We start from the raw sequence: 71,931 nt of genomic DNA on the forward strand, positions 1-71,931 counted from the left end.
TGTGAAATCGCAACAAAACGGCAGAAAAAGAACGACTTTAGAAATGGCGGCGCAGGAAATCGCATTTTCCCCCCCCCCAAATTGCACCAGAATCGCACGGGTAGGACTGGGCACTAAGTCACATAGGCTCATGCAACCTGAAAATCGCATGGCGAGTTGCACCCTATTGTCCGCCATTATCGGTGCGATTCCCGGCTTGGCTGGAGCCACGCCCACTTCTACAGCAGTCCACGCGCTACTTTTTGGTGCGATTTGCGTGGAGCTCTGTGTCAACGTCTTGCAAATCGGCGTGTCCTCCGACCCTGGCGTTGTGCGACTTCGCTGTAAGTCGCACGATTGCGGAGTCGGGATCGGCGTGACCCGGATATAAGTCATCGGTTGCACGGCTGCGGTTTCAAATCGCGCGATTTTTGAAGACTTTGTTGCGACTTGTGAAGATTTTCAGCGATTTCTTGCGATTTGCAGCGCGATGTCCATTCTGTTCTGACTGTGAAATCGCAACAAAACGGCAGAAAAAGTCGCGGAAGATCTGCTTTAGAAATGGCGCGGCAGCAAATCGCACGTTTTTAGCGCCTGACCACATCACTGCGATTTCTGAAGACTTTTCTGCTCCTTTTGTGAAGATTTTCAACAATTTCTTGCGATTTCCGTTCTCTGGATGTAAAATCGCAACAAAACGGCAGAAAAAGATGCGCAGGAACGACTTTAGAAATGGCGGCGCAGCAAATCGCACTGTTCAGCGCCCGGCCGCACGGCTGCGATTTGTGAACTGAAATGGCATCTAATGAATGTCGGCGTCCTAACGTGCGATTTTCTGCGCCGCCGTTTCTAAAGCAGTTCTTGGGCGACTTTTTCTGCCGTTTTTGTTGCGATTTCACATCCAGAGAACAGAAATCACAAAACTTGTTAAGTCTTCAGAAATCGCGGCCGTGACTTTAAGCCGCCTCCCATAACGCAGATCCGTGACATCAAGCCGCCTCCCATAATGCAGATCCGTGACATTAAGCCGCCTCCCAAAACGCAGATCCGTGACATTAAGCCGCCTCCCATAACGCAGAGCCGTGTGACTGTGACATCAAGCCGCCTCCCATAACGCAGATCCGTGACATTAAGCCGCCTCCCATAACGCAGATCCGTGACATTAAGCCGCCTCCCATAACGCAGAGCCGTGTGGCCGTGACATTAAGCCGCCTCCCATAACGCAGATCCGTGTGGCCCCTGGATGGCGGGGGTCTGGACCGCAGTAGGATGCGTTGGGGGCGGAGACTTCCCCTTGGCGCAGGATTGCGGTTGTAGCGATTGGATCCCTCAGAGTCGCACGCTTCGATGGAATCCAGGATTGCGCCGTTCATCGATGTTTCCTGATCGCTCGGAGCGCGCCATTCGTGTGCGGGTTGGTGAGGCTCCTCCCCCCTCCGGAGATGGCGGCTGTGGTCGGGTTCGGGGGTCTCTGGCGGCGGGGGAGGGGCGGGGGTCTCTGGCGGGGGAGGGGGGGGTCTGATTTGTATTAACATATTTGGGATTTTCTGGGAAGTTTCCTCTCCGGAGTCTCTCCTTCCATCTGCTCCCCTCCCCCCTCCCAGCCCCTCCCCCCTCTGAGCCCGGCCCCCTCCCCCGCTCTGCTCTGCCAAAACTCATTACAGGGGCCACCGATTCCCCTCCATTGTGCTGGAGATCGGCCCCACACCGCCAGAGCCGCAACAATGTAACCCCGCCAGAGCCGCAACAATGTAACCCCGCCAGAGCCGCAACGATGTAACCCCGCCAGAGCCGCAACGATGTAACCCCGCCAGAGCCGCAACAATGTAACCCCGCCAGAGCCGCAACGATGTAACCCCGCCAGAGCCGCAACAATGTAACCCCGCCAGAGCCGCAACGATGTAACCCCGCCAGAGCCGCAACAATGTAACCCCGCCAGAGCCGCAACGATGTAACCCCGCCAGAGCCGCAACGATGTAACCCCGCCAGAGCCGCAACGATGTAACCCCGCCAGAGCCGCAACGATGTAACCCCGCCAGAGCCGCAACGATGTAACCCCGCCAGAGCCGCAACAATGTAACCCCGCCAGAGCCGCAACAATGTAACCCCGCCAGAGCCGCAACAATGTAACCCCGCCACATGCCTTCCTGGGGAAAGGAACAATGTAATCGGACAGGAAATCTGCTACAATGTAGCATTCCTCCACTGGCAGCTCCCCTTCCCGCAGCAACAATGGAACGCTTTGAAGAATCTTCCTCTAAGAAGTAACATTGTTCTCAAAGCGTTACATTGTTACTGCGGGAGATCTCTACGGAGAGCATTTGAAGGATCTTCCTCTAAGAAGTAACATTGTCCTCCAATACTCTCCATAGAGATCTCCCGCAGCAACAATGGAACACTCCACCACAGGCGGCTCCCCTTCCTGCAGGAACAACGTAACGCTTGTTACTGCGGGAGATCTCTATGGAGAGTATTGGAGGAAGATCCTGCAAAATGTTCCATTGTTCCTGCAGGAAGGGGAGCCGCCAGTGGTGGATTGTTCCATTGTTACTGTGGGAGATCATTATGGAGAGTATTAGAGTAAGATCCTGCAAAGCGTTACTTTGTTGCTGCGGGAAGGGGAGCCTCCAGTGGTGGAGTGTTACATTGTTACTGCGGGAGATCTCTATGGAGGGCAATGGAAGGATCTTCCTCCAAGAAGTAACATTGTCCTCCAATACTCTCCATAATCTCCCACAGTAACAATGTAACACTTCGAGGACAATGTTGCTTCTTAGAAGAAGATCCTGCAAAGTGTTCCATTGTTGCTGCGGGAAGGGGAGCCGCCAGTGGTGGAGTGTTCCATTGTTGCTGCGGGAAGGGGAGCCGCCTGTGGTGGGGTGTTCCATTGTTGCTGCGGGAAGGGGAGCCGCCTGTGGTGGGGTGTTCCATTGTTGCTGCGGGAAGGGGAGCCGCCTGTGGTGGGGTGTTCCATTGTTGCTGCAGGAAGGGGAGCCGCCTGTGGTGGAGTGTTCCATTGTTGCTGCGGGAAGGGGAGCCGCCAGTGGTGGAGTGTTCCATTGTTGCTGCGGGAAGGGGAGCCGCCTGTGGTGGGGTGTTCCATTGTTGCTGCGGGAAGGGGAGCCGCCAGTGGTGGAGTGTTCCATTGTTGCTGCGGGAAGGGGAGCCGCCAGTGGTGGAGTGTTCCATTGTTGCTGCGGGAAGGGGAGCCGCCTGTGGTGGGGTGTTCCATTGTTGCTGCGGGAAGGGGAGCTGCCAGTGGTGGAGTGTTCCATTGTTGCTGCGGGAGATCTCTATGGAGAGTATTGGAGGACAATGTTACTTCTTGGAGGAAGATCCTTCCATTGCTCTCCATAGAGATCTCCCGCAGTAACAATGTAACACTTTGCAGGCTCCGCCCCTAGAAACCCCCAATTTCTGCCACCTGAGATCTTCCCAGCAAAGTAGCATTATTGGCGCCCGGAGACGCAGGGGGCGGAGCCACAAAGACGCAGCCAGGAATCGCTCTTCTCTGGTCGTCCATCGATTATCAGGTGATTTCTCCCCCCCCCCCCCCCGCCTCTGATTGGCTCCGCCCTCAATCACCGATCCGTCACGTGACCCGCGTATTGTAACCAATCGGGCGCTGCGGCTAATAGCGGACAAAATCCTCTTCATTTTCAGACAGTCGGCTTTTTCCGTCTGTGATGTCATCGACCGTCCTGGGGGGAGGGGGGGGTCTCCGGCCATACACAGCCCAATCTGATTGTACAATCTCCTTTCCCGTCCATTCCATCCCAGTGATGTTCCTGGTCATGTGACCGGCAGGGTTGGAGCTCAGCAGCATGGCTGCCTCTGGTCACATGACCCAGAAAGTTGCCGTATCCGCGTCGGGGTGATGATTGGACGGGAACCTCCTCCACGTCGGGGCGATCGCAGACTCATCTTCCACCGCATCCTCGTCCAATCAGATTGGAAGGTGTGTGGCCCCGGCTGACATTTCACACCTCAGATCAGCTGCATGGCCCCGCCCACTGCGCCCCTTCCCGGGATCCCCCCTTGACCCAGTCCCCCCCCCCCCCCCCCCCCGCTCCGGACAATGGCTCCGTTGTGTCTCACCCTCCTGGATTGCGCTGTCGGCTCATCACTCCTCACCTGCAGGGCGCGCGTTACGCCGCGTGGCGTCATGCCATGGGGCGAGGCGCCCTTCCCTGCACACCGCTTAAAGGGCCACCGAAGGAGCTTCCCGGAATGTTCAGGCGTGTGCCGGGGGAGGAGGTGTGATGATGAGCCCCCCCATGTGCTCCCTTTCACCCCCGCCCCTTGCCCATCTAGGCGCTCCCCCCCCCCCCCCCCCCCCCCTTGCCCGCCTGGGTGCCCTCTCCTGCACACCCTCCCTTGTGCTTTTGGGAGCTCTCAGGTGCTCACTTGTCCTGGTTCTCTCTCACTTTCTTGCTATCTAAGGATGTGCTCACTTGCTTTTGGGCGCTCTCTCTTGCCCCGGCCGTCCCGCTCTCTCTCCTGGTCCCGCTCTCTCTCCTGGTCCCGCTCTCTCCCCTGGTCCCGCTCTCTCTTGCCCTGGTCCCGCTCTCTCTTGCCCTGGTCCCGCTCTCTCTTGCCCTGGTCCCGCTCTCTCCCCTGGTCCCGCTCTCTTGCCCTGGTCCCGCTCTCTCTTGCTCTTGCCCTGGTCCCGCTCTCTCTTGCCCTGGTCCCGCTCTCTCTTGCCCTGGTCCCGCTCTCTCTTGCCCTGGTCCCGCTCTCTCTTGCCCTGGTCCCGCTCTCTCTTGCCCTGGCCCCGCTCTCTCTTGCCCTGGCCCCGCTCTCTCTTGCCCTGGCCCCGCTCTCTCTTGCCCTGGCCCCGCTCTCTCTTGCCCTGGCCCCGCTCTCTCTTGCCCTGGCCCCGCTCTCTCTTGCCCTGGCCCCGCTCTCTCTTGCCCTGGCCCCGCTCTCTCTTGCCCTGGCCCCCTTGCTCTCTCCCCCCCGGTCCCGCTCTCTCCCCCCCGGTCCCGCTCTCTCCCCCCCGGTCCCGCTCTCTCCCCCCCGGTCCCGCTCTCTCCCCTGGTCCCGCTCTCTCTGTAGTCGGATTGCTCTGTGTTCTCACTCCACATGTGCGTGTTGCTGGTGGTCACTCATCGCTCTCTGCTGCGTCGGCACCTCTCGGGGTGATTCTGCCCCCCCCTCCCCCCCCTCGGGGTCCCGGGATTAATCGGCGGCTCGCTGTTTGTTTAACTTCGTCTTCTGCCCAGAAATCGTTTGAACAGCCGAGAGAGACGAGACGAAGCGCGACGGTGTGGGCGGAGCTGTGCCGCCATGTTGTGCGTATGGGGGGAGGGGGGGCTGTTTATTATGGGTGGAGATAACATTGGAGACTACCTCCCCCCCCTTCCTTGCCTACAGAGCTTACAATCTATGACTGCAGTTTCCTCCTCGCTGACCTCACACCCGACTCATTGTACAAATATTTACCGTCCAGCCCTGAGGACACACCGCGTGCGGGCGGAGCGCCACCCTCCGCTGAGACGTATCCATGCAGGACGTGACCTGGGGTCGGGAGGGGTCAGAACCTGTCAGGAGAATTCCCTTCACTTCCTGTTCTGGTGACACGACAGGAAGTGGGAGGAGACTCCGCCCCCAATCACAGCGCTCACTAACCGCCTCCTCTCCCGCCAGGTTCCTGAAGGACTATACGGTGGTTGTGCAGATCAATGACTACCTGGACATCTACTGTCCGCACTACGACCCCCGCGTCCCCGCCGAGCACACCGAGAGCTTCGTCCTGTACATGGTGGAGCGCGAGGGGTACGACGGCTGCTACGAGACCCCCAAAGCCTTCAAACGCTGGGAATGTAACCGCCCCCACGCACCCCTGGGGCCAATCCGATTCTCCGAGAAGATCCAGAGGTACACCCCCTTCTCGCTGGGCTTCGAGTTCGCTGTCGGGACGGACTATTATTATATCTGTAAGTAGTCGCTGCCCCTCCCCCTCCCTTCAGGCTCCTCCTCCTGTATGTGTTCGCTGCCCCTCCCTTCAGGCTCCTCCTCCTGTATGTGTTCGCTGCCCCTCCCCCTCCCTTCAGGCTCCTCCTCCTGTATGTGTTCGCTGCCCCTCCCTTCAGGCTCCTCCTCCCGTATGTGGTCGCTGCCCCTCCCCCTCCCTTCAAGCTCCTCCTCCTGTATGTGTTCGCTGCCCCTCCCTTCAGGCTCCTCCTCCCATATGTGGTCGCTGCCCCTCCCACCTCCCTTCAGGCTCCTCCTCCTGTATGTGGTCGCTGCCCCTCCCTTCAGGCTCCTCCTCCTGTATGTGGTCGCTGCCCCTCCCCCTCCCTTCAGGCTCCTCCTCCTGTATGTGGTCGCTGCCCCTCCCACCTCCCTTCAGGCTCCTCCTCCTGTATGTGGTCGCTGCCCCTCCCCCCTCCCTTCAGGCTCCTCCTCCTGTATGTGGTCGCTGCCCCTCCCCCCTCCCTTCAGGCTCCTCCTCCTGTATGTGGTCGCTGCCCCTCCCTTCAGGCTCCTCCTCCTGTATGTGTTCGCTGCCCCTCCCTTCAGGCTCCTCCTCCCGTATGTGGTCGCTGCCCCTCCCACCTCCCTTCAGGCTCCTCCTCCTGTATGTGTTCGCTGCCCCTCCCTTCAGGCTCCTCCTCCTGTATGTGGTCGCTGCCCCTCCCTTCAGGCTCCTCCTGTATGTGGTCGCTGCCCCTCCCTTCAGGCTCCTCCTCCTGTATGTGGTCGCTGCCCCTCCCTTCAGGCTCCTCCTCCTGTATGTGGTCGCTGCCCCTCCCTTCAGGCTCCTCCTCCTGTATGTGGTCGCTGCCCCTCCCTTCAGGCTCCTCCTCCTGTATGTGGTCGCTGCCCCTCCCTTCAGGCTCCTCCTCCTGTATGTGGTCGCTGCCCCTCCCTTCAGGCTCCTCCTCCCGTATGTGGTTGCTGCCCCTCCCACCTCCCTTCAGGCTCCTCCTCCTGTATGTGGACGCTGTCCCTCCCCCTCCCTTCAGGCTCCTCCCCCTGTATGTGGTCGCTGCCCCTCCCCCCTCCCTTCAGGCTCCTCCTCCTGTATATGTTCGCTGCCCCTCCCTTCAGGCTCCTCCTCCCATATGTGGTCGCTGCCCCTCCCACCTCCCTTCAGGCTCCTCCCCCTGTATGTGGTCGCTGCCCCTTATTTCCTCAGTCTCCTCCCCCAGTGATCAGACTGTACATTGTAACTTTGTAGAAGGAGGAGGGGCATTTCCTCAGTCTCCTCCCCCCAGTGATCAGACTGTACATTGTAACTTTATAGAAGGAGGAGGGGCATTTCCTCAGTCTCCCCTCCCCCAGTGATCAGACTGTACATTGTAAGGTGAGAGGTTGTACAGGGGCTGATGTGTGTCAGACATTTGTGAACACGGCCAGGAACTGCACAGTCGGTTGATGCGCCCCCCCCCCCATCCTCAGTTTTGGTTGCCCCCGCTGTGTTTCGGAGTAGTTATTCCCCCTCGGTGGGGGGGGAGGGGGGGTTGCAGATGGTCTTTTTGTCTCGGTGGTCTCTGAGGTTAAACCCCCCTCCAGGCTCTGACCCCACCTGACCCCCAGAGGAGTGCGGAGCCCCTCCACTTCCAGAGTCCCTGTCATTGCCATAGTGGGGGCGGGGCCGGGCTCCTGGGAAGGTAATCCGATATCCTGTCAGACGGAATCCATTGTGCGCTGTGAGGAGGTGGAGCCAGGATGAGTGTCAGCTCTTGTGTCTAGGACACTTCTTAAAGGGCCGGGATTGAAATGATGTGTGGGGGGGGGGGCGGCCCTATCAGAGCATAGGAGTCCGGAGCTTGGCTGCGGAGCTGACACTCTAATGTCTGAGGAGGTCCTTGGCTGCGGAGCTGACACTCTAATGTCTGCAGTCCTCCTCAGCTGACCAACCTCTCCCTCTGGTGCTGGCGGAGTGCAGTTGCCGGTGACCCCTGTGTGGGCGGAGCTGTCAGGAATGTAGCCGGACTCCTCCCTCGGCGCTGCGTCGGATAATTAAAAAGTTAGACACCCCCCCCCATCCCCCACGTGCCGTCTGCGGGGGTCTGACCCCCCCCCCCCCCATCCCCCGCGGGGTCTCTGCACCGTCTCGGGTTCCCGGTTTGCGTCGGATCTGATGGTCCGCTGACTCTGAGCTCCTCCCGGCGCCATGAAACGGCCTTTTGTGGCTTCACCGCCGATCCCGCGCCCCCCCCGCCGCGCCTCCCGGGACCTGATGTCACCACCCTCCCTGCCAATCAGACGTCGCCGTCGTGGCCAGATCTCCCTCTGCGCACTCCGCGGCGGTCTGTATATTCGCCGCCATCGAACATTCGCCCCCCCTCCCCCCCCCTCGCTACGCACATTGATGAAATATTCGCCGTTCTATACTGCCGACCCCGAGATCTGTGTACTCCTGTCTGTCCGGGCGCCATGCTGGGACTTGTGGTTCTGCACCCAGCGGGTCACTGACTGGACATCTGGTACATATTAGAGTGTCAGCTCTGCAGCCAATTCCCCCCTCCCCCCCTCTGCAGTCTGTACTCCTTGGCTGTAGAACAAATATCTGCGGTGTCTTCCCCCCCCCCCCCTTCCCTCCAATGGTCTAGTCCTCGACTGCAGAGCTGACAATCTATCTGTAGTGCGCCCCCCCCTGGACTGCGATCCTCGGCTGCAGAGCTGACGCTTCATCTGCAGTCACACCCCCCCCCCCATTGACTGCGATCCTCGGCTGCAGAGCTGACGCTTCGTCTGCAGTCACACACCCCCCCACCCCCCCCCCCCATGGACTGCGATCCTTGGCTGCAGAGCTGACGCTTCGTCTGCAGTCACACACCCCCCCACCCCCCCCCCCATGGACTGCGATCCTCGGCTGCAGAGCTGACGCTTCGTCTGCAGTCACACACCCCCCCCCCCCCCCCCATTGACTGCGATCCTCGGCTGCAGAGCTGACGCTTCGTCTGCAGTCACCCCCCCCCCCCCAATGGACTGCGATCCTCGGCTGCAGAGCTGACGCTTCGTCTGCAGTCACACACCCCCCCCCATGGACTGCGATCCTCGGCTGCAGAGCTGGCGCTCCGTCTGCGGTCTGCTCCCCCCCCCCCCCCCCTCCATGGACTGTGAACCTCGGCTGCAGAGCTGACGCTTCGTCTGCAGTCACACACCCCCCCCCCCCCCCCCATGGACTGCGGTCCTCGGCTGCAGAGCTGACGCTCCATCTGCGGTCTGCTCCCCCCTCCATGGACTGTGATCCTTGGCTGTAGAGCTGACGCTCTGTCTGCAATCACCCCCCCCCCCCCCCCCCCCCCCCCGTGGACTGCGGTCCTCGGCTGCAGAGCTGACGCTCCGTCTGCAGTTGCCCCCCCCCCCCCCCGTCTCTCTGTGGTCTCCCGGCTCATGGTGATATTGTCATTTCATCGCCTCCATTGCGGATGACGCAGCGATTTGCGCCCGATTCCCCGCGGTACGAGCTGGAAATGGCGATCGCTGAGCCAATCCATTCCTCTGAATGGTACATTTGGGGGTCACATGACGCGGTTTTCGCGGTTGTTCCTCGCGCGGCGCGGTCTCGAATTGTTCGCCCGTAGCAGATCCCGGAGGTCGGCTCCGCGTGCGTTGGAGAATTGCGCTCATATCTGGCGCTCCGTAGGAATCGCTGGAAGTCGGTGCTGAGCGACGGACAAAGCGGAATGAAAGCCTCTATTGGTCGGATCTGACTGGGGGGCGGAGCCTGGCTCACCCTGTTCTGGCGACATTTCTGCCGAAAATACATTTTCACAAAAATTTATTACTTTTTTTTTTTTTTTTTTTTTTTACATTGAAAAAAGTTGTAAATATTTAACCCCTCCGGCGCCGCGCTCCGTACTGCGGCGATCGGCGTCCTCCCCTCCCCCTCCCTCCACCGCCGGCCTCTAATGACTTTCTGATGTGCGCTGTGCCTCATTAACCCCCGACGCTCCGCATGCCCCTCCCCCTCCAGGTGTTTCCTGTTGGCTTTGTCCGCCGGGCGGTCTCCATCGCATTGCCTCGCTCGCAGGACGGACGCCGCCAGGAAGTTTTTTTTTTTTTTTTTTTCCTTCTTCCCTGTGGGCCCCTTGAAGATGGCGGATGGTCTGTCCTCAGTGGTGGTCCTGCGCTGCAAATGGCGTGAAAAGTGGAGTGAAAATGCGATTCCAGAACACGGGGGAGGGGAGGGGGCGGAGCCACATTACAAACCACTTTTATGCGGAGTGCGCTCTTTGCTGCTCCGTATTCCTCTGATCCCCCTCAGTGGCGGGGGGCGGAGTTTGCCTTCCTGCTGAGATAAGATCAGTTGGTCACAATGTGGCGCTGCGGGTCAGAGGCCGCGTGTGTAATCGGCTGACGTGACCAATAAAGTTTTATACAAGGTAGGAATGGCGGCCAACTGTCTGCGAACTAACGCCCCCCCCCCACCCACCCAGAGGGGGAATTAGCTTCTGCGTTTTTGTGTCGGCGGCTCTCCAAATATTTTTTGATTGACGTGCGACATCTCCTGGGCCAATGAGTGCTGAGCGGAGGCGTTGTGGCCCCCATTCTCCGCATTCCAGTCCTCCCGTATTCTGCAAGGTGCGGGCCGGTCCGACCGGTTCCTGAGATCACCTGAATAGGGAAAGTGGCCAGGCTCTGCGTCAGTGGGGGAGGGAGGGGGGCGGTAATGGAGGTATGATAAGGTCACTGAGAGGGATAACATGTCCTCAGGGACCCGCAACCCTCCGGGGACCAATCCGCCCCGACCCGATCCACCCCGACCCGATCCACCCGACCCGATCCGCCCCAACCCGATCCACCCCGAGACGCCTCCGAGTCCAGGCGTGACCTATAAATGACGGGAGACCTGTCTAGACTCACCCCTCCCCCCCCCACTATTATACCCCCATCCCCCTCCGTACCTCTATTATACCCCGACCCCCCTCCGTCCCTCTATTACACCCCCATCCCCCCTCCGTCCCTCTATTACACCCCCATCCCCCCTCCGTCCCTCTATTATACCCCCATCCCCCCTCCGTCCCTCTATTGTACCCCCCTCCCCTCCGTCCCTCTATTATACCCCCATCCCCCCTCCGTCCCTCTATTGTACCCCCCTCCCCCCTCCGTCCCTCTATTATACCCCCATCCCCCCTCCGTCCCTCTATTGTACCCCCCTCCCCCCTCCGTCCCTCTATTATACCCCCATCCCCCCTCCGTCCCTCTATTGTACCCCCCTCCCCCCTCCGTCCCTCTATTACACCCCCATCCCCCCTCCGTCCCTCTATTATACCCCCCTCCCCCCTCCGTCCCTCTATTATACCCCCATCCCCCCTCCGTCCCTCTATTATACCCCCCTCCCCCCTCCGTCCCTCTATTACACCCCCATCCCCCCTCCGTCCCTCTATTATACCCCCATCCCCCCTCCGTCCCTCTATTGTACCCCCTCCCCCCTCCGTCCCTCTATTGTACCCCCACCCCCCTCCGTCCCTCTAATGCATTGAGCTGTGATTTGTGATGTTAAGCAGCCAATCAGAAACTGGTGTCCTTAGACCTCCCCTGCGGAGGAGAATGGCCCCCAGTAGCGATCCTTCCTCTGTCTAGCTGTGTCTCCTCCCCTCTTGCCGCCATCTTGGATTATACTCACACCGTGTTCTGTTTCCTCCCTGCAGCCATCCCAGATGCAGACAGTGTTGGGGAATGTATGAGGCTTCGAGTGTCCGTCTGCTGCCGGCCCACCAGTAAGTCCTTCGTAAGAGAATCTCCTCCCACCGCAGAACACAATCTCCTCCCCCCGCAGAACACAATCTCCTCCCCCCGCAGAACACAATCTCCTCCCCCCGCAGAACACAATCTCCTCCCCCCGCAGAACACAATCTCCTCCCCCCGCAGAACACAATCTCCTCCCCCCGCAGAACACAATCTCCTCCCCCCGCAGAACACAATCTCCTCCCCCGCAGAACACAATCTCCTCCCCCGCAGAACCCACACCCTGAATTCCTCCATCACAGTGCTGATGGCAGATCTGGGAACTGATTTGTCTGCCTGCAGTGAGAACTGTGTGTGTTGCTCCGCAGTATTGGAGTGGTTGGTACGGTGCAACACATGCAGTCCTTATTTCAGACGTGTCCCCGGGCCTTCAGAGCCGACAATCTAAGTAATCTGATACTGACGGCTTTTTTTTATATATTTATTTGGGGACCCCCTTAGAGTCACCCCCCCGGGGGGAACCCTCTCCTCTGATATCTAACGCCTCTCTATTTCCCAGCTGTGCGGCCGCTGACCGAGGTCCCGAAGTCTGAGCCCAGAGGAGGGTCCCCTGGAGGAGGGAGGCTGCCCTCTCAAGGAGGTGAGTGGATAAGCAGGAGTGGAGGTCTTACAGTGGGGGAGGGAGACTAGCTAAGGCGGGGGTGGTGGCCTTATGGTGGGGGAGGGAGAGTAGATAAGCGGGGGTGGTGGCATTATGGTGGGGGAGGGGAGAGTAGATAGTAGGGGGTGGCGTTATGGTGGGGGAGGGAGAGTAGATAAGCGGGGGTGGCCTAAGCGTGGGGGAGGGAGAGTAGATAAGCGGGGGTGGGTGGTCTTAGCGTGGGGGAGGGAGAGTAGATAAGCGGGGGTGGGTGGCATTATGGTGGGGGAGGGAGAGTAGATAAGCGGGGGTGGTGGCATTATGGTGGGGGAGGGAGAGTAGATAATAGGGGGCAGCGGCCTTATAGTGGGGGAGGGAGAGTAGATAATAGGGGGTGGTGGCCTTATGGTGGGGGAGGGAGAGTAGATAAGCGGGGGTGGCCTAAGCGTGGGGGAGGGAGAGTAGATAAGCGGGGGTGGTGGCGTTATGGTGGGGGAGGGAGAGTAGATAAGCGGGGATGGTGGTCTAATGGTGGGGGAGGGAGAGTAGATAAGTGGGGGTGGCGGCCTTATGGTGGGGGAGGGAGAGTAGATAAGTGGGGGTGGCGGCCTTATGGTGGGGGAGGGGGTGGCGGCCTTATGGTGGGGGAGGGAGAGTAGATAGCGGGGGGGTTGTGGTCTTAACGTGGGGAGGGAGAGTACATAAGCGGGGTGGCGGCATTATGGTGGGGGAGGGAGAATAGATAAGTGGGGGTGGTGGTGTTATGGTGGGGGAGGGAGAGTAGATAAGCGGGGGTGGTGGTGTTATGGTGGGGGAGGGAGAGTAGATAAGTGGGGTGGTGTTATGGTGGGGGAGGGAGAGTAGATAAGCGGGGTGGTAGTGTTATGGTGGGGAGGGAGAGTAGATAAGCGGGGGTTGTGGTCTTAACGTGGGGGAGGGAGAGTACATAAGCGGGGGTGGCGGCATTATCGTGGGGAGGGAGAGTAGATAAGCGGGGGTGTGGTTGGGGGGGGGGGGTCAGTGCGCAACACTTAGGTTAACAGCCCTTGACCACCATTGTTCTGTCCTTTTTTTTTAAATCCCCTTAACCTTCTGTGGGGTCCGGGGCCCCCAACGGCCGGGCACCAGTGCGGAAATTCTTAGTTATCTCCCTGCATGTGGCCCCTCCCTCTCAGTTGTGGGCGTGTCCCTAGTATGGGTGGTCGGTGAATGGCAGCTTCCTGCTGAGGCTTCTCACTCAGGATTAATATGGATTCCATTTAAAGGGGAACTCCGGAGGGAAGTTTTGGGTCACAAAGTTGCAATATTTTTGTTTCTCTCCTCAGGATATCCCCGGGACAGGAACTCCTCCTTCCAGATCCACGTCTCTCCGCTCCTCCTCACGCTCTGCCTCTTCCTCCTCGTCTGCTTCTGACGCGCGATCCCCGAGGAGCGGACTGTGTGGCCCCGCCGCACCGCCCCTTCCCCTCCCCCACTCCGGAGCCAACATTATGGAATCGGACCCTTGGCCCCTCCCCCGCTCTGGATCTATTGTGCCATTTTCATTGTTCCGCGGGGGGCGGAGACGTTCCTGGACACGCCCTGCGGAGTTCCGACAGCCGGATCAGTTGCACATTTTTCATTTTTTTTTAAGTTAAGGAGAACTCCGGACTCCTCCCGGCAGAAATATCTATTTTTTTACAAAAACTGAGTTTAGAAATTCAGCACTTTATGGCGAGAAGCGAAATGTTGCGTTTTTTTATATGGAGGAAACCTTCCTTTTGTGCCTTGATGAACAATGACCCCGCCCCCGAAGTGGATGACCGGCCCCCTGGCTGTAGAGACCTCCCGCTTGGCAGGATGAGACACTGGCTCCGCCTCTTGCAGCTCCAAGCTCCGCCTGTGCTGCAGGTAGGTGCAAACCGCGATAAGTCCTCCACCCTGAACTGTACATAAATGGTGACTCTGCCCCTCCCCCTCAGAGCCTGGTCTCATGACCCCGCCCCTGAGGCACCGGTCATGTGATCTCATTGTGTCTGTCTCTTCCCTTGCAGTGTGTGTGGTCCCCTCAGTCGCAGCGTTCCGGGAGGGCGATCGCACCGAGAGGTTTCCTCACCAAAGAGGCGGAGCCATCAGCGGGTTACCAATCATTGGCTGCGGATGGAAAGGGGGCGTCGGCTATGTTGGGAACCTCGCAGGCGGAGGAGAACTCGCTCACAACAATCGGATTGGATCACCGCCAGCGTCACGCGTCTGATGGACAGGCGATGGATTTCTAGAACTTTCCTCCCCATTCACTGCCCCTCCCCCCCCCATGCTGGGCTCCGCCCCCGCGGGGCGCTATGTTCTCTGGAGAACAGGATGTGTCTTCCGTGAAGATGACGTGTTCAGTATTTGGCCTGTTTACAGAATTTTGTATAGATTTATGTGGAGAATATTTTTTTTTTTCTTTTATTAGAAACTGAGCCAAAAATAAAAAAAAATATTGTGACCACATGACCTCCCCGCCGTGCCTGGAACGCCCCCAACGCTGCGCGAGTCGCATACATGGGGTGCAATGTGCTGCAGGAACATTTATACATGGGGTGCAATGTGCTGCAGGAACATTAAATATGGGGTGCAATGTGCTGCAGGAACATTATACATGGGGTGCAATGTGCTGCAGGAACATTATACATGGGGTGCAATGTGCTGCCGGACCAATATACATGGGTGCAATGTGCTGCAGGAACATTATACATGGGTGCAATGTGCTGCAGGAACATTATACATGGGGTGCAATGTGCTGCCGGACCAATATACATGGGGTGCAATGTGCTGCCGGACCAATATACATGGGGTGCAATGTGCTGCAGGAACATTATACATGGGGTGCAATGTGCTGCAGGAACATTATACACGGGGTGCAATGTGCTGCAGGAACATTATACACGGGTGCAATGTGCTGCCAGACCAATATACACGGGGTGCAATGTGCTGCAGGAACATTATACACGGGGTGCAATGTGCTGCAGGAACATTATACACGGGGTGCAATGTGCTGCAGGAACATTATACACGGGGTGGAATGTGCTGCAGGAACATTATACACGGGGTGCAATGTGCTGCAGGAACATTATACATGGGGTGCAATGTGCTGCAGGAACATTATACATGGGGTGCAGTGTGCTGCAGGAACATTATACATGGGGTGCAATGTGCTGCTGGACCAATATACATGGGGTGCAATGTGCTGCCGGACCAATATACATGGGGTGCAATGTGCTGCAGGAACATTATACATGGGGTGCAATGTGCTGCAGAAACATACATGTTGAAATGTGCTGCTGGAGTATTATATATGGGGTGCAATGTGCTGCAGGAACATTATACATGGGGTGCAATGTGCTGCCGGACCAATATACAGGGGGTGCAATGTGCTGCCGGACCAATATACATGGGGTGCAATGTCCTGCCGGACCAATATATATGGGGTGCAATGTGCTGCAGGAACATTATACATGGGGTGCAATGTGCTGCCGGACCAATATACATGGGGTGCAATGTGCTGCAGGAACATACATGGGGTGCAATGTGCTGCAGGAACATTATACATGGGGTGCAATGTGCTGCAGGAACATTATACATGGGGTGCAATGTGCTGCAGAAACATACATGTTGAAATGTGCTGCTGGAGTGTTATATATGGGGTGCAATGTGCTGCAGGTTTTATTTATATATATATATAATCAATATACTGCAGGTTTGTTATACGGGGATTGGGATGTGATATTCTGCAGGAGTATTAACGGGGTGCAATGTTCTGCAGGTTTATTATATAGAGATTGGGATGCGATGTACTGCAGGAGTATTATACACTGGGTGCGATGTGCTCCGGTAGTGTTTATACATGGGGTGCGATGTGCTGCAGGGGTATTTTCATGGGGTGCAACATACTGATGACTTGTTATACATGAATGGAGGTGCTGTTGGGCCCTTGTCCTGTACAGTGGGGGGTGCAATGTGCTGCAGGTGTGTATAACTGGTGCCCATAAGATACAATGTGGTACAGGGTCAGTATTGGTGGGGTGTAATATGCTGCAGGGTGTACAGGGGGAGCGATGTGCTGTGTGTTATCAGCTCTGTACAGTGTAATCTTGGGTCATTATACATGAGGTGCGATGTGCTGCAGGACCAGTCATTCATGCGGGTGCAATATGCTGCAGATATATGATTGGTATACCGCAGCCACAATGTACATCAGGGATGGAACGCAATGTGCTGCAGGAGTGTCATACATGGGGTGCAATGTGCTGCAGGTTTATTATGCAGAGATTGGGATGCGATGTGCTGCAGCGTCATACATGGGGTGTAATGTGCTGCAGGTTTCCCATCCGTAGGACATGGGTGCAATGTGCTGCAGGTTTATTATAGAGATTGGGATGCGATGTGCTGCAGGAGTGTCGTACATGGGGTGCAATGTACTGCATGAGTATTATAGATGAGGTGCGATGTGCTGCATGGCCAATCATGCGGGTGTAATATGCTGCAGATATATAATATTTGATATACCGGAGCCTCAATGTACCCCAGGGAAAGAAATGATGGGATGCAATGTGCTGCAGGAGTGTTCTACATGGGGTGTAATGTGCTGCAGAGTTGTTATAGATTGGGTGCAATGTGCTGAAGGAGTGTCATACATGAGGTGCGATGTGCTGCAGGGCCATTATTTTCAAATGGGGTGTAATGTGCTGCAGGAGTATTATACATGAGGTGCGATGTGCTGCAGAGCCAGTCATTAATGCGGGTGTAATATGCTGCAGATATATAATTTGGTATACAGGAGCCTCAGTGTACACCAGGGATGGAATTGATGGGGTGCGATGTGCTGCAGAAGTGTCATACACGGGGTGCAATGTGCTGCAGGTTTATTATGCAGAGATTGGGATGCGATGTGCTGCAGCGTCATACATGGGGTGTAATGTGCTGCAGGTTTCCCATCCGTAGGACATGGATGCAATGTACTGCATGAGTATTATAGATGAGGTGCGATGTGCTGCATGGCCAATCATGCGGGTGTAATATGCTGCAGATATATAATATTTGATATACAGGAGCCTCAGTGTACACCAGGGATGGAATTGATGGGATGCGATGTACTGCAGCGTTGTTATGGATTGGGTGCAATGTGCTGCAGGAGTGTCATACATGGGGTGCGATGTACTGCAGGGCCATTATTTTCAAATGGGGTGTAATGTGCTGCAGGAGTATTCTACATGAGGTGCGATGTGCTGCAGGGCCATTCATGCGGGTGTAATATGCTGCAGATATATAATTTGGTATACAGGAGCCTCAGTGTACCCCAGGGATGGAATTGATGATGGGGTGCGATGTTCTGCAGGGCCATTATTTTCAAATGGAGGGGTGCAATGTGCTGCAGAATTATCCTCCCCCCCCCCCCCCCCCCATTGGATATGGTGAAATGAAGTGTGGCGGGGGGTGCGGGGCCCTCCTTGCTGGCGGGGGGTGCGGGGCCCTCCTTGCTGGCGGGGGGTGCGGGGCCCTCATTGCTGGCGGGGGGTGCGGGGCCCTCCTTGCTGGCGGGGGGGTGCGGGGCCCTCCTTGCTGGCGGGGGGTGCGGGGCCCTCCTTGCTGGCGGTGGGGTGCGGGGCCCTCCTTGCTGGCGGGGGGTGCGGGGCCCTCCTTGCTGGCGGGGGGTGCGGGGCCCTCATTGCTGGCGGGGGGTGCGGGGCCCTCCTTGCTGGCGGTGGGGTGCGGGGCCCTCATTGCTGGCGGGGGGTGCGGGGCCCTCATTGCTGGCGGTGGGGTGCGGGGCCCTCCTTGCTGGTGGGGGTGCGGGGCCCTCATTGCTGGCGGGGGGTGCGGGGCCCTCCTTGCTGGCGGTGGGGCCCTCCTTGCTGGCGTTGGGTGCGGGTCCCTCCTTGCTGGCGGGGGGTGCGGGGCCCTCCTTGCTGGCGGGGGGGTGCGGGGCCCTCATTGCTGGCGGGGGGTGCGGGGCCCTCCTTGCTGGCGGGGGGTGCGGGGCCCTCCTTGCTGGCGGTGGGGTGCGGGGCCCTCATTGCTGGCGGGGGGTGCGGGGCCCTCCTTGCTGGCGGGGGGTGCGGGGCCCTCATTACTGGCGGTGGGGTGCGGGGCCCTCATTGCTGGCGGGGGGTGCGGGGCCCTCCTTGCTGGCGGTGGGGCCCTCCTTGCTGGCGGTGGGTGCGGGTCCCTCCTTGCTGGCGGGGGGTGCGGGGCCCTCCTTGCTGGCGGGGGGGTGCGGGGCCCTCATTGCTGGCGGGGGGTGCGGGGCCCTCCTTGCTGGCGGGGGGTGCGGGGCCCTCATTGCTGGCGGGGGGGCTCCCCCTGCTGGCGGCACTCCTGTGGGAATCCTCCTCTCTGATCTCCAGGAATCCCTCTAATCCGGACGCGGCAGTTAAAGGGCCATTCATTGATCTCGGGTATCAAAGCGCGTCGCTGCGCCGTTCCGGGGGGAGGGGGGAGGGGTGTCGCCCTTTAATTGGCTGCCGGGGATTTAACAGGTGAAATGGAAATCGCGGCGCTAATTACCAGACTCCTGGAGGTCATGTGACCGGCTGTCTGCGGCGCAACGCGTGAGAACAGAGGATGACCCCCGGGGGGGGGGGGAGGGGGAATTGTCGCATCAAATTCATGATTGGATGGTTTTTATTGTCTACACAGCCCAGCGCGCTGGGCGGAGCCTCACCCATGCGGGGCTCCGCCTCCAGAGGAACTACACAGCCCAGCGCGCTGGGCGGAGCCTCACCCATGCGGGGCTCCGCCTCCAGAGGAACTACACAGCCCAGCGCGCTGGGCGGAGCCTCACCCACGCGGGGCTCCGCCTCCACATAAAGGATATTGGAAGTAAGTTGTCTCTGGAAACTGCCTACTAATCCCCGCCTCCTTATTCCTGGCCTGTGATTGGCTGTCTGCCCCAGGAGGCGGTACGCTGGAAAACTCCTGAAGGGGAAGCCTGACCCCTGTTTCAAGAGGCAACTTAACCAAGAAGCAGATTGTACCTGTAGGGTGGTTGTATCTGGGGGGGGGCGTTCTGCGCGTCCGGCGTCCTTTCTGGTCCCCATATTGTCACGGGGGGGGGGGGAAGGGGGGGTTATCCCAGAAAGGGGCGGGACTTGACTCCCCACCAATCCCAGTTTATTCCAGTGAGGGCGGGGGAGGGGCATTTATTACAATTTGCACCATTCTGCTGATTTTCCACTGCTGGTGACTCGGCATGACCCTCAGCAACGTGGAGATGAGAAATGTGAAGTAAGAACTGTCTGTGTCCCCCGGAGTCCCCAGGCTCAGGTGCAGCTCAGACAGTCCTTATTTCAGGCCGTGTTATCCCGGGATGGGGGGGGGGGGGAGGACGTGCCGGCAGTCAGGAATCCTCTGATAGTAAATCGGGAGAAGTTAATGATTGGACAGAAATCGCTGATATCAGCCGGGTGTGGCCCCCGCCCCGCCCCCGCTGTGATATAAATATATCAGGGCGGGGCACTCCCAGAATGACCTCTGACCCCCCAGCCACACCTGAGCCATTTGGATGAGTGAAGTGGAACTAAAGGGCAAACTTCTTTTTTGAATGAAGTGAGGGAAGGTTTCCCCATCAGCTGTCCCCCCCCCGGGGAGATATCCCTTCACTTCCTGTCCCAGAGACACAACAGGAAGTGAGAGAATCCCCGGGGGTCCCCACTGGAAGATTCCCCTCTATTCCTCTTCTGGTGACAACCCAAAGTGGGGACATTCTTGGTTACCATGACAGACACAGAGGGGGAATCTCCCTCCCGGGGACACAGAGGGGGAATCTCCCTCCCGGGGACACAGAGGGGGAATCTCCTTCCCGGGGACACAGACATGTGGGTGTGTATAAGGCAGGCTCCTCCCCTGTGGATGGTGGGCGTGGTTACACTCTCCTCCTACACATCGATGCCCAATCCCGACATTCACCAGACGATTATTATCGGTGACACTCATTGGCTCACACGGGTGATCAGACTCCATTCCCTACCCATCTGCCATCTCCACCACCCTCTGATCTATGGGGTCACCGTCATGTGTTCTATGGGGTCACCATCATGTAGTCTGATCTATGGGGTCACCATCATGTAATCTGATCTATGGGGTCACCATCATGTAATCTGATCTATGGGGTCACCGTCATGTGATCTATGGGGTCACCGTCATGTGATCTATGGGGTCACTGTCATGTGATCTATGGGGTCACCATCATGTGTTCTATGGGGTCACCATCATGTAATCTGATCTATGGGGTCACCGTCATGTAGTCTGATCTATGGGGTCACCATCATGTGATTTATGGGGTCGGAGTCATTAGCACATTGATTGGATGGGGAAGTTTGTTCTCTGTGGGGGGGGGGGGATAAGACCCATAATCCCCCCCAAGGAATTTACACATGACACCCCCTCCCTATCCCCATCATACATATGAATACACCCCCATCACCACCAATGGGAGAGGAGGGTCCTGGGGGTCCTCAGGGCTGACAATCTGAAGAGTAGGACAAGCGATACAAAAGGCATTAATGGGAGAAGCTGGTGATTGGAGGAGAATCATCCCCCCCTCCCCCAGATGGACCCCAGCGGTGGTACTCCCAGCACTGGGCCTGACATTGGGGCTGCAGTGGCGGGACTTGTCCAGCGGGTGGAGTGAAGAGCCATGGAACTCTGTTCCTGCCATTGATGGGTGTGGTTATAGCGCCACCTAGAGGCTGGCAGAGGGTATCACTTCACATTCATTGATCACCGATTCATCCAATCACATCCGGGGGGAAGGAACATTCACCGTCATCAATAAATCCCAACTCCGGACACACTCTGTTCATTGTAGGTGGAGAAGGGAGGGTTTATGTGTCTGTGACCTTATAGGGGAGATATTCCTTCAGTTCCCGTCCCTGTGACCCCCATAGTGGAGATATTCCTCCATGTCCTGTCCCTGTGACCCCATAGGGGAGGTATCCCTTCACTTCCTGTTCCTGTGACCCCATAGGGGAGATATCCCTTCACTTCCTGTCCCTGTGACCCCATAGGGGAGATATCCCTTCACTTCCTGCCCCTGTGACCCCATAGTGGAGCCAATCCTCCACTTCCTGTCCCTGTGACCCCATAGGGGAGTTATCCCTTCACTTCCTGTCCCTGTGACCCCATAGTGGAGCTATTCCTCCACTTCCTGTCCCTGTGACCCCATAAGGGAGGTATTCCTCCACTTCCTGTCCCTGTGACCTCATAGGGGAAATATTCCTCCACTTCCTGTCCCTGTGACCCCATAGGGGAGGTATTCCTCCACTTACTGTCCCTGTGACCCCATAGGGGAGGTATTCCTCCACTTCCTGTTCCTGTGACCCCATAGGGGAGATATTCCTTCACTTCCGGTCCCTGTGACCCCGTAGGGGAGGTATTTTTCCACTTCCTGTCCCTGTGACCCCATAGTAGAGATATTCCTTCACTTCCTGTCCCTGTGACCCCATAGGGGAGGTATTCCTCCACTTCCTGTTCCTGTGACCCCATAGGGGAGATATTCCTTCACTTCTGGTCCCTGTGACCCCATAGGGGAGGTATTTCTCCACTTCCTGTACCTGTGACCCCATAGTAGAGATATTCCTTCACTTCCTGTCCCTGTGACCCCATAGGGGAGATATCCCTTCACTTCCTGTCCCTGTGACCCCATAGTGGAGATATTCCTTAACTTCCTGTCCCTGTGACCCCATAGTGGAGATTTTCCTCCACTTCCTGTCCCTGTGACCCCATAGGGGAGATTTCCCTTCACTTCCTGCTCCTGTGACCCCATAGTGGAGATATCACTTCACTTCCTGTCCCTGTGACCCATAGTGGAGCCAATCCTCCACTTCCTGTCCCTGTGACCCCATAGGGGAGATATTCCTCCACTTCTTGTCCCTGTGACTCCATAGTGGAGCTATTCCTCCACTTCCTGTCCCTGTGACCCCATAGGGGAGCTATCCCTTCACTTCCTGTCCCTGTGACCCCATAGTGGAGATTTTCCTCCACTTCCTGTACCTGTGACCCCATAGTGGAGATATTCCTTCACTTCCTGTTGCTGTGACCCCATAGTGGAGCTATTCCTCCACCTCCTGTCCCCATGACCCCATAGTGGAGATATTCCTTCACTTCCTGTCCCTGTGACCCCCATAGTAGAGATTGTCCTCCACTTCCTGTACCTGTGACCCCACAGTGGAGATATTCCTTCACTTCCTGTCCCTGTGACCCCATAGTGGAGATATTCCTCCACTTCCTGTCCCTGTGACCCCTGTAGAAGAAATGAGGGGGAGAGGATGTCTTCTGGACAAGAAAACCCCCAAGAGCAACCTAATCATTGTCCCATGTTGTAACCCTTCCTGACTCGTCACTTCCTGCAAAGATCCCAAAGACAAGAAACCACCCCAATGTCCTCCCAATGTCCACCCAATGTCCACCCAATCTCCTCCCAATGTCCTCCTGGTTCAGAATTCGAACCCACAAATGGAGATACGCAGATTCTGAAAGCTTCCATCAGTTGTGGTTCAGCCAAACCTTGAGATTTCCCAACTGGAAGTCAATGGATATTCAAAACAGAATCCAAACCTCTACTGAGGAGAAGACCCGACCTCTGAGCTCCATCACATAATCCAGAGAACTTACCTCTTCCTTTTACATTAGACCAAATTCATCCAACTCCATAATGAGGACCTCTGAGCTCCATCATACAATCCAGAGAACTTACCTCTGAAGATATGTCCTCCTCCCCATTGTTGGGTTGTTCTTCGTTTACATTAGATGGAATTCATCCAACCCTATAATGAGGAGAAGAACGGTCCTCGGAGCTCCATCACCCCCACCGTAGAACCTCCAACAGTCTATTCTTCTCAGCATCAGGTGATAGAAAAAAGCCTGAAGAAGAATCTCTCATCCCCATCACAAAATCCAGAGAACTTACCTCTGAACCCTCTCCTCTCTATTACTGGAATTCGTCCAATCCCGTAGTGAGAAGCAGACCCGACCTCTGAGCTCCATCTGTCCCGTCACACCATCCAGAGTACTTACTTCTGAGCCATGGCCCCTCTCCATTATTGGGTTGCTTGTCCCTGTCCTCACTATAGGATTGGATGAATGAGATCTAATGCCGAAGTAGAAGACCGAACCTCTGAGCTCCATCATCTCCTCCCCCAGAGAACCTCCAACCATCTCTTCTCAGTATCAGGTTTAAAGATACACAAATGATTAAAACGTTGAAGAAGAATCTCTCCGCCCCGTCCAGAGAACTTTCCACAATATGGAGGACTTATCTCGGAGGCATGTCCTCCTCTCCATTATTGGGTTGCTCTTCCTTCTCCTCACTATAGGATTCGAGGAATACCATCTCATGCTGAAGTAGAAGATCGAACCTGTGAGCTCCATCACCACCTACCCTGGAGGACGTCTAACCATCGCTTCTTTTCGGTATCAAATTTAAGGATTCACAGAAGAAGAATCTTTGAGCCCCATCTGCAGAATTTACCTCTGGGCCACGCCCTCCTCTCCATTTGCTACTTCAGCATTGGATGGAACTCATTCAATCTTATAGTGAGAAGAAGATCGAACCTCTGAGCTCCATCACACAATATGGAGAACTTCTCTCTGAGGCATGTCCTCCTCTCCATTACTGGGTTACTCTTCCTTCTCACTATAGGATTCGAAGAATACCATCTCATGCTGAAGCAGAAGATCGAACCTCTGAGCTCCATCACCTCCTCCCCAGAGAACCTTCAGCCATCTCTTCTTCTCAGTATCAGGTATAAGGATTTAACCGAATGTAAAAACGTTGAAGGATCTTTCAGCCCCATCTGGAGAACTTACCTCTGAGTCATGCCCTCTTCTCCATTATTGTGTGGTTCTTCCTTTTCCTCACTAAGCAGAAGATCAAACCTCTGAGCTCCATCACCAGCCCCTCCAGAGGACCTCCAACCATCTCTTCTTCTCAGTATCAGGTATAAGGATTTAACCGATCGTAAAAAAGGTGAAGAATCTTTGAACCCCACCTGGAGAACTTACCTGAGCCATATCCTCCTCTCCGTTATTGGGTTGCTACTTCAGCATTAGATGGAACTCATTCAATCTTCTGGTGAAAAGAAGATCGAACCTCTGAACTCCATCAGACAATCCGGAGAACTTACCTCTAAACCATGTCCTCTTCTCGGTTATTGGGTTGATCGTCCTTCTGCTCACTATAGAACTGGATAAATGCCATCTAAAGCTGAAGTAGAAGAACCAACCTCTGAGCTCTATCACCACCTACCCAGAGGACCTCCAACCGTCTCTTCTTCTCAGTATCAGGTATAAGGATTTAACCGGTCGTAAAAAAGTTGAAGGATCTTTCAGCTCCACCTGGAGAACTTACCTGAGTCATGTCCTCCTCTCCATTATTGTGTGGTTTTTCCTTTTCCTCGCTAAGCAGAAGATCAAACCTCTGAGCTCCATCACCAACCCCTCCAGAGGACCTCCAACCATCTCTTCTTCTCAGTATCAGGTATAAGGATTTAACCGATCGTAAAAAAGTTGAAGGATCTTTCAGCTCCACCTGGAGAACTTACCTGAGTCATGTCCTCCTCTCCATTATTGGGTTTCTACTTCAGCATTAGATGGAACTCATTCAATCTTCTGGTGAAAAGAAGATCGAACCTCTGAGCTCCATCAGACAATCCAGAGAACTTACCTCTAAACCATGTCCTCTTCTCGGTTATTGGGTTGATCGTCCTTCTGCTCACTATAGAAATGGATAAATGCCATCTAAAGCTGAAGTAGAAGATCGAACCTCTGAGCTCCATCACCAGCTCCTCCAGAGAACCTTCAACCATCTCTTCTTCTCAGTATCAGGTATAAGGATTCAACCGATCGTAAAAACGTTGAAGGATCTTTCAGCTCCATCTGGAGAACTTACCTGAGCCATGTCCTCCTCTCCATTATTGTGTGGTTCTTCCTTTTCCTTACTAAGCAGAAGATCGAACCTCTGAGCTCCATCAGACAATCCGGAGAACTTACCTCTAAACCATGTCCTCTTCTCGGTTATTGGGTTGATCGTCCTTCTGCTCACTATAGAACTGGATAAATGCCATCTAAAGCTGAAGTAGAAGAACCAACCTCTGAGCTCCATCACCACCTACCCAGAGAACCTCCAACCGTCTCTTCTTCTCAGTATCAGGTATAAGGATTCAACCAATCGTAATAAAGTTGAAGGATCCTTCAGCCCCATCTGGAGAACTTACCTGAGCCATGTCCTTCTCTCCATTATTGTGTGGTTCTTCCTTTTCCTTACTAAGCAGAAGATCGAACCTCTGAGCTCCATCACCAGCCCCTCCAGAGGACCTCCAACCGTCTCTTCTTCTCAGTATCAGGTATAAGGATTTAACCGATCGTAAAAAAGGTGAAGAATCTTTCAGCTCCATCTGGAGAACTTACCTGAGCCATGTCCTCCTCTCCATTACCGGGTTGCTTCCAAAAAATCCCGCCCAACCCCACCTCCCTAGTCCTCATTTTTTTAGAAAGCAGCGATTTTCGGCTCGTTGTGGATCTGAATGCCACGATCTGGATGGTTTTAGAGAAAGGGCCCTCGTGGGGCACCACAGGGGCCCGGCAGGGGGTTACTGGCTGCAGAGGATGTAATGACCCCTTTCTGTAGGGCTGGATGAACGAACACCCGGAGGGGTAGGAAGGGGCCGCGGGAGCAACCTCCATCGGGGCAACCTAAGCACTCAGATTCGATGTCAAGGCTGGTGGGATGTTCCCTTTCCTGGGCCACCGCCAGCTCAGGCAGACTAGGGGCCCCTCCCGCTTCCATTGGACGGCTGCGTTCCCTGCGCTAATGGCGGCCGGCGAGTCTCAGGGCGGCGCATCAGATCGACCATTAACCTTCGGCTAAGAGCTCGCGGCCACAATTAACGACCCTAATCTGCCATTTTGCTGTATCCGGATCTCCCCCCCTCCTACCCTGATTACCGAAGAAATGGCCTCTGCGCTTCACCCCCGCCGCGGCCAATCACAGCGTGGCGTCACAACGCCGTCATGGCGTCCTGCGGAGAAAACGGGAATATATCAAAGTGTATTGTCCTCCAGAGACGAGCCATTCCAGCGAACTCCATTTCACGGAGAAAATTAGCGATTTCACAATCACCGAAAATTGCGTACAAAACCGACGATCATTTTTTTCATGAGCATGAAAAAAAACCCCAAAAAAACAAAAAAAAAAAAAAAACAACCTTCCCCGCCACCTGACGTGACCTTTCTGATGAAAAAAAAAACCCAAAAACCCTGAAACTGTAAAATAATACAAAAATAGTACACAGATATTTATTTATATTTTTTTTATTTTTGTATTTTATTGTTACATGCAAAATAAAATCAAATAATAGAAGAAAGGAAAAAAAAAATATATTATTATTATTATCTTTATTATTATTGGTATATTTTATTTATTGTATTTGGAATTATTTTTAATATGTTTTAATTTTATATCTTTGTATTGTATTTTTTCATGATATTTTTTCTTGTTATTATTATATTTATTATTATTATTATTAATAATTATAATAATTAAAATATATAATATATTATCAAAATAATACTTATAAATGTTATTATTATTAATAATAATAATAATAATAATAATCTTCTTATTCTTATATGTTGTTTATTTTTAATTTGTTTATATATATATATTTTTTTTCCTTGTTATTATTAATAATATTAATAATTAAAATATATATATTATCAAAATAATAATAATAATTATAAATGTTATTAATAATAATAATAATAATAATAATAATAATAATCTTCTTATTCTTATATGTTGTTTATTTTTAATTTGTTTATATATATATATATTTTTTTCCTTGTTGTTATTATTAATAATATTAATAATTAAAATATATATATTATCAAAATAATAATAATAATTATAAATGTTATTATTATTAATAATAATAATAATAATAATAATAATAATAATAATAATAATAATGTTATTCTTATATGTTGTTTATTTTTAATTTGTTAATATATTAACAAATTAAAAATAAACAACATAAGAATAAGATTATTATTATTATTATTATTATTATTATTATTATTAATAATAATAATAATAATAATAATAATAATAATAATAATAATTATATATATTAATTATTAATAATAATAATAATAATAATAATGATAATAACAACAACAATAAAAAATATCATGAAAAAATACAATACAAAGATATAAGAGTAAAACATATTAAAAATAATAATTCCAAATACAATAAATAAAATATATCAATAATAAAAAAGATAATAATTATATTATTATAATTATTCTTATTATTGTTATTATTATTTATATTAATAATAAAAAATTAAAATATAATACAAAATAAAACATTAAAAAATAAATATAAAATAAAAAAGTAATACAAATTGAAATAATAAATAACATAAAATTAAAAAATAATGAATAACAAAATATACCAAAAAAAATAAACATATAAAGAAAATAAAAAAAAGCAATGAAAATATTTTAAAAATAAAATAAATAAATTTAAATATAAAAAAAAAACAATAAAAATGAAAAAGATATTAGGTAAAATGAAAAAATTCTAACAATTAAAAATGCAATAAATAAAATATAAAATGTATCCGGGTCCTTTGCTTCCTCTTGTACCAAATGGTATTGTAACTGTCATGTCCGCCTTCGTTTTGCAAAGCGCTGAGCAAACTGTTGGCGTCATATAAATCCTGAATAATAATAATATAATAATAACAATAAAAAAAATGAAAAAAATACAATACAAAGATATAAAATTAAAACATATTAAAAATATTAATTCCAAATCCAATAAATAAAATATACCAATAATAATAAAGATAATAATGATATTATTATTTATAATAATAATAATAATAATAATAAATTAAAATATAATAAAAAATAAAACAATAAAAAAAATATAAAATAAAAAGTAATACAAATTGAAATAATAAATAACATAAAATTAAAAAATAATGAATAATAAAATATACCAAAAAAATAAACATATAAAGAAAATAAAAAAAAGCAATGAAAATATTTTAAAAATAAAATAAATAAATTTAAATCTAAAAAAAAACAATAAAAATGAAAAAGATATTAGGTAAAATGAAAAAATTCTAACAATTAAAAATGCAATAAATAAAATATAAAATGTATCCGGGTCCTTTGCTTCCTCTTGTACCAAATGGTATTGTAACTGTCATGTCCGCCTTCGTTTTGCAAAGCGCTGAGCAAACTGTTGGCGCCATATAAATCCTGAATAATAATAATATAATAATAACAATAAAAAAATGAAAAAAAATACAATACAAAGATATAAAATTAAAACATATTAAATATATTAATTCCAAATCCAATAAATAAAATATACCAATAATAATAATAATAATAATAATAATAATAAATACATTAAAATATAATGCAAAATAAAAACAATTAAAAAATATAAACATAAAATAAAAAAGTAATACAAAATTGAAAAAATAAATAACATATAAAATTAAAATATAATGAATAATAAAATATACCAAAAATAATCCCCCCAGCGTCACCCAAAAATCTTTACAGATCACCCCCCAACTTCTGCCCGTCCCCCGGCCTCGCCCCATAAATGCGCTCTCCTCGCTCCGCCCGCCTGCGGCAGATCAAACGTATCCGCGAATGAAAGTCGCGATGGAACGATAATTCCGCCAAACGTCCGCTTTTCCACCGCAGATCGCTCGGCAAGCGAAGGCGGATCGGGTTATTCGTTGGTCGTGCAGCGGGAGTTGTGAGACTCCGAAGCGGATGGGAGGAGAAACGGGCGCCGCGGCGAATGGACCGAGCCAATGATTCGCAGTTAAAGGGCCGGTACAGAAATCCCGACTCCGCCCCCAATGGCGGCGAAGTTCTTTTCTTCTGGATTCCTCGTCATCGAACCTCCGGGAAGACGATTTCCTATTCAGTGAAAAACATCTGCCGCCCCTCCCCCCCCCCCCCCCGGTACAGCCGTAAAGATGGCCGCCGCGCATCGCCATCCTTGACCCGTCTTTGACGTGGCGGTAATAATCTCGGCCCAGAATCCCCCCCCCCTCCCCCTGGGATCCATCCGTCTCCCGGCGCCTCGCAGACGGTTTCACAGGCTCTGCGGAGATTCGTTCCATGGATGGCGTAGCGGCCAATCCCGCGGCGCGGCGAGATCGTTTTTCACGGCGGGAGAACGACTTTCACAGCCGGATATAAAGGTTTAGTGCGCCAGTAAGAAAGATGGCCGACGAGGACGATAAATCTGCGTCCGAGGAGGAGAGGAAAATCGATCGGCGGAGTCATCTCCCCAGGAACAAGGCCAGACGGAGTGCCGGGATTGGTTGATCATATCTGGGGGCGGTCCGGGGGGGGAAAAGGACCGGGCGGGGCGCACGACAGGGATCAATCAATACCTGGAGGAGGATCGTTAGTAAATAATCGTCTATGCTGAGAGATCCATGGGGATTGGAGCGTGTGTGGGGGGCTCATTGGGGGGGGGGGAGTCCCATTCCTGATCCTCGCTGTCCATGTGACCGACACCCACCGCAATCAGCACACCGTCTGTACAATCTGCACCGCAATCAGCACACCGTCTGAACAATCTGCACCGCAATCAGCACATCGTCTGAACAATCTGCACCGCAATCAGCACACCGTCTGAACAATCTGCACCGCAATCAGCACACCGTCTGTACAATCTGCACCGCAATCAGCACACCGTCTGTACAATCTGCACCGCAATCAGCCCCCCTGGCTGATCTTCCTGCTCCCTCCCCCCTGGCCCCCCTGGCTGATCTTCCTGCTCCCTCCCCCCCGGCCCCCCTGGCTGATCTTCCTGCTCCCCCTGGCCCCCCTGGCGGATCTTCCTGCTCCCCCCCAGCCCCCCTGGCATATCTTCCTGCTCCCCTCTGGCCCCCCTGGCGGATCTTCCTGCTCCCCCCCGGCCCCCCTGGCATATCTTCCTGCTCCCCCCCGGCCCCCCTGGCATATCTTCCTGCTCCCCCCCGGCCCCCCTGGCAGATTTTCCTGCCTCCCTCCGGCCCCCCTGGCTAATCTTCCTGCCCCCCCGGTCCTGTCTCTCTGCCTCCTCTGTGTCTGGTACATTTATCGCCCCATCAGGGCGATGTCACCCTGCCGCCACCAATCACCCGCCATTGTCAGTGATAATCGCCATGCCCCCCCCCCCTCCCCCACCACCGTCCTCAGCTGACCTTCACCGGCTGACCACCAAAATCCACACACAGTGCAGATGAGCTCACAGGTAGATTGTCAGCTCACTGGACGAGCCTCTCCCTCTACAGGACACAGGAAGCTCCGATTCCTTCTATAGTGCAATCATTTCCCGAGCTCGTAGCTAGAGTCAGGTGCCGGAGCAGACTGACAACTCATGGGGCCCCCGGGCAATAGGGGATCATGGGGCCCCTGTGTCCTTGTCCACACTCAAAGCACACCCAAAAAAGCCTATATAAAGGTAACAGGGGCATATAATGGGGCCCCCTACTGACCCCGGGCCCTCAGGCAGTGCCCGAGTGCTCGAATGGTCAGTCCACCCCTGGCCAGGTGTGACCAGTGGTATCAGTGGGGACCCCCCCGAGAAACAGGAAAGCTCATCACCAGACCTTTAATCGGTCATGGTCCTAGTAGATGGTGAGCTCCTTGGCTCAGATGGTCCTAGTAGATGGTGAGCTCCTTGGCTCAGATGGTCCTTGTAGATGGTGAGCTCCTTGGCTCAGATGGTCCTAGTAGATGCTGCGCTCCTTGGCTCAGATGATCCTGGTCCTAGTAGATGGTGAGCTCCTTGGCTCAGATGGTCCTGGTCCTAGTAGATGGTAAGCTCCTTGGCTCAGATGGTCCTAGTAGATGGTGAGCTCCTTGGCTCAGATGGTCCTAGTAGATGGTAAGCTCCTTGGCTCAGATGGTCCTAGTAGATGGTGAGCTCCTTGGCTCAGATGGTCCTAGTAGATGGTGAACTCCTTGGCTGAGATGCTCCTAGTAGATGGTGAGCTCCTTGGCTCAGATGGTCCTAGTAGATGGTGAGCTCCTTGGCTGAGATGGTCCTAGTAGATGGTGAGCTCCTTGGCTCAGATGGTCCTAGTAGATGGTGAACTCCTTGGCTCAGATGGTCCTAGTAGATGGTGAGCTCCTTGGCTCAGATGGTCCTGGTCCTAGTAGATGGTGAGCTCCATGGCTCAGATGGTCCTAGTAGATGGTGAGCTCCTTGGCTCAGATGGTCCTAGTAGATGGTGAACTCCTTGGCTCAGATGGTCCTAGTAGATGGTGAGCTCCTTGGCTCAGATGGTCCTGGTCCTAGTAGATGGTGAGCTCCTTGGCTCAGATGGTCCTAGTAGATGGTGAGCTCCTTGGCTCAGATGGTCCTAGTAGATGGTGAGATCCTTGGTTCAGATGGTCCTAGTAGATGGTGAGCTCCTTGGCTCAGATGGTCCTAGTAGATGGTGAACTCCTTGGCTCAGATGGTCCTAGTAGATGGTGAGCTCCTTGGCTCAGATGGTCCTAGTAGATGGTGAGCTCCTTGGCTGAGATGGTCCTAGTAGATGGTGAGCTCCTTGGCTCAGATGGTCCTAGTAGATGTTGAACTCCTTGGCTCAGATGGTCCTAGTAGATGGTGAGCTCCTTGGCTCAGATGGTCCTGGTCCTAGTAGATGGTGAGCTCCTTGGCTCAGATGTCCTAGTAGATGGTGAGCTCCTTGGCTCAGATGGTCCTAGTAGATGGTGAGCTCCTTGGCTCAGATGGTCCTAGTAGATGGTGAACTCCTTGGCTCAGATGGTCCTAGTAGATGGTGAGCTCCTTGGCTCAGATGGTCTTAGTAGATGGTGAGCTCCTTGGCTCAGATGGTCCTAGTAGATGGTGATCTCCTTGGCTCAGATGGTCCTAGTAGATGGTGAGCTCCTTGGCTCAGATGGTCCTAGTAGATGGTGATCTCCTTGGCTCAGATGCTCCTAGTAGATGGTGAGCTCCTTGGCTCAGGTGGTCCTAGTAGATGGTGAGCTCCTTGGCTCAGATGGTCCTAGTAGATGGTGAGCTCCTTGGCTCAGATGGTCCTAGTAGATGGTGAGCTCCTTGGCTCAGATGGTCCTAGTAGATGGTGAGCTCCTTGGCTCAGATGGTCCTAGTAGATGGTGAGCTCCTTGGCTCAGGTGGTCCTAGTAGATGGTGAGCTCCTTGGCTCAGGTGGTCATGGTCCTAGTAGATGGTGAGCTCCTTGGCTCAGATGGTCCTAGTAGATGGTGAGCTCCTTGGCTCAGATGGTCCTAGTAGATGGTGAGCTCTTTGGCTCAGGTGGTCCTAGTAGATGGTGAGCTCCTTGGCTCAGGTGGTCATGGTCCTAGTAGATGGTGAGCTCCTTGGCTCAGGTGGTCCTAGTAGCTCATTGGTCACCAAGTCACAAGCTTCCATTTATAATTGTGACGTTCGATTGTGAGCTCTTGAGGCGGGTGATGCGGATATAGCGATCCTCCTTGGATTTTCAGTGCCCTTTAATGTGATTTATGGGGGTGTTTGGTGGGTACGCGGTGGTGAGGGGACAGCGTCAGTCCGGGGCCCGGGGACCGTCTGACAGGACTCTCCATCTTCCCCCTCCACCTGGAGCTCTGGGACCTCCTGACATTTGCGTGGAATGAAGACGCTTCCCTCCATGTCAGCCCCCCCTCCCCTGCGCGGTCCCTGGCCCCTTCATTAAGGCGGCTCACCTGGCAGTGTGGAGCTGGAGCAGCCTCGTCTGATGGAGAAGAAGAAAAAATGTTCTGCCTGGCAACAGCAAAAACTGGATCACTTCATTCATTAAAGGAGCACTCCACCCACAACTGAGACCGCGGTGTCCACCATACTCCACAGTCTGAGGAGGCCCATACACCCAACTGCATCTTCTATACGCCATCCATCATTAGAGGGAAGATCTGATCCCCCACACACCATCCAATCACATCTCGCTGCGCAGTGGGCGGGCTCAGGGATTCAGGGAAATGATTGGATATGGAGATCTTTAGGCGGATTGTACGATGGGTGGCGTTATGTCGATCCGTTTCCTCTCCTGAGTCCATCGATTGACCAATGAAGAGGAATCTAATCGTGGAAACCAATTGATGAACTGCAGATCTGATCACATCGATCGATAGATTATAGATAGATAGTAACTGCTCTGCAGCAGGAGGAGTGAGACACACCTGAGGCAACAGCCGGACCTGCCACCCCTCAATGGAATCAGATGCGTTGGGTGAGCTCTCCTATGTGCTGGGGGGGCAGAAGGGGTATAACGTGATGGAGGCGGGCTGGAGGCGGGGCTGGAGGGGTATAACATGATGGAGGCGGGGCTGGAGGGGTATAAAATGGGATGGAGGCGGGGCTGGAGGGGTATAACGTGATGGAGGCGGGGCTGGAGGGGTATAACGTGATGGAGGCGGGGCTGGAGGGGTATAAAATGGGATGGAGGTGGGGCTGGAGGGGTATTATATAGGATGGAGGCGGGGCTGGAGGGGTATTATATAGGATGGAGGCGGGGCTGGAGGGGAATAAAATGAGATGGAGGCGGGGCTGGAGGGGTATTATATAGGATGGAGGTGGGGTTGGAGGGGTATTATATAGAATGGAGGCGGGGCTGGAGGGGTATTATATAGGATGGAGGCGGGGCTGGAGGGGTATTATATAGAATGGAGGCGGGGCTGGAGGGGTATTATATAGGATGGAGGCGGGGCTGGAGGGGTATTATATAGGATGGAGGCGGGGCTGGAGGGGTATTATATAGAATGGAGGCGGGGCTGGAGGGGTATTATATAGGATGAAGGCGGGGCTGGAGGGGTATTATATAGAATGGAAGCGGGGCTGGAGGGGTATTATATAGGATGGAGGCGGGGCTGGAGGGGTATTATATAGGATGGAGGCGGGGCTGGAGGAGTATTATATAGGATGGAGGCGGAGCTGGAGGGGTATTATATAGGATGGAGGCGGGGTTTGAGGGGTATTATATAGGATGAAGGCGGGGCTGGAGGGGTATTATATAGAATGGAGGCGGGGCTGGAGGGGTATTATATAGGATGAAGGCGGGGCTGGAGGGGTATTATATAGAATGGAAGCGGGGCTGGAGGGGTATTATATAGGATGGAGGCGGGGCTGGAGGGGTATTATATAGGATGGAGGCGGGGCTGGAGGAGTATTATATAGGATGGAGGCGGAGCTGGAGGGGTATTATATAGGATGGAGGCGGGGTTTGAGGGGTATTATATAGGATGAAGGCGGGGCTGGAGGGGTATTATATAGGATGGAGGCGGAGCTGGAGGGTATTATATAGGATGGAGGCGGGGCTGGAGGGGTATTATATAGGATGGAGGCGGGGTTGGAGGGGTATTATATAGGATGAAGGCGGAGCTGGAGGGGTATTATATAGGATGGAGGCGGGGTTGGAGGGGTATTATATAGGATGAAGGCGGAGCTGGAGGGGTATTATATAGGATGAAGGCGGAGCTGGAGGGGTATTATATGGGATGAAGGCGGAGCTGGAGGGGTATTATATAGGATGGAGGCGGGGCTGAAGGGGTAAAACATGAGATGGAGGCGGGGCTGGAGGGGTATTACATAGGATGGAGGAGGAGCTGGAGGGGTATTATATAGGATGAAGGCGGGGCTGGAGGGGTATTATATAGGATGGAGGCGGAGCTGGAGGGGTATTATATAGGATGGAGGCGGAGCTGGAGGGGTATTATATAGGATGGAGGCGGAGCTGGAGGGGTATTATATAGGATGAAGGCGGAGCTGGAGGGGTATTATATAGGATGGAGGCGGAGCTGGAGGGGTATTATATAGGATGAAGGCGGAGCTGGAGGGGTATTATATAGGATGGAGGCGGGGCTGAAGGGGTAAAACATGAGATGGAGGCGGGGCTGGAGGGGTATTACATAGGATGGAGGCGGGGCTGGAGGGGCATTACATAGGATGGAGGCGGGGCTGGAGGGGTATTACATAGGATGGAGGCGGGGCTGGAGGGGCATTACATAGGATGGAGGCGGGGCTGGAGGGGTATTACATAGGATGAAGGCGGGGCTGGAGGGCTATTATATAGGATGGAGGCGGGGCTGGAGGGGTATTACATAGGATGAAGGCGGGGCTGGAGGGCTATTATATAGGATGGAGGCGGGGCTGGAGGGGTATTACATAGGATGGAGGCGGGGCTGAAGGGGTATTACATAGGATGGAGGCGGGGCTGGAGGGGTATTACATAGGATGGAGGCGGGGCTGGAGGGGTATTACATAGGATGGAGGCGGGGCTGGAGGGGTATTACATAGGATGGAGGCGGGGCTGAAAGGCTATTACTAGGGCATGGCCTATTGTCAGCGCCCTCTGGGGGGCGGAGTCAGGACATTGTAAAGGGGGATTGCTCGGTACACTGCGAAGATATCGGACAATCCTGCCACAGATTCTCGCCTGCTTCGCCCTGCAGGTACTGAGACACCAATGACACTTCTACAGAGCCGAGTCCATGGACTTCATCCAATCAATAACAGGAATTTCTGCGTATACATCGCCCCGAATCCACTCGCCGAAATCTTAAAAAACGACCAATTGAGACCAATGAGACCCCCCCACCCCCCCCCACCCCCGATCCATCATTGACATGGAAAATGGGAAAATCAATGGCGGGAAATCATCAGCCTGTCCTCCATTGTGCTGATGAGGAACAAATGGCCTCCAGATAATTCCCGGTGTCACTCCCGCTGGCGGCTCGCAATTTACGGTCTGCCGACGCAACAGAAAATCAGGAGAGGAGCGCGTTTCCTTATCGCGGGGAGGTGGGAGGGGCGCAATTTACTGATGAGGACGCCGATAACGCGGCCCCGGCCTGACCCTCCGGAACATTGGAACGTTTCACCGCCAGAAATGCCTCCTCCAAGATGGCGGCAACGACTGCGAGGAGAAAAGACCATGTTCAATATCCCGGGCCCAGGAGCTTACCATCTACCAGTACAATGACCCCCCCGGGCCCAGGAGCTTACCATCTACCAGTACAATGACCCCCCCGGGCCCAGGAGCTTACCATCTACCAGTACAATGACCCCCCCCCCCCGGGCCCAGGAGCTTACCATCTACCAGTACAATGACCCCCCCGGGCCCAGGAGCTTACCATCTACCAGTACAATGACCCCCCCGGGCCCAGGAGCTTACCATCTACCAGAACAATGACCCCCCCCGGGCCCAGGAGCTTACCATCTGCCAGTACAACGACCCCCCCCGGGCCCAGGAGCTTACCATCTACCAGAACAATGACCCCCCCGGGCCCAGGAGCTTACCATCTGCCAGTACAACGACCCCCCCCGGGCCCAGGAGCTTACCATCTACCAGAACAATGACCCCCCCGGGCCCAGGAGCTTACCATCTACCAGTACAATGACCCCCCCGGGCCCAGGAGCTTACCATCTACCAGTACAATGACCCCCCCGGGCCCAGGAGCTTACCATCTACCAGAACAATGACCCCCCCGGGCCCAGGAGCTTACCATCTGCCAGTACAACGACCCCCCCCGGGCCCAGGAGCTTACCATCTACCAGAACAATGACCCCCCCGGGCCCAGGAGCTTACCATCTACCAGAACAATGACCCCCCCCCCGGGCCCAGGAGCTTACCATCTACCAGTACAATGACCCCCCCGGGCCCAGGAGCTTACCATCTACCAGAACAATGACCCCCCCCGGGCCCAGGAGCTTACCATCTGCCAGTACAATGACCCCCCCCGGGCCCAGGAGCTTACCATCTACCAGTACAATGACCCCCCCCCCGGGCCCAGGAGCTTACCATCTACCAGTACAATGACCCCCCCCCCGGGCCCAGGAGCTTACCATCTACCAGAGCAATGACCCCCCCCGGGCCCAGGAGCTTACCATCTACCAGAACAATGACCCCCCCGGACCCAGGAGCTTACCATCTACCAGAACAATGACCCCCCCCCGGGCCCAGGAGCTTACCATCTACCAGAACAATGACCCCCCCCCGGGCCCAGGAGCTTACCATCTACCAGTACAATGACCCCCCCGGGCCCAGGACCTTACCATCTACCAGTACAATGACCCCCCCCGGGCCAAGGAGCTTACCATCTACCAGTACAATGACCCCCCCGGACCCAGGAGCTTACCATCTACCAGTACAATGACCCCCCCGGGCCCAGGAGCTTACCATCTACCAGTACAATGACCCCCCCCGGGCCCAGGAGCTTACCACCTACCAGTACAATGACCCCCCCCCCGGGCCCAGGAGCTTACCATCTACCAGAACAATGACCCCCCCCGGACCCAGGAGCTTACCATCTACCAGTACAATGACCCCCCCGGGCCCAGGAGCTTACCATCTACCAGAACAATGACCCCCCCGGGCCCAGGAGCTTACCATCTACCAGAGCAATGACCCCCCCCCGGGCCCAGGAGCTTACCATCTACCAGAACAATGATCCCCCCCCGGGGCCCAGGAGCTTACCATCTACTAAAACAATGACCCCCCCCCCGGACCCAGGAGCTTACCATCTACCAGAACAATGACCCCCCCCGGGCCCAGGAGCTTACCATCTACCAGTACAATGACCCCCCCGGGCCCAGGAGCTTACCATCTACCAGAACAATGACCCCCCCCCCGGGCCCAGGAGCTTACCATCTACCAGTACAATCACCCCCCCCGGGCCCAGGAGCTTACCATCTACCAGTACAATGACCCCCCCCCGGGCCCAGGAGCTTACCATCTACCAGAACAATGATCCCCCCCCCTGGGTCCAGGAGCTTACCATCTACCAGTACAATTACCCCCCCCAGGCCCAGGAGCTTACCATCTACCAGTACAATGATCCCCCCGGGCCCAGGAGCTTACCATCTACCAGTGCAATCATCCCCCTGGGCCCAGGAGCTTACCATCTACCAGTACAATGACCCCCCCCCCGGGCCCAGGAGCTTACCATCTACCAGTACAATGATCCCCCCCGGGCCCAGGAGCTTACCATCTACCAGTACAATGACCCCCCCCCCGGGCCCAGGAGCTTACCATCTACCAGTACAATGACCCCCCCCGGACCCAGGAGCTTACCATCTACCAGTACAATGATCCCCCCCGGGCCCAGGAGCTTACCATCTACCAGTACAATGACCCCCCCCCCGGGCCCAGGAGCTTACCATCTACCAGGACAATGACAGCCAGGCAGATGAGAGGCTGTGCAGGGGCTGATCTGTGTCAGACATTTGTGAACACAGCTAAGAACTGTGGCATGGTGGGCACAGTGTGTGATGTCCTCGGAGGTGGCATTGTGGGCACAGTGTGTGATGTCCTCGGTGGAGGTGCGGTGAATGCGTGGCACCGCCTGCACATTCCTGGAATGGTGTGGACATGGGGGTGGGGGGGGGGCGGGAGATATGTTCTGCACATGTGAGAGGTCAGAGGTCATTTCCCCGGGGGAGGGGTCACATTACAAGAGGCATGGTGGGCACAGTGTGTGATGTCCTCGGTGGAGGTGGCATGGTGGGCGCAGTGTGTGATGTCCTCTGTGGAGGTGGTATGGTGGGCGCAGTGTGTGATGTCCTCAGAGGTGGCATGGTGGGCACAGTGTGTGATGTCCTCAGTGGAGGTGGCATGGTGGGCACAGTGTGTGATGTCCTCAGAGGTGGCATGGTGGGCACAGTGTGTGATGTCCTCGGTGGAGGTGGCATGGTGGGCACAGTGTGTGATGTCCTCGGAGGTGACATGGTGGGCACAGTGTGTGATGTCCTCGGTGGAGGTGGCATGGTGGGCACAGTGTGTGATGTCCTCGGTGGAGGTGGCATGGTGGGCACAGTGTGTGATGTCCTCGGTGGAGGTGGCATGGTGGGCACAGTGTGTGATGTCCTCGGAGGTGACATGGTGGGCACAGTGTGTGATGTCCTCGGAGGTGACATGGTGGGCACAGTGTGTGATGTCCTCGGTGGAGGTGGCATGGTGGGCGCAGTGTGTAATGTCCTCGGTGGAGGTGGCATGGTGGGCGCAGTGTGTGATGTCCTCGGTGGAGGTGGCGTGGTGAGCACAGTATGTGATGTCCTCGGAGGTGGCATGGTGGGCACAGTGTGTGATGTCCTCGGTGGAGGTGGCATGGTGGGTACAGTGTGTGATGTCCTCGGTGGAGGTGGCGTGGTGAGCACAGTATGTGATGTCCTCGGAGGTGGCATGGTGGGCACAGTGTGTGATGTCCTCGGTGGAGGTGGCATGGTGGGCACAGTGTCTGATGTCCTCGGTGGAGGTGGCATGGTGGGCACAGTGTGTGAAGTCCTCGGAGGTGACATGGTGAGCACAGTATGTGATGTCCTCAGAGGTGGCATGGTGGGCACAGTGTGTGATGTCCTCAGAGGTGGCATGGTGGGCACAGTGTGTGATGTCCTCGGTGGAGGTGGCATCGTGGGCACAGTGTGTGATGTCCTCGGTGAAGGTGGCATGGTGGGCACAGTGTGTGATGTCCTCGGTGGAGGTGGCATGGTGGGCGCAGTGTGTGATGTCCTCAGAGGTGGCATGGTGGACACAGTGTGTGATGTCCTCAGAGGTGGCATGGTGGGCACAGTGTGTGATGTCCTCGGTGGAGGTGGCATGGTTGGCGCAGTGTATGATGTCCTCAGAGGTGGCATGGTGGGCACAGTGTGTGATGTCCTCAGAGGTGGCATGGTGGGCACAGTGTGTGATGTCCTCGGTGAAGGTGGCATGGTGGGCACAGTGTGTGATGTCCTCGGTGGAGGTGGCATGGTGGGCGCAGTGTGTGATGTCCTCAGAGGTGGCATGGTGGGCGCAGTGTGTGATGTCCTCAGAGGTGGCATGGTGGGCACAGTGTGTGATGTCCTCAGAGGTGGCATGGTGGGCGCAGTGTGTGATGTCCTCAGAGGTGGCATGGTGGGCACAGTGTGTGATGTCCTCAGAGGTGGCATGGGGGGCACAGTGTGTGATGTCCTCAGAGGTGGCATGGTGGACACAGTGTGTGATGTCCTCAGAGGTGGCATGGTGGGCACAGTGTGTGATGTCCTCAGAGGTGGCATGGTGGGCGCAGTGTGTGATGTCCTCAGAGGTGGCATGGTGGGCACAGTGTGTGATGTCCTCAGAGGTGGCATGGTGGGCACAGTGTGTGATGTCCTCGGTGGAGGTGGCATGGTTGGCGCAGTGTATGATGTCCTCAGAGGTGGCATGGTGGGCACAGTGTGTGATGTCCTCAGAGGTGGCATGGGGGGCACAGTGTGTGATGTCCTCAGAGGTGGCATGGTGGGCACAGTGTGTGATGTCCTCGGTGGAGGTGGCATGGTTGGCGCAGTGTATGATGTCCTCAGAGGTGGCATGGTGGGCACAGTGTGTGATGTCCTCAGAGGTGGCATGGTGGGCACAGTGTGTGATGTCCTCGGTGAAGGTGGCATGGTGGGCACAGTGTGTGATGTCCTCGGTGGAGGTGGCATGGTGGGCGCAGTGTGTGATGTCCTCAGAGGTGGCATGGTGGGCGCAGTGTGTGATGTCCTCAGAGGTGGCATGGTGGGCACAGTGTGTGATGTCCTCAGAGGTGGCATGGTGGGCACAGTGTGTGATGTCCTCAGAGGTGGCATGGTGGGCACAGTGTGTGATGTCCTCAGAGGTGGCATGGGGGGCACAGTGTGTGATGTCCTCAGAGGTGGCATGGGGGGCGCAGTGTGTGATGTCCTCAGAGGTGGCATGGTGGGCACAGTGTGTGATGTCCTCAGAGGTGGCATGGTGGGCACAGTGTGTGATGGAGGTGCGGTGAATGCGTGGCACCAGGTGCACATTCCTGGAATGGTGTGAACACGGGGGGGGGGGGGGGAGATATGTTCTGCACATGTGAGAGGTCGGAGGTCATGTCCCCGGGGGAGGGGTCACATTACAGGAGGCGCCCTGACATGGGATGTCACCTTCACGCATCATAACGTGTAAATGTGACCCAGACCACGCCGGGCTTTGATGGGCTCCTTTGTTCCTGTGACACATGGAGGATGTATAGAGGGTCCCCCATCATCTGGGAGCCGGGGGGGGAGGGGGGTCATCCTGCTCTCTGTCGCCTCATTATGGATGATCACAGAATGTGCGCCAAGGGGCGTGAACCGCGATATTGTCCTGTATGATGAATGTCCGCGCGCTGGGCAATGATCTGATGTCACACGGGGCGGGGACACGGAATATCGATCTGATGTCACACGGGGCGGGGACACGGAATATCGATCTGATGTCACACGGGGCGGGGACACGGAATATCGATCTGATGTCACACGGGGCGGGGACACGGAATATCGATCTGATGTCACACGGGGCGGGGACACGGAATATCGATCTGATGTCACACGGGGCGGGGACACGGAATATCGATCTGATGTCACATGGGGCGGGGACACGGAATATCGATCTGATGTCACACGGGGCGGGGACACGGAATATCGATCTGAGGTCACACAGGGCGGGGACACGGAATATCGATCTGATGTCACACGGGGCGGGGACACGCAATATCGATCTGATGTCACACGGTGCGGGGACACGGAATATCGATCTGATGTCACACGGTGCGGGGACACGGAATATCGATCTGATGTCACACGGGGCGGGGACACGCAATATCGATCTGATGTCACACGGTGCGGGGACACGGAATATCGATCTGATGTCACACGGGGCGGGGACACGGAATATCGATCTGATGTCACACGGGGCGGGGGACACGGAATATCGATCTGATGTCACACGGGGCGGGGACACGGAATATCGATCTGATGTCACACGGGGCGGTGACACGGAATATCGATCTGATGTCACACGGGGCGGGGACACGGAATATCGATCTGATGTCACACGGTGCGGGGACACGGAATATCGATCTGAGGTCACACAGGGCGGGGACACGGAATATCGATCTGATGTCACACGGGGCGGGGACACGCAATATCGATCTGATGTCACACGGTGCGGGGACACGGAATATCGATCTGATGTCACACGGTGCGGGGACACGGAATATCGATCTGATGTCACACGGGGCGGGGACACGCAATATCGATCTGATGTCACACGGTGCGGGGACACGGAATATCGATCTGATGTCACACGGGGCGGGGACACGGAATATCGATCTGATGTCATGCGGGGCGGGGAAACGGAATATCAATCTGATGTCATACAGGTCGGGGACACGGAATATCAATCTGATGTCATAAGGGGCGGGGACACGGAATATCGATCTGATGTCACACGGTGCGGGGACACGGAATATCGATCTGATGTCATAAGGGGCGGGGACACGGAATATCGATCTGAGGTCACACAGGGCGGGGACACGGAATATCGATCTGATGTCATACAGGGCGGGGACACGAACTGTCGATCTGATGTCATGCGGGGCGGGGACACGGAATATCGATCTGATGTCATGCGGGGCGGGGAAACGGAATATTCGGGGGCAGGGCATTCTGATGACGACCGCCCCCCTGGGGACTTCATTGAACGGAACCCTTTTTGACCTATTCAGATTAAAATGGGAAAGTCATTTGTAAGCCCCACCCACAGAGTCTCACTCTTCATGCTGCATTCCCCATCATTTCTGGTAACCAATAGAAATCCCCGTCAGGGGGTTCCCTTCTCCAGGCTCCGCCCACAACTGATTGACCTTTGAATGCAGGTGTGGATGGGGGAGGGGGAGGGGGAGCAGCTCCTGTGGCTGTGCCGCGGTGCGGTGATTTGCGGCTCCGGGAATGCGGCCGGCGCACTAAATCCTGAACATTACGGCAGAATTCGGAAATATCATCCGGCGCGGCCGTAAAGATGGCGGATTATTGCGGATAATATACGGCGCGGAGGGCCAGGCCGGATCAGGGAAATGAGGAGGAGGAAGTCTGATTGATGCGTCTGAACGCGCCGCTATAGATTTCATATTGAACCAATAATTACCGCCGAGCCTGAAATACGACGCGGCCGCGGCCGCCCAAACGCCGTGTCAAATCAACATTTACATTTTCCTCGCCGGGCGCCATAAACAAAACTTTAACTGATTTTTTTTTTCCGCTCCCAGTATTTTGTTCTCCGTCATTTGGCGATTATTTGCGTAAATTAATTCAGCGCGCTCCTCGCCGCCGTCAGAGAAATCATCCTCCTGTGCGGGTGAAGTGGCGTTTGTGGCGGCAGATTGACGGCGTCTGAGAGGAGAGAAGACAGAAGACGGCTCCTTGCCGATTGAATTAGAGGCGGCGTTACATTTATCACGCGGGATTTAAGACCTGATTCCGCTTTCCGTGAGAACGCCGCGCTGATAATGGCGCCGCAGATGGCGGGGGGGGGGAGGGGGGTGGGCGGGGTCGGATTTATCGTCTGATTGTTCCGAAATGTGATTCTGTCTGTTTTATTTCTGTTCAGGAGGAAAGTTTGTATTGGTGACGGAAAGGTGGTGGGGAGGGGTCAGCTGGGGGAGGGGCCAGGGGCTCATTCTCTGGGAAGGCGATGCAGGATCGCTGTATGACACCAGAGCAGCAGATGGGAACAATGTAGAGTGTGCAAACATGAATACAATGTAACAATGTATAGTGTGCAAACATGAATACAATGTAACAATGTACAGTGTGCAAACATGAATACAATGTAACAATGTATAGTGTGCAAACATGAATACAATGTATAGAATACAGTAGAACAATGAATACAATGTAACAATGTGTAGAATGTCATTATAAATACAATGTAACAATGAGCATCATGTAACATGTAAACGAATATACAAATGAATGCCATGTAACAATGTATAGAATGTAATTATAAATACAATGTAACAATGTATAGAATGGAACAATGAATACAATGTAATAATCTGCAGACTAGAACAATATGTAGACTGTAACTATAAATAAAATGTAACAATGTATAGTGTGCAAACATGAATGCAATGTAACAATATATAGAATGTAAATATAAATACAATGTAACAATGTATAGAATGTAATTATAAATACAATGTAACAATGTATAGAATGTAATTATAAATACAATGTAACAATGTATAGAACAATGAATGCAATGTAACAATGCATAGAACAATGTGTAGAATGTAACTATAAACACAATGTAACAATGAGCATCATGTAACATGCAAACGAATATACAAATGAATGCCATGTAACAATGTATAGAATGTAACTTTAAATACAATGAAACAATGTATAGAATAGAACAATGAGCATCATGTAACAATATATACAATCTAACAATGAATACAATGTAACAATCTACAGAATATAACAATTAGCACCATGTAACAATGCACAGAATATGCAAATGAATGCCATGTAACAATGTATACAATTTAACAATACAATGAAACAATGTATAAAATATAACAATGAATACAATGTACAGAATGTTACTATAAATACAACTGAACAATGTATAGGATAGAAGAATACAATGTAACAATATAAAATATATAAGAATGTATAGGATAGAAGAATACAATGTTTAGAATGTAACAATGTATAGAATATATAACTATAAATACAATGTAACAATATATAATATATAACAATGAATACAATGTTACAATGTTTAGAATATACAAATGAATGCCATGTAACAATGTATAGAATACAACATGAATAGGTTAGAAGAATACAATATAACAATGTACAGAAAATAACAAGGAGCACCATGTAACAATGTATAGCATGTAACTATAAATACAATGTAATAATATATAACAATGAATGCCATGTAACAATGTATAGCATGTAACTATAAATACAATGTAATAATATATAACAATGAATGCCATGTAACAATGTATAGCATGTAACTATAAATACAATGTAATAATATATAACAATGAATGCCATGTAACAATGTATAGCATGTAACTATAAATACAATGTAATAATATATAACAATGAATACAATGTAACAATGTATAGCATGTAACTATAAATACAATGTAATAATATATAACAATGAATACAATGTAACAATGTATAGCATGTAACTATAAATACAATGTAATAATATATAACAATGAATACAATGTAACAATGTATAGAATATAACATTACAATGTAACAATGAATAGGATAGAAGAATACAATGTAACAATGTAGAGAACAGGCCGGCTGCCAGGACATACATTTGGGTGGGAAGGACATGGGATTGTTGCAGCAAGTCGCTGTGAGCGGGGAAGGTGTTCTGTGTTTTCTCCGGGTTCGGTGGCTCCGGGTCGGGACCTGCAGCTCGAAGGTTCTGAAGTCTTGGGTGGGACAGAACTCTAAGGCTCGGGTCACATGGCTGCGACTTGGGATCCGACTTGTGAGACCCCCCCCCCGAGTCACATGACCTGTGACATCCCATGTCAGTCAATGAGAGCCGTATTAATGAGCACCGCGGAGGTCGCTGCAACTTCAGAGAAGGTTCCGGTGCGACTTCCAGGCCACTTCTCTCCTTCTTGTGCCCATAGACTTCAATGGAAGTCGCCTCCAAGTCGCCTCCTCCTCCTCCTCCGCCTCCTCCATGGATGTGATTTGGATCCGACATGACAGGAAGATTCCCCAGACATAGGCTGCAGTAGTGTGTTGGGGTTTAGTAGCGGGTTTTAGTGGGGGGGAGGGGTGCAGTAGGGGGACATAGGTCAGGTTGGGGTACAGTAGGGGGTTTTAGTGGGGGGAGGGGTGTAGTAGGGGGACATGGGTCAGGTTGGGGTACAGTAGGGGCTTATAGTGGGGGGAGGGGTGTAGTAGGGGGACATGGGTAAGGTTAGGGTACAGTAGGGGGTTTTAGTGGGGGGAGGGGTGTAGTAGGGGGACATGGGTCAGGTTGGGGTACAGTAGGGGCTTATAGTGGGGGGAGGGGTGTAGTAGGGGGACATGGGTCAGGTTGGGGTACAGTAGGGGCTTATAGTGGGGGGAGGGGTGTAGTAGGGGGACATGGGTAAGGTTAGGGTACAGTAGGGGGTTTTAGTGGGGGGAGGGGTGTAGTAGGGGGACATGGGTCAGGTTGGGGTACAGTAGGGGCTTATAGTGGGGGGAGGGGTGTAGTAGGGGGACATGGGTAAGGTTAGGGTACAGTAGGGGGTTTTAGTGGGGGGAGGGGTGTAGTAGGGGGACATGGGTCAGGTTGGGGTACAGTGGCGGGTTATAGTGGAGGGAGGGGTGTAGTAGGGGGACATGGGTCAGGTTGGGGTACAGTAGGGGCTTATAGTGGGGGGAGGGGTGTAGTAGGGGGACATGGGTAAGGTTAGGGTACAGTAGGGGGTTATAGTGGGGGAAGAGGTGTAATAGGGGGACATGGGTCAGGTTGGGGTACAGTAGGGGGTTATAGTGGGGGGAGGGGTGTAGTAGGGGGACATGGGTAAGATTGGGGTACAGTAGGGGGTTATAGTGGGGGGAGGGGTGTAGTAGGGGGACATGGGTCAGATTGGGGTACAGTAGGGGGACATGAGTCAGTTTGGGGTACAGTAGGGGGTTATAGTGGGGGAAGAGGTGTAGTAGGGGGACATGGGTCAGATTGGGGTACAGTAGGGGGTTATAGTGGGGGGAGGGGTGTAGTAGGGGGACATGGGTCAGGTTGGGGTACAGTAGGGGGTTATAGTGGGGGGAGGGGTGTAGTAGGGGGACATGGGTCAGGTTGGGGTACAGTAGGGGGTTATAGTGGGGGGAGGGGTGTAGTAGGGGGACATGGGTCAGATTGGGGTACAGTAGGGGGTTATAGTGGGGGGAGGGGTGGTAGTTCATCCTAGAAGCAGATAAAGCAGGTTTTCCTGTCACAGGCGTCGTTTTGCGGCCTCCAGCCCCTCCCCTCCCCCTCCATCATGGCGTCCGGCGGCCCGTGTCATGACAGCGATCTCGCCGTGGCGCAGTAATTGGACATCATCCCTGACAGACTTATTACCAGAACCTCCTAATATCTCCAGGAAGATGGATGTGGAGCATCGGACGCCTCTTCCCCGCCGTGACCCGCCTGCCATTTGGAATTCCCGACTCGCCGCCGCGCCATTTCCAGCCGCCGTTTGACAAGGAACATTGCGGATTAATGACAGACATATGATGGCCGCCATTGGAAGGGTCCCCATCCTCCTCCTCCTCCTCCCCCCTCTTCTAATCCCAGCTGGCCTCGTCCACCTGGATTTCGCACCCCCCCGCCCCCCCTCCGGATTTCCTGCACCATTCGTTTTTTTTTTTGCCCGCCTTCCCTTTTTCTTGGGCGCAAACTTTGCGGCGTTTTGCGTCCTGTCTGGTGGCAGCTGTTCGGCGTTCAGTAATTGGCGGCTCTCATTCTAATAGTGGAGCATTGAAATGTCAATTGCGGGGGTGGTGGCACATTGGCGGCATGGTGGCGGTATGTTGGCAGCACATTGGCGGTACATTGGAACAGGGGCGGACTGAGAACTTATGGGGCCCCTGGGCAATAGGGGATCATGGGGCCCCTGTGTCCTTGCCCTAAGTCAAAAAAGCCTATGAAAAAGGTATCAGGGGCATCTCATGGGGCCCCCTACTGACCTCGGGCCCTCGGGCTCTGCCCGAGTTTCCAAATGGTCAGTCCACTCCTGCATTGGAAGCACCTTGGCGGTACGTTGGAAGCACATTGGCAGCACATTGGAAGCACATTGTTGGCACGTTGGCAGCATGTTTGCGGCACGTTGGCAGCAAGTTGGAAGCACGTTGGCAGCACGTTGGCGGTACATTGGCAGCACATTTGCAGCATGTTGGCGGCACGTTGACAGCACGTTTGAAGCACATTGTCGGCACGTTGGAAGCACCTTGGCGGTACGTTGGAAGCACATTGGCAGCACGTTGGAAGCACATTGTCGGCACGTTGGAAGCATGTTTGCGGTACTTTGGCGGCACGTTGGAAGCACGTTGGCAGCACGTTGGAAGCACATTGTTGGCATGTTGGAAGCACGTTGGCAGCAAGTTGGAAGCACGTTGGCGGTATGTTGGAAGCACTTTGGCGGTACGTTGGAAGCACGTTGGCAGCATGTTGGAGGCACGTTGGCGGTATGTTGGAGGCACGTTGGCGGTACGTTGGAAGCACATTGGTGGTATTTTGGCGGTATGTTGGAAGCACGTTGGCGGTATGTTGGCAGTATGTTGGAAGCACGTTGGCAGCATGTTGGAGGCACGTTGGCGGTATGTTGGAGGCACGTTGGCGGTACGTTGGAAGCACATTGGTGGTACATTGGAACAGGGGCGGACTGAGAACTTATGGGGCCCCTGGGCAATAGGGGATCATGGGGCCCCTGTGTCCTTGCCCTAAGTCAAAAAAGCCTATGAAAAAGGTATCAGGGGCATCTCATGGGGCCCCCTACTGACCCCGGGCCCTCGGGCAGTGCCCGAGTTTCCAAATGGTCAGTCCACCCCTGCATTGGAAGCACCTTGGCGGTACGTTGGAAGCACCTTGGCGGTACGTTGGAAGCACATTGGCAGCACATTGAAAGCACATTGTTGGCACGTTGGCAGCATGTTTGCGACACGTTGGCAGCACGTTGGCGGTACATTGGCAGCACATTTGCAGCATGTTGGCGGCACGTTGACAGCACGTTTGAAGCACATTGTCGGCACGTTGGAAGCACCTTGGCGGTACGTTGGAAGCACATTGGCAGCACGTTGGAAGCACATTGTCGGCACGTTGGAAGCATGTTTGCGGTACTTTGGCGGCACGTTGGAAGCACGTTGGCAGCACGTTGGAAGCACATTGTTGGCATGTTGGAAGCACGTTGGCAGCAAGTTGGAAGCACGTTGGCGGTATGTTGGAAGTACTTTGGCGGTACGTTGGAAGCACGTTGGCAGCATGTTGGAGGCACGTTGGCGGTATGTTGGAGGCACGTTGGCGGTACGTTGGAAGCACATTGGTGGTATTTTGGCGGTATGTTGGAAGCACGTTGGCGGTATGTTGGCAGTATGTTGGAAGCACGTTGGCAGCATGTTGGAGGCACGTTGGCGGTACGTTGGAAGCACATTGGTGGTATTTTGGCGGTATGTTGGAAGCACGTTGGCGGTATGTTGGCAGTATGTTGGAAGCACGTTGGCAGCATGTTGGAGGCACGTTGGCGGTACGTTGGAAGCACATTGGTGGTACATTGGAACAGGGGCGGACTGAGAACTTATGGGGCCCCTGGGCAATAGGGGATCATGGGGCCCCTGTGTCCTTGCCCTAAGTCAAAAAAGCCTATGAAAAAGGTATCAGGGGCATCTCATGGGGCCCCCTACTGACCCCGGGCCCTCGGGCAGTGCCCGAGTTTCCAAATGGTCAGTCCACCCCTGCATTGGAAGCACCTTGGCGGTACGTTGGAAGCACCTTGGCGGTACGTTGGAAGCACATTGTTGGCACGTTGGCAGCATGTTTGCGACACGTTGGCGGCACGTTGGCAGCAAGTTGGAAGCACGTTGGCAGCACGTTGGCGGTACATTGGCAGCACATTTGCAGCATGTTGGCGGCACGTTGACAGCACGTTTGAAGCACATTGTCGGCACGTTGGAAGCACCTTGGCGGTACGTTGGAAGCACATTGGCAGCACGTTGGAAGCACATTGTCGGCACGTTGGCAGCATGTTTGCGGTACTTTGGCGGCACGTTGGAAGCACGTTGGCAGCACGTTGGAAGCACATTGTTGGCATGTTGGAAGCACGTTGGCAGCAAGTTGGAAGCACGTTGGCGGTATGTTGGAAGCACTTTGGCGGTACGTTGGAAGCACGTTGGCAGCATGTTGGAGGCACGTTGGCGGTATGTTGGAGGCACGTTGGCGGTACGTTGGAAGCACATTGGTGGTATTTTGGCGGTATGTTGGAAGCACGTTGGCGGTATGTTGGCAGTATGTTGGAAGCACGTTGGCAGCATGTTGGAGGCACGTTGGCGGTATGTTGGAGGCACGTTGGCGGTACGTTGGAAGCACATTGGTGGTATTTTGGCGGTATGTTGGAAGCACGTTGGCGGTATGTTGGCAGTATGTTGGAAGCACGTTGGAAGCACATTGTTGGCACGTTGGAAGTACGTTGGAAGCACACTGGTGGTATGTTGGCGGTATGTTGGAGGTATGTTGGAAGCACGTTGGCGGCACGTTGGAAGCACCTTGGCGGTACGTTGGAAGCACATTGGCAGCACGTTGGAAGCACATTGTCGGCACGTTGGCAGCATGTTTGCGGCACTTTGGCGGCACGTTGGAAGCACGTTGGCAGTACGTTGGAAGCACATTGTTGGCATGTTGGAAGCACGTTGGCAGCATGTTGGAAGCACGTTGGCGGTATGTTGGAAGCACTTTGGCGGTACGTTGGAAGCACGTTGGCAGCATGTTGGAGGCACGTTGGCAGCATGTTGGAGGCACGTTGGCGGTATGTTGGAAGCACGTTGGCGGTATGTTGGCAGTATGTTGGAAGCACGTTGGAAGCACATTGTTGGCACGTTGGAAGTACGTTGGAAGCACATTGGTGGTATGTTGGCGGTATGTTGGAGGTATGTTGGAAGCACGTTGGCGGTACGTTGGAAGCACGTTGGCAGCATGTTGGAGGCACGTTGGCAGCATGTTGGAGGCACGTTGGCGGTACGTTGGAAGCACGTTGGCGGTATTTTGGCAGTATGTTGGAAGCACGTTGGCGGTACGTTGGAAGCACGTTGGCGGTATGTTGGAGGCACGTTGGCGGTATGTTGGAAGCACGTTGGCGGTATGTTGGAGGCACGTTGGCGGTACGTTGGAAGCACGTTGGCGGTATTTTGGCGGTATGTTGGAAGCACGTTGGCGGTATGTTGGCAGTATGTTGGAAGCACGTTGGAAGCACATTGTTGGCACGTTGGAAGTACGTTGGAAGCACATTGGTGGTATGTTGGCGGTATGTTGGAGGCATGTTGGCAGTATGTTGGAAGCACGTTGGAAGCACATTGTTGGCACGTTGGAAGTATGTTGGAAGCACATTGGTGGTATGTTGGCGGTATGTTGGAAGCACATTGGTGGTATGTTGGCGGTATGTTGGAAGCACATTGGTGGTATGTTGGCGGTATGTTGGAAGCACATTGGTGGTATGTTGGCGGTATGTTGGAAGCACATTGGTGGTATGTTGGCGGTATGTTGGAGGTATGTTGGAAGCACGTTGGCGGCACGTTGGAAGCACATTGATGGCACTTTGGCGGTACGTTGGAAGCACGTTGGCGGCATGTTGGCAGTACATTGGTGGCACGTTGGCGGCGCGCCCGCGATACTCTCCATCAGAGAGGAAGGCGGGACGCGGCGGACCGATAAAGGCGCAAAGCAGACGAGAAACGTCTTTTGTGAAACGTTCGCCTTCTCGCCGCTCTGATGTCATTAATGGCGGCGTTGGATCTCCCGATATCGCCCGACGATCAGAGGCCGCGGGGCCCCTTTCAGGCCCGCCTCCGTTATTACAGCGCCATGGCCACCGTGCGCCGCGTCTCGGAGAGAGCGAAACCGGAAGATCCGCCCATGTGACACCTCCAATCCATATTCAATCAACTTTATCAATAAAACCCGAAAAAACAGCAAAAAAGAGAAATATTGATGAAGCAACAAATGTAACAATGTATCAAATGTGGGCGGAGCTCGGGAAATCCAAACGTTCGCCAACCACCACCTCCGCGTGGCGTTCTCTGTACAGCGCCGCGGTATATGTCAGCGCCCCACGCGCCCCTCCCCCTCTGTATATCGGGAAATCGCGCCCGGTTTTTGGCGCAGACGCTTCGGGAACAATGGAGATCTTCTAGAAGAGGGCGAATTTGCGATTTCCCGGAGGCTCTCGGCTCCCTGCGTCTCCTCGCTAGGTAAATTTGTCGAGCGGCGAGTACCCGTCTGCGCCGGGATTCCGCGGGGAAATTTGCCGGGAGCAGGTTATTAATTGTGGGGATAATCTGGCGCGCGGATCTGGAAGCGGCGCGGCGTCACCTCCGACGCCTCCTTCAGCGGCCTTTCCTTATCTTTTAATTTATCTTCATTTGTTGAACTCGTCAGACTTCGCTGGAGCGTTGGGGACGGCGCCGGAGTAGGGACGGCGCCGGAGCCGCGACCTGACCATTCTTTTATTTCTCCTCCTCGGAATTCGTATTTTATGGAGCCGCCCCCTCCGGATCCCCTTATCGTGTTTTGGGTTTCTGGGGTCTTTCGTGCGTATTTGTGACATTTTGTCGCTGGCGCGGCGATCGATTTTCGTGTTTTTAGAAAGATTTTGGCTTCATCTGAACGGAACAAAAAGTTTCGGACGCGGAAATCAGCGCCGCGCGTTCTGCGATCTTCTCGGTTTATGTCATTAGCCCCAATGGGCCGTATTCCACGCCGCCACGTCTATGGGAGCGCACACTATTGCGCGCCACTAGCCCTGTGACCAGTAACTCCTCCCTCCTGGCCTCCAAGGTGACGATAGGGAGCTGGTTGGGTGGCCACGCCCTAACCACACCCACTTTATGGGTTGGTCCCGCCTACCCCTTCTCTAAATATTGTGACCGCCCATCAAACCCACCTAGAAGGATGGTCCCGCCCACCCCATCGTGATCATTTTACAGGTCGGTTCTGCCCACCCCTTCTTTAAATATTCTGTGACCGCCCAGCACACCCACTTTACAGGTTGGCCCCGCCCACCCCTTCTCTAAATATTCTGTGACCGCCCATCACACCCACTTTACAGGTTGGCCCCGCCCACCCCTTCTCTAAATATTCTGTGACCGCCCATCACACCCACCTTGAAGGCTGGCCCCGCCCACCCCTTCTCTAAATATTCTGTGACCGCCCATCACACCCACCTTGAAGGCTGGTCCCGCCCCCCTTCTCTAAATATTCTGTGACCGCCCATCACACCCACTTTACAGGTCAGTCCCGCCCACCCCTTCTCCAAATATTCTGTGACCGCCCAGCACACCCACCTTGAAGGCTGGTCCCGCCCACCCCTTCTCTAAATATTCTGTGACCGCCCATCACACCCACTTTACAGGTTGGCCCCGCCCACCCCTTCTCTAAATATTCTGTGACCGCCCATCACACCCACCTTGAAGGCTGGTCCCGCCCCCCCTTCTCTAAATATTCTGTGACCGCCCAGCACACCCACCTTGAAGGCTGGTCCCGCCCACCCCTTCTCTAAATATTCTGTGACCGCCCATCACACCCACTTTACAGGTTGGCCCCGCCCACCCCTTCTCTAAATATTCTGTGACCGCCCATCACACCCACCTTGAAGGCTGGTCCCGCCCACCCCTTCTCTAAATATTCTGTGACCGCCCATCACACCCACCTTGAAGGCTGGCCCCGCCCACCCCTTCTCTAAATATTCTGTGACCGCCCATCACACCCACTTTACAGGTCGGTCCCGCCCACCCCTTCTCTAAATATTCTGTGACCGCCCATCACACCCAATTTACAGGTCGGCCCCGCCCACCCCTTCTCTAAATATTCTGTGACCGCCCATCACACCCACTTCACATGTTGGTTCCGCCCAAATCCAGCCTCTAAAATATGTGGGGGCCACCCACCTGCCAACCACCAAAATGAATACCTTTTTGATTGGGAACACCCACCACACCTGTTTAACAGGCTCAGACCCCGCCTCTAGCTATGCAGGGTCCGCCCACTTGATGACCCCTGACAGTAATGCTTGGTTGAGGCGCTGTACATGTGCAGATACTCAGGGCTGGAGCTGCGATTCGGGGACACGGCCCAGGACACATCCTCAGATACTCAGGGCTGATGCTGCGATTTGGGGACACGGCCCAGGACACATCTTCAGTTGTTTAGGGCTGTAGCTGCGATTCGGGGACACGGCCCAGGACACATCCTCAGATACTCAGGGCTGGAGCTGCGATTCGGGGACACAGCCCAGGGCACATCCTCAGATACTCAGGGCTGGAGCTGCGATTCGGGGACACGGCCCGGGACACATCCTCAGATACTCAGGGCTGGAGCTGCGATTCGGGGACACGGCCCAGGACACATCATCAGATACTCAAGGCTGGAGCTGCGATTCGGGGACACGGCCCAGGACACATCATCAGATACTCAAGGCTGGAGCTGCGATTCGGGGACACAGCCCGGGACACATCCTCAGATACTCAGGGCTGGAGCTGCGATTCGGGGACAGTACACAGGACACATCCTCAGATACCCAGGGCTGGAGCTGCGATTCGGGGACACAGCCCAGGACACATCCTCAGATACTCAGGGCTGGAGCTGCGATTCGGGGACAGTACACAGGACACATCCTCAGATACTCAGGGCTGGAGCTGTGATTTGGGGACACAACCCAGGACACATCTTCAGATGTTTAGGGCAGGAGCTGCGATTCGGGGACATGGCCCAGGACACATCCTCAGATACTTAGGGCTGGAGCTGTGGTTTGGGGACACGGCCCAGGACACAGCCTCAGATACTCAGCACTGGAGCTGCAATTCGAAGACATGGCCCAGGACACATCCTCAGATACTTAGGGCTGGAGCTGCGATTCGGCGACACGGCCCAGGACACATGTTCAGATACTCAGGGCTGGAGCTGCGATTCAGGAACACGGCCCAGGACACATCCTCAGATACTCAGGGCTGGTGCTGCGATTCAGGAACACGGCCCAGGACACATCCTCAGATACTCAGGGCTGGAGCTGCGATTCGGGGACACGGCCCAGGGCACATCCTCAGATACTCAAGGCTGGAGCTGCGATTCGGGGACACGGCCCGGGACACATCCTCAGATACTCAGGGCTGGAGCTGCGATTCGGGGACACGGCCCAGGACACATCATCAGATACTCAAGGCTGGAGCTGCGATTCGGGGACATGGCCCGGGACACATCCTCAGATACTCAGGGCTGGAGCTGCGATTCGGGGACAGTACACAGGACACATCCTCAGATAATCAGGGCTGGAGCTGCGATTTGGGGACACGGCCCAGGACACATCCTCAGATACCCAGGGCTGGAGCTGCGATTCGGGGACACAGCCCAGGACACATCCTCAGATACTCAGGGCTGGAGCTGCGATTCGGGGACAGTACACAGGACACATCCTCAGATACTCAGGGCTGGAGCTGTGATTTGGGGACACAACCCAGGACACATCTTCAGATGTTTAGGGCAGGAGCTGCGATTCGGGGACACGGCCCAGGACACATCCTCAGATACTTAGGGCTGGAGCTGTGATTTGGGGACACGGCCCAGGACACAGCCTCAGATACTCAGCACTGGAGCTGCAATTCGGAGACATGGCCCAGGACACATCCTCAGATACTCAGGGCTGGAGCTGCGATTCGGGGACAGGGCCCAGAACACTTCCTCAGATAATCAGGGCTGGAGCTGCGATTTGGGGACACGGCCCAGGACACATCCTCAGATACTCAGGGCTGGAGCTGTGATTCGGGGACAGGGCCCAGGACACATCATCAGATACTCAGGGCTGGAGCTGCGATTCAGGAACACGGCCCAGGACACATCCTCAGATACTCAGGGCTGGAGCTGCGATTCAGGGACACGGCCCAGGACACATCCTCAGATACTCAGGGCTGGAGCTGCGATTCGGGGACACGGCCCAGGACACATCCTCAGATACTTAGGGCTGGAGCTGTGATTTGGGGACACGGCCCAGGACACAGCCTCAGATACTCAGCACTGGAGCTGCGATTCGGAGACATGGCCCAGGACACATCCTCAGATACTCAGGGCTGGAGCTGCGATTCAGGAACACGGCCCAGGACACATCCTCAGATACTCAGGGCTGGAGCTGCGATTCGGGGACACGGCCCAGGACACATCCTCAGATACTCAGGGCTGGAGCTGCGATTCGGGGACACGGCCCAGGGCACATCCTCAGATACTCAGGGCTGGAGCTGCGATTCAGGAACACGGCCCAGGACACATCCTCAGATACTCAGGGCTGGAGCTGCGATTCGGGGACACGGCCCAGGACACATCCTCAGATACTCAGGGCTGGAGCTGCGATTCGGGGACACGGCCCAGGACACATCATCAGATACTCAGGGCTGGAGCTGCGATTCGGGGACACGGCCCAGGACACATCCTCAGCGGGACAAACGGCCAAAATGCGTGACTATCCCGGCAAATCCGGGATGGCTGGCAACTCTGTATGGATCTGTGTGGCCACCAATGGGAGGGGAGGATGAAGATCTCCAGAAGGGTGATAAACCACCATAAATCGCCTGTTTAAAAAACCGTCTGACAGACGCCCGCCAGAGGTGCGAGCAATTACGTAGTTGCAATAATCGCCAGATATGTAAACTCCAAGCCGCCATATGCCTGTTTCTGGGCCGGCCCGGCACATGGCGGAGAGTCCCCTCCTCCAGTCGGATTGTCACTTGCATGGTGAGCTTTACAATAGTGGTCCTCCCATTGTGCTTGGCAGAGGTAAAGCCGATTGTACAATCTGATTGGCGTGTGTGTGGCCGGCTTTGCAGACTTGGATGCATTTTCGATCTTTTATCGTCGTCCAATAAACATTGGAGGTGGTTTAAAAGAAATGTTTTTTTTTTAAAAATCGCACAAAGCCATCAATAGGTCATTAGACGCTGCAAACTGCCCCCCTGCCGCCCCTCCCCCCGCCGCTGCCTAATCCGTGCGGATGAAGAGGCGAATTGTACAATCAGCATCTGTGCGTCTCCTGCGGATCAGCGGCTTGGTCTGCCAGCATGGCGTTATCCGCGATTATCAGGCAGCTGTCCGACAGATTGGCTCTGCGCCACAGAGATCCGCCATGTGAATGGGGCCCATCCACCACGCCGGAGACAATCTTCTGCACTGGACATGGGATGTTCTGGGGTCACGGCTGGAGATGGGATGTTCTGGGGTCGCTGCTGGACATGGGATGTTCTGGGGTCGCTGCTGGACATGGGATGTTCTGGGGTCACTGCTGGAGATGGGATGTTCTGGGGTCGCTGCTGGAGATGGGATGTTCTGGGGTCACGGCTGGAGATGGGATGTTCTGGGGTCACGGCTGGAGATGGGATGTTCTGGGGTCGCTGCTGGACATGGGATGTTCTGGGGTCACTGCTGGAGATGGGATGTTCTGGGGCCGCTGCTGGAGATGGGATGTTCTGGGGTCACGGCTGGAGATGGGATGTTCTGGGGTCACGGCTGGAGATGGGATGTTCTGGGGTCGCTGCAGGAGATGGGATGTTCTGGGGTCGCTGCTGGAGATGGGATGTTCTGGGGTCACGGCTGGAGATGGGATGTTCTGGGGTCGCTGCTGGAGATGGGATGTTCTGGGGTCGCTGCTGGACATGGGATGTTCTGGGGTCGCTGCTGGAGATGGGATGTTCTGGGGTCACGGCTGGAGATGGGATGTTCTGGGGTCGCTGCAGGAGATGGGATGTTCTGGGGTCGCTGCTGGACATGGGATGTTCTGGGGTCACTGCTGGAGATGGGATGTTCTGGGGTCACTGCTGGAGACGGGATGTTCTAGGGTCACTGCTGGAGACGGGATGTTCTGGGGTCACTGCTGGACATGGGATGTTCTGGGGTCGCTGCTGGAGATGGGATGTTCTGGGGTCGCTGCTGGAGATGGGATGTTCTGGGGTCGCTGCTGGAGATGGGATGTTCTGGGGTCACTGCTGGAGATGGGATGTTCTGGGGTCACGGCTGGAGATGGGATGTTCTGGGGTCGCTGCTGGAGATGGGATGTTCTGGGGTCGCTGCTGGAGATGGGATGTTCTGGGGTCACTGCTGGAGATGGGATGTTCTGGGGTCGCTGCTGGAGACGGGATGTTCTGGGGTCAATGCTGGAGACGGGATGTTCTAGGGTCACTGCTGGAGATGGGATGTTCTGGGGTCACTGCTGGAGATGGGATGTTCTGGGGTCACGGCTGGAGATGGGATGTTCTGGGGTCGCTGCTGGAGATGGGATGTTCTGGGGTCGCTGCTGGAGATGGGATGTTCTGGGGTCACTGCTGGAGATGGGATGTTCTGGGGTCGCTGCTGGAGACGGGATGTTCTGGGGTCAATGCTGGAGACGGGATGTTCTAGGGTCACTGCTGGAGATGGGATGTTCTGGGGTCACTGCTGGACATGGGATGTTCTGGGGTCGCTGCTGGAGATGGGATGTTCTGGGGTCGCTGCTGGACATGGGATGTTCTGGGGTCGCTGCTGGAGATGGGATGTTCTGGGGTCGCTGCTGGACATGGGATGTTCTGGGGTCGCTGCTGGAGATGGGATGTTCTGGGGTCACTGCTGGAGATGGGATGTTCTGGGGTCACGGCTGGAGATGGGATGTTCTGGGGTCGCTGCTGGAGATGGGATGTTCTGGGGTCGCTGCTGGAGATGGGATGTTCTGGGGTCGCTGCTGGAGATGGGATGTTCTGGGGTCACGGCTGGAGATGGGATGTTCTGGGGTCGCTGCTGGAGATGGGATGTTCTGGGGTCGCTGCTGGACATGGGATGCTCTGGGGTCGCTGCTGGAGATGGGATGTTCTGGGGTCACGGCTGGAGATGGGATGTTCTGGGGTCGCTGCAGGAGATGGGATGTTCTGGGGTCGCTGCTGGAGATGGGATGTTCTGGGGTCACAGCTGGAGATGGGATGTTCTGGGGTCACGGCTGGAGATGGGATGTTCTGGGGTCGCTGCTGGAGATGGGATGTTCTGGGGTCGCTGCTGGAGATGGGATGTTCTGGGGTCACTGCTGGACATGGGATGTTCTGGGGTCGCTGCTGGAGATGGGATGTTCTGGGGTCGCTGCTGGAGATGGGATGTTCTGGGTCGCTGCTGGAGATGGGATGTTCTGGGGTCGCTGCTGGAGATGGGATGTTCTGGGGTCGCTGCTGGAGATGGGATGTTCTGGGTCGCTACTGGAGATGGGATGTTCTGGGGTCACTGCTGGAGATGGGATGTTCTGGGGTCACGGCTGGAGATGGGATGTTCTGGGGTCACGGCTGGAGATGGGATGTTCTGGGGTCGCTGCAGGAGATGGGATGTTCTGGGGTCGCTGCTGGAGATGGGATGTTCTGGGGTCACGGCTGGAGATGGGATGTTCTGGGGTCGCTGCAGGAGATGGGATGTTCTGGGGTCGCTGCTGGACATGGGATGTTCTGGGGTCACTGCTGGAGACGGGATGTTCTGGGGTCACGGCTGGAGACGGGATGTTCTGGGGTCGCTGCAGGAGATGGGATGTTCTGGGGTCACGGCTGGAGATGGGATGTTCTGGGGTCACTGCTGGAGATGGGATGTTCTGGGGTCGCTGCTGGACATGGGATGTTCTGGGGTCGCTGCTGGAGATGGGATTGTTCTGGGGTCGCTGCTGGAGATGGGATGTTCTGGGGTCGCTGCTGGAGATGGGATGTTCTGGGGTCACTGCTGGAGATGGGATGTTCTGGGGTCACTGCTGGACATGGGATGTTCTGGGGTCACTGCTGGACATGGGATGTTCTGGGGTCGCTGCTGGAGATGGGATGTTCTGGGGTCGCTGCTGGAGATGGGATGTTCTGGGGTCACGGCTGGAGATGGGATGTTCTGGGGTCACGGCTGGAGATGGGATGTTCTGGGGTCACGGCTGGAGATGGGATGTTCTGGGGTCACTGCTGGAGATGGGATGTTCTGGGGTCACTGCTGGACTCTGGAGACGCAGGAGTCTCTGAAGATGTGGGAGGAGAGGAGTCCCCGCAGTGGTCCGGGAGGAGAGGAGTCCCTGCATCGGTCCTGGAGGAGAGGAGTCCCAGCAGCGGTCCCATAGGAGAGGAGTCCCCGCAGTGGTCCGGGAGGACAGGAGTCCCCGCAGTGGTCCGGGAGGACAGGAGTCCCCGCAGTGGTCCGGGAGGACAGGAGTCCCCGCAGTGGTCTGGGAGGACAGGAGTCCCCGCAGCGGTCCCGGAGGACAGGAGTCCCCGCAGCGGTCCCGGAGGAGAGGACTATACATTTTGGAGGAAGATGGCTGACATAAAGATGGCTGCTGGAAGGCGCACAAACTCACTTTTGCTGTCAGAATGATGGCGGATCGGGTGAGAAATGCGACAATTCTGGTGTCGGTGTCGGTGGGACTCATTCTAAAACAAATGGGGTTTCCCCTTTAATTGTTGGCGCCTCTCTGGCCGTCCGCTCGCGCTCTGCGATGCGTCAGGCTGTCCGCGTCGTGCCGAGCCGCCGTCCTGCGATTTGCTATTTTGGTCTCCAGCCCGATGTAATCACGACTCGTCCGCGGCGGGAGAGTAAATACAAGATGGCAGACTGTTTACCCTCCCGAAATGACTGCGCCGCCATCTGTACGGGGGAGAGCCGACTCCTGCCAGCGCCTGTACTGGGGAGGCGATGACAGCCGCCATGACACCATCCGCCGCAAATCCACAGCTTAGAAAAATCCCGACAGGGTGAGAAAATCGCTGATAAAAGAGCAAATGGTGGCGGAGAGAGCGAACAAACGCCACGTCAGCGCCCAACATTGTGCAGGGGGGAGGAGAGGGTGTAAGGTAGGCTGAGAGTTCAGGCAGAAGTCGGGGGGTGAGTGACACCATGGGTGACAATGAATGTGAGTGACACCATGGGTGACAATGAATGTGAGTGACACCACCATGGGTGACAATGAATGTGAGTGACACCACCATGGGTGACAATGAATGTGAGTGACACCACCATGGGTGACAATGAATGTGAGTGACACCACCATGGGTGACAGCGGAGGTGAGTGACACCATGGGTGACAATGAATGTGAGTGACACCACCATGAGTGACAGCGGAGGTGAGTGACACCATGGGTGACAATGAATGTGAGTGACACCATGGGTGACAATGAATGTGAGTGACACCACCATGGATGACAGTGGAGGTGAGTGACACCATGGGTGACAGCGGAGGTGAGTGACACCATGGGTGACAATGAATGTGAGTGACACCACCATGGGTGACAGCGGAGGCGAGTGACACCATGGGTGACATTGGAGGTGAGTGACACCATGGGTGACAATGAATGTGAGTGACACCACCATGGGTGACAGCGGAGGTAAGTGACACCATGAGTGACAGCGGAGGTGAGTGACACCATGGGTGACAGCGGAGGTGAGTGACACCACCATGGGTGACAGTGGAGGCAAGTGACACCATGGGTGACAATGAATGTGAGTGACACCATGGGTGACAGCGGAGGTGAGTGACACCACCATGAGTGACAGCGGAGGTGAGTGACACCATGGGTGACAATGAATGTGAGTGACACCATGGGTGACAATGAATGTGAGTGACACCACCATGGATGACAGTGGAGGTGAGTGACACCATGGGTGACAGCGGAGGTGAGTGACACCATGGGTGACAATGAATGTGAGTGACACCACCATGGGTGACAGCGGAGGTAAGTGACACCATGAGTGACAGCGGAGGTGAGTGACATCATGAGTGACAGCGGAGGTAAGTGACACCATGAGTGACAGCGGAGGTGAGTGACACCATGGCCAGTGATGTATAAATTATTCAGTTGGTTGGCAGTGACGGCCATTTCCTGAGATCCGCGGTTGTCGCTCTTCAGATGTGTAATGGGAAGCGTGCGGACCGGACTGAGCTGGGAATTAGCGCACAGAGAGAGGGAACGCGGATCCCGGAGGGTGACGGAACATTCCAGAGAACTCATCAATAATTCATCCACCGAGCCGAACCTTCATACCGCCACCCACCGCATTGTATATTATACATTTATATAGCTCCTACATATACCGCGGCGCTGTACAGAGACACTGAGCCAGTCCCATCCGTCTGTACCAGAGGAGCTTACACTCTAATGTCCCCTCCCCCACAGTCACATCAGTCTCTGTACCAGAGGAGCTTACACTCTAATGTCCCCTCCCCCACAGTCACATCAGTCTCTGTACCAGAGGAGCTTACACTCTAATGTCCCCTCCCCCACAGTCCCATCAGTCTCTGTACCAGAGGAGCTTACACTCTAATGTCCCCTCCCCCGCAGTCCCATCAGTCTCTGTACAGAGGAGCTTACACTCTAATGTCCCCTCCCCCACAGTCACATCAGTCTCTGTACAGAGGAGCTTACGCTCTAATGTCCCCTCCCCCACAGTCCCATCAGTCTGTACCAGAGGAGCTTACACTCTAATGTCCCCTCCCCCACAGTCCCATCCGTCTCTGTACCAGAGGAGCTTACACTCTAATGTCCCCTCCCCCGCAGTCCCATCAGTCTCTGTACAGAGGAGCTTACACTCTAATGTCCCCTCCCCCACAGTCCCATCAGTCTCTGTACAGAGGAGCTTACACTCTAATGTCCCCTCCCCCACAGTCCCATCCGTCTCTGTACAGAGGAGCTTACACTCTAATGTCCCCTCCCCCACAGTCACATCCGTCTGTACCAGAGGAGCTTACGCTCTAACGTCCCCTCCCCCACAGTCCCATCAGTCTCTGTACCAGAGGAGCTTACGCTCTAATGTCCCCTCCCCCACAGTCACATCAGTCTCTGTACCAGAGGAGCTTACACTCTAATGTCCCCTCCCCCACAGTCACATCAGTCTCTGTACCAGAGAAGCTTACACTCTAATGCCCCCTCCCCCACAGTCCCATCAGTCTCTGTACAGAGGAGCTTACACTCTAATGTCCCCTCCCCCACAGTCACATCAGTCTCTGTACAGAGGAGCTTACACTCTAATGTCCCCTCCCCCGCAGTCACATCGGTCTCTGTACCGGAGGAGCTTACACTCTAATATCCCCTCCCCCTCAGACATTTGTAGCTCCGCCCTCATCGGTGACTCATCATCTTCTGTACAGGAAGGGACAGATGGGGCTCATTATCATACAATAACATGGGATTTATCGCAATGGCGATATTATGGCGATTTTTTTTCCCGCCGCCGGCCGTATTTCAGCGGGGAGAGTGAGCGCGCTCTGTACTGTGCGGGAAATGGCTGTGTGGGGCGCAGGAAGGTGACTTGGGGAAGGGGGGGGGGGTAATGGATGGCAGTCGCTATGGTAACTGGGTTATGTCAGGCGTCGCCCGCGGCGGGCGGATTGATGATCATTATGGTACATTGCGGGGAATTTTCAGCCCGCAGACAGCTGAACGCCCTGCTTAGCGCCCGCAGATCGCCTCGTCGCTGACATTCGTGAATTAGCCCTGAATGTGGCCCATTCATCTGCGTCCGACCGCCCCTCCCCCCCTCCCCCGCCAGAGCCAGAAGGGAGCGCAGTGACCCCCCTCCCCCACCCTAGCCCTCTCTGCGGCACGGGGCGTTCTGACTTTTATGGGGCCATAAAGTGAGGTGTACGGCGATATATTGTCGCTGAGGAGGCGGCCTCGCGCTCCCTGCGCATGCTCACCGCAGTGCGCCGGCTCCTCAGGGGTTACGCTGCCAAGGCAACCCGCGTCCCGTACTGTTACCTCACCGACTTTATATCCTGGTTTATGGTGCGGAGAAGAGCGGCGACAATCTATCGTGTACATGGCGAGGAGCGCCGGGAATACGGGCGCCGGGAATACGGGCGCCGGGACCCAAACCGCAACCCACGCGTTTTACTGGAGAATTATCTGCAAATCCTACAAATGTTACAATGTATCAAATATCCCAAATCCAAGAGACCCCGACCCCAGGAGCTGACAGTCTATGAGACCCCGACCCCAGGAGCTGACAGTCTATGAGACCCCGACCCCAGGAGCTGACAGTCTATGAGACCCCGACCCCAGGAGCTGACAGTCTATGAGACCCCGACCCCAGGAGCTGACAGTCTACGAGACCCCGACCCCAGGAGCTGACAGTCTGAGACCCCAGGAGCTGACAGTCTACGAGACCCCGACCCCAGGAGCTGACAGTCTACGAGACCCTGACCCCAGGAGCTGACAGTCTATAATGAGACCCTGACCCCAGGAGCTGACAGTCTATGAGACCCCAGGAGCTGACAGTCTACGGGACCCCGACCCCAGGAGCTGACAATCTATGAGACCCCAACCCCAGGAGCTGACAGTCTACGAGACACCGACCCCAGGAGCTGACAGTCTGAGACCCCGACCCCAGGAGCTGACAGTCTATGAGACCCTGACCCCAGGAGCTGACAGTCTATGAGACCCCGACCCCAGGAGCTGACAGTCTACGAGACCCCGACCCCAGGAGCTGACAGTCTGAGACCCCAGGAGCTGACAGTCTACGAGACCCCGACCCCAGGAGCTGACAGTCTACGAGACCCTGACCCCAGGAGCTGACAGTCTATAATGAGACCCTGACCCCAGGAGCTGACAGTCTATGAGACCCCAGGAGCTGACAGTCTACGGGACCCCGACCCCAGGAGCTGACAATCTATGAGACCCCAACCCCAGGAGCTGACAGTCTACGAGACACCGACCCCAGGAGCTGACAGTCTGAGACCCTGACCCCAGGAGCTGACAGTCTATGAGACCCTGACCCCAGGAGCTGACAGTCTGAGACCCTGACCCCAGGAGCTGACAGTCTGAGACCCTGACCCCAGGAGCTGACAGTCTACGAGACCCCGACCCCAGGAGCTGACAGTCTGAGACCCTGACCCCAGGAGCTGGCAGTCTATGAGACCCCGACCCCAGGAGCTGACAATCTATGAGACCCCAACCCCAGGAGCTGACAGTCTACGAGACACCGACCCCAGGAGCTGACAGTCTATGAGACCCTGACCCCAGGAGCTGACAGTCTATAATGAGGCCCCGACCCCAGGAGCTGACAGTCTATAATGAGACCCCGACCCCAGGAGCTGACAGTCTACCAGACCCCGACCCCAGGAGCTGACAGTCTACCAGACCCCGACCCCAGGAGCTGACAGTCTATGAGACCCCGACCCCAGGAGCTGACAGTCTACAAGACCCTGACCCCAGGAGGTGACAGTCTATAATGAGGCCCTGACCCCAGGAGCTGACAGTCTATAATGAGACCCTGACCCCAGGAGCTGACAGTCTATAATGAGACCCTGACCCCAGGAGCTGACAGTCTATGAGGCCCTGACCCCAGGAGCTGACAGTCTATAATGAGACCCCGACCCCAGGAGCTGACAGTCTACCAGACCCCGACCCCAGGAGCTGACAGTCTACCAGACCCCGACCCCAGGAGCTGACAGTCTACCAGACCCCGACCCCAGGAGCTGACAGTCTACCAGACCCCGACCCCAGGAGCTGACAGTCTACCAGACCCCGACCCCAGGAGCTGACAGTCTACCAGACCCTGACCCCAGGAGCTGACAGTCTATGAGACCCCGACCCCAGGAGCTGACAGTCTACAAGACCCTGACCCCAGGAGGTGACAGTCTATAATGAGGCCCTGACCCCAGGAGGTGACAGTCTATAATGAGACCCCGACCCCAGGAGCTGACAGTCTACAAGACCCTGACCCCAGGAGCTGACAGTCTACGAGACCCCGACCCCAGGAGCTGACAGTCTATGAGGCCCTGACCCCAGGAGCTAACAGTCTATAATGAGGCCCCGACCCCAGGAGCTGACAGTCTATAATGAGACCCTGACCCCAGGAGCTGACAGTCTATGAGGCCCTGACCCCAGGAGCTGACAGTCTATAATGAGACCCTGACCCCAGGAGCTGACAGTCTATCAGCATCTTTGGGGTGTTGGTTCCCGCGGGTCACATTCCGGTAGAATTGCCGCCATCTTTTATTTGCTGGAAGTGAACGATCGATAATTGCTCCGAATAAACTCCGCGTTCCAGGTTTGCGTTGCTCATCCAGTTGCCATGGTAACGGGCGGCGGTATTGGTAAATGGACCCCCTTCGCCGCGCCCCTCGCTGTTTCCTGCGCTCTCCGGCCCGGCTAAGTGGCATCTGCCAATCCGCAATAAGTCGGTGAGAGCCATTGACCCGCCTCCCGCCAGCTCCTCCATCTTCACCTTCGACGCCAACATGAGGGAGTCGATGTCAATGGCGGTCAGCGGTTTGTAAAAAGGCGCCGCGGCGCTCATTTCACGCATTAAAATACTTTTTTTTTCCTGTGATATGGCGTCCGGCGGGGGTGGGGGTGGGTGGGGGCGCCGCGCTCCCCGTTGTGTCGGCCATGAATAACAATGGAGAATTCGGCATTTCCACATCACGCGTCAAACATCAAATCCAGCGCCGCCGAGCGCGCATTTCCGTAGCTGCGGGGAGGACAGGAACCGCCTCCTATTACCGCTGAATTATAGAGAATTTTCGGCGTCGGGGGCGGTCCATGAAAGTCTCCGCGTTTGTATCCTCCGCCGCCATGTGAGAAGAAACCGCCGCGCTTTTCCCCGTGTTAACGTAACAGCCACTGAAAACGCCATTTTGATCCTCCCGGGCGATGGCGGTATCTCACATCCCGCCGTCGCTTCGTTTTATCGCCGTTTGTCCGTATTTTCGCTCGTAAATCTTATCGACCTGCTGGAAAGAGGAACCGCCTGCGCCGATGGCGGCGATCACGTGGCAGGAGGGTGACGGAGTGGAAGACGCCATATTGAAGAAAATGTCGTTACGATTTAATGAAGTATAAATTGTGACAAGTACGCCGCAACTGCGTCAGAAGCGAGAGAGGCTTTCCAGCCAATCCGATCGATCCCGCTTCCATTCGATGAGTACTGGGAAAAATCGAACCTTCTCGGAAAACGACCATAATATGGCCACCAGATGGCTCTGATGAGCATACTTATTTCCTATGAAGGTCGGCGCCATCTAGTGGCCACAATGCAGTATTCCCCATTCATACTAGATGGTGCTGATGAGCATACTTATTTCCCATGAACGTCGGTGCCATCTAGTGGCCACAATGCGGTATTCTCCCCATTCACATCAGATGGCGCTGATGAGCATACTTATTTCCTATGAAGGTCGGCGCCATCTAGTGGCCACAATGCAGTATTCTCCCCATTCACATCAGATGGCGTTGATGAGCATACTTATTTCCTATGAAGGTCGGCGCCATCTAGTGGTCACAAGGCGGTATTCCCCATTCACACTAGATGGCGCTGATGAGCATACTTATTTCCCATGAGAGTCAGCGCCATCTAGTGGCCACGATGTGGTATTCTCCATTCACACTAGATGGCGCTGATGAGCATACTTATTTCCCATGAACGTCGGCTCCATCTAGTGGCCACAAGGCGGTATTCTCCATTCACACTAGATGGCGCTGATGAGCATACTTATTTCCCATGAACGTCGGCTCCATCTAGTGGTCACAAGGCGGTATTCCCCATTCACACTAGATGGCGCTGATGAGCATACTTATTTCCCATGAGAGTCAGCGCCATCTAGTGGCCACGATGTGGTATTCTCCATTCACACTAGATGGCGCTGATGAGCATACCTATTTCCAATGAAGGTCGGCGCCATCTAGTGGCCACAATGCGTTTTTTCCCCCCGTCACACATTCGATCTGAAGAGCGTATAGATGGAGAACATTCGATTTTGTTTTCCCCATTTCCACACCATTTCGATGGATGAATACGCCCCAAAGTGTTCCGATGCTCCGCCCCTTCCCGGTGACGCGGTCCGGACGCTTTTCCCGCCATAACAGAATGAATTCCGGATATTTTGTAACATTGTTTCCTGTCGCTGTCTTCAGGAATCCGCGTCTCCTTTTGCACAATTTCGGGATCTTTATCGTGCTATTTCCACGCCGGGATTTTATTGGCTGTTGGCGTTGAGCGCCGTATGTGGTATAAATCCGGTTGTCCGGCCCTCCCCCGTCAGGACGCGGCGAGGAGAACGGCGTTCCGCGTTCACCTTCCTCTGCATCGACGCGCGTCAAATCTCCTGCCGTTCGTAAAAGCTGCGAACAAAACGAGGAGAACAAAACCGCAATGAGAATCATGTCCGCCATTTCAAGCGCCGAGCTCTTCGGTGATGTTAGGAGTCCAAAATCTATTCCGCCGCGCTCCGCCATAACCGCCAGCTACTCCAACGCATTCCCAGCGCGCGGCGGCCATTCCCTGCACTGTGCTGGCTCCGCCCCGATCTGTAAAATAGCGCCGTGTCGTTCGCAGCGCCCCGCTATAAACATCATGTGACCATTTCCCCGGGCGGCGAGGGAAGAAAAAGCGGCGGACTCCCCCTTTAAGGAGCGGGATTTCTTGCCCGCCGGAGCCGGAGACCCTCCCACCCCCATCCTCTAGGTGTACTGGCTCCTCCCCTTCAGTCTTGCACAGGTGTATCGGCTCCTCCCCTTCAGGCTTGCACAGGTGTCCCGGCTCCTCCCCTCCAGTCTTGCACAGGTGTACTTGCTCCTCCCCCTCAGTCTTGCACAGGTGTACTTGCTCCTCCCCCTCAGTCTTGCACAGGTGTACCGGCTCCTCCCCTTCAGTCTTGCACAGGTGTACCGGCTCCTCCCCCTCAGTCTTGCACAGGTGTCCCGGCTCCTCCCCTTCAGTCTTGCACAGGCGTACTGGCTCCTCCCCTTCAGTCTTGCACAGGTGTACCGGCTCCTCCCCTTCAGTCTTCTACAGGTGTAGCGGCTCCTCCCCTTCAGTCTTGCACAGGTGTACTGGCTCCTCCCCTTCAGTCTTGCACAGGTGTACCGGCTCCTCCCCTTCAGTCTTGCACAGGTGTAGCGGCTCCTCCCCTTCAGTCTTGCACAGGTGTACTGGCTCCTCCCCTTCAGTCTTGCACAGGTGTACCGGCTCCTCCCCTTCAGTCTTGCACAGGTGTATCTGCTCCTCCCCTTCAGTCTTGCGCAGGTGTATTGGCTCCTCCCCTTCAGAGGGCGAGGAGTGGATATAAGGAGGGCAGACATAATCTGTAGGGGGGGGCGGTAATACAGAGATCATGTTGGGAGGAGCTAATAGATGATACAATGAGGTAATTTTTCCCACCTTTCTCTTACAGGCGCCCCCCCCCCCCCAGGTGGTTACACTTTGTTAGGGGGTATTATCGGGGGTCCGGCTCTGGGTGGGGGGATTTCAGTTTGGGGGGGGCAGGAAAGGGGTAGAATTTCGGAACGCGCAGATCTGGAAAACCATTTTTTCCCCGCCATTGATTCGCCATCTTTCGGGAATCAGGAACTTTGATTCCTGTTCAGTGAGGTGCAGCTGCGTTCCCAACCTCGCCCGCCAATGGGATCCTCCTCTCTCCTCCAGGGGGGGGGGGAGGGGCAGTAATGGCGGTGTGTCTGGGGTGGGATCCTTCTCTCTCCTCCAGGGGGGGGCGGTAATGGCGGTGTGTCTGGGGTGGGATCCTCCTCTCTCCTCCGGGGGGGGGGGGGGGGCGGTAATGGCGGTGTAGTGATGGAAGTCTGGGATGGGATCCTCCTTTCTCCTCCAGGGGGGGGGGGGAGGGGCAGTAATGGCGGTGTGTCTGGGGTGGGATCCTTCTCTCTCCTCCAGGGGGGGGCGGTAATGGCGGTGTGTCTGGGGTGGGATCCTCCTCTCTCCTCCGGGGGGGGGGGGGCGGTAATGGCGGTGTAGTGATGGAAGTCTGGGATGGGATCCTCCTTTCTCCTCCAGGGGGGGCGGTAATGGCGGTGTATCTGGGGTGGGATCCTCCTCTCTCCTCCAGGGGGGCGGTAATGGCGGTGTAGTGATGGAAGTCTGCGGTGGGTTCCTCCTCTCCTCCGGGGGGGGGGGCGGTAATGGCGGTGTAGTGATGGAAGGTTCCTCCTCTCTCCTCCAGGGGGGGCGGTAATGGCGGGGCGTTAGGAAAGATGGAGAGCGGGAAGGAGGTTTTATTGGCGGCGTGGGAGCGCTTCTCCTTATGGTGCGTCTATAAAGATGCGGATGAAGCCGCGCTAAACATGAATCGGGTCCCCGGCCGCCCATTAACCCGCATAGTTGTACCGCCCCCCGGGGCCCCATCCATTCACCGCTAGGAAGCCATTGACCTCATTGGCGGCTGGGCTGGTGCTGACTCAGGAGGTAATATCTCGTCCGCATCACAGCGAGCTCCTCGCCGCCCGTCCTTCCAACCAAGACGCATCGGACGCAGAAATTGCTCGCAGTAACTCCTCCGGGCGCCGTCCCGCTATTCGCTGCTTCCTGGGGGCCCCTGATGGATGAATTTGGAGGGCGGGGGGCCACCGTGCGTACTCCCCCCTCCCCCTGCGCCAGCCCACTACCCCTCCCACTGCGCTCCTTTATAAAACATGGAGGTGTTTCCCGCGGCGCAGCACTTGCGATCTTCTCATTTCCACTGGCGCCATGATAACGCTCGACCGACCGCCGCTAATCGCCATTCCGGACGCATTTTTCAGAACGCTGATTTTTTTTTTGCGAGATTTCATTAACCCGTGTAGCCCCAAACACGCGTCACGCGGCGCTGTCACCCCCCCCACCCCCGCCTGGCGCACTCCGACATATCATCGCTCAGCGGCGGCAGTGCAACGCCGTGCGCCTTGATGGAGAAGCGCGGAATTAGCGGGCCCCGGAGAGGCGGAGGAACGCCGGCGACGCACTGCCACGCCTTTACAATGGCTGGCGTGTTTGTGGCGGCATCCTTCGCCTCCCCCCTCATCCCCCCCCTCGTTCCCCCCTCGTCCCCCCTCATCCCCCCCCTCGTTCCCCCCTCGTCCCCCCCTCGCCCCCCCTCGTCCCCCCCTCGTCCCCCCTCATCCCCCCCCTCATCCCCCCCCTCGTTCCCCCCTCGTCCCCCCCTCGCCCCCCCTGCACCGCCTACAGACGCACAAAACAAAGCACGCTTTGAAAGTGCGTCCGTTCCCTCGCGGGACACTCCCCCAAACACCCGGATGAAACGCGCTGCGGCCAGACGGGGGATTTATCCGGTCCCTTGCCAGGATGAGGCTCATTGTTCCCGGGATGGAGAGGAGAAAAGGGCGTGGCCAGGGATTGGGGCTCATTTTACACGCGTCGGGCGGGATCTACTGTGAAAGATGGCGATTGGTTGACACATTTTCCCACGACGTGCGTAGGACCGCCCCCGCATCTCCCAATCACGCGGTTTCCCACGACGTGCATAAGACCGCCCCCACATCTCCCATTGTGGGAGGGGCAGAGACACAAACTACTGCGGGGAAATCTCCCCATTGTGGGAGGGGCAGAGACACAACTACTGGAGGGAAATCTCCCCATTGTGGGAGGGGCAGAGACACCAACTACTGCGGGGAAATCTCCCCATTGTGGGAGGGGCAGAGACACAAACCTACTGGAGGGAAATCTCCCCATTGTGGGAGGGGCAGAGACACAAACCTACTGGAGGGAAATCTCCCCATTGTGGGAGGGGCAGAGACACCAACTACTGCGGGGTAATCTCCCCATTGTGGGAGGGGCAGAGACACAAACCTACTGGAGGGAAATCTCCCCATTGTGGGAGGGGCAGAGACACAAACTACTAGAGGGAAATCTCCCCATTGTGGGAGGGGCAGAGACACAAACTACTGCGGGGAAATCTCCCCATTGTGGGAGGGGCAGAGACACAAACTACTGCAGGAAATCTCCCCATTGTGGGAGGGGCAGAGACACAAACTACTGGAGGGAAATCTCCCCATTGTGGGAGGGGCAGAGACACAAACTACTGGAGGGAAATCTCCCCATTGTGGGAGGGGCAGAGACACCAACTACTGCAGGGACTTCTCCCCATTGTGGGAGGGGCAGAGACACAACTACTGGAGGGAAATCTCCCCATTGTGGGAGGGGCAGAGACAAAACTACTGGAGGGAAATCTCCCCATTGTGGGAGGGGCAGAGACACAAACTACTGGAGGGAAATCTCCCCATTGTGGGAGGGGCAGAGACACAAACTAGTGGAGGGAAATCTCCCCATTGTGGGAGGGGCAGAGACACAAACAACTGGGGGGAA

The 71,931-nt window shown here is 54.7% G+C and overlaps 1 protein-coding gene across 2 annotated transcripts; it reads left to right on the top strand.

The window, feature by feature from the left end:
- The first annotated feature begins 3,318 nt into the window (after positions 1 to 3,318).
- Positions 3,319 to 14,743, top strand: LOC149427116 (ephrin-A4-like). Of its 2 annotated transcripts, XM_089668246.1 has the most exons (6): positions 3,319 to 3,512; positions 5,629 to 5,918; positions 11,592 to 11,660; positions 12,188 to 12,268; positions 13,594 to 14,158; positions 14,302 to 14,743. In XM_089668246.1, the coding sequence occupies exons 2-5, from the start codon at positions 5,741 to 5,743 to the stop codon at positions 13,680 to 13,682; spliced, it is 417 nt and encodes a 138-aa protein (XP_089524372.1). In that variant the 5' UTR covers positions 3,319 to 3,512; positions 5,629 to 5,740; the 3' UTR covers positions 13,683 to 14,158; positions 14,302 to 14,743. The 2 variants fall into 2 exon arrangements, with proteins under 2 accessions (XP_089524372.1, XP_089524371.1); XM_089668245.1 differs by lacking the exon at positions 3,319 to 3,512 and having other exon boundaries at positions 5,069 to 5,918.
- The last annotated feature ends 57,188 nt before the right edge of the window (positions 14,744 to 71,931 follow it).

The sequence above is a fragment of the Staurois parvus genome, unplaced genomic scaffold (genome assembly GCF_062004578.1).
Source record: "Staurois parvus isolate SC_StPar_1 unplaced genomic scaffold, SC_StPar_1.0 ptg004013l, whole genome shotgun sequence".
In the NCBI taxonomy this organism is placed as follows: Eukaryota; Metazoa; Chordata; class Amphibia; order Anura; family Ranidae; genus Staurois; species Staurois parvus.

Coding starts and splice junctions, on each gene's coding strand:
- LOC149427116 (XM_089668245.1), top strand. CDS start 5,486: ATGCAGGACGTGACCTGGGGTCGGGAGGGGTCAGAACCTGTCAGGAGA. Junction 5,919..11,591: donor GACGGACTATTATTATATCT/GTAAGTAGTCGC, acceptor TCCTCCCTGCAG/CCATCCCAGATGCAGACAGT. Junction 11,661..12,187: donor CGTCTGCTGCCGGCCCACCA/GTAAGTCCTTCG, acceptor TCTATTTCCCAG/CTGTGCGGCCGCTGACCGAG.